The sequence below is a fragment of the Bidens hawaiensis genome, unplaced genomic scaffold (assembly GCF_021521415.1).
Source record: "Bidens hawaiensis isolate Kalapana, Puna unplaced genomic scaffold, B.hawaiensis_p1.1 tig00015877_1, whole genome shotgun sequence".
In the NCBI taxonomy this organism is placed as follows: Eukaryota; Viridiplantae; Streptophyta; class Magnoliopsida; order Asterales; family Asteraceae; genus Bidens; species Bidens hawaiensis.
In genome coordinates, this window is record NW_027492422.1 from 130,697 (window position 1) to 192,255 (window position 61,559).

Genomic DNA, 61,559 nt, shown 5'->3' on the forward strand with positions numbered 1-61,559 from the left:
CCGCGAAAGTTTTAATGAACTCTGATTTGTAAGAACTGTGTTTTTGAGTAAATCCGACGCGAAAGTAGGGCTACCAGGTTCGGGGCCTTACAAGTTGGTATCAGAGCATAAGTTCGAGAGATTTAAGCATCCTACATGCTTAGACTCGAACAGAGAATGGGATTTAAAATGAGAAACAAAGAAGATGCCAGTTCAAGATAGCCATGTGTCACTCAAGCAAGCTCAGTAAAGGTAAAGTGTATGGTAAATGGTGTATGTTAATGTTGGCTTATTTTCTAAATGAAGAATGAGTGCAGGTTAGGGATAGGATTAATTGATCTTAACTGATTAACTGTTTTAGAGTATAAACAAGCACAAGTGAAATCATGAAGGGAAGTATGTAGAACCTGAGGAGTAATGCAAATAGTTAATTACACTTGATCAACGTCATTAACTACTTACCTTACGAAACACGTGCTAAATAATTCCTAGAGTGATAACATTTGTGTTTCTTTAGAGATAAGATAGATGACTGTTACAAAAGAGGCGGACACGAGAAGAATCTGAGGCAGAGCGATATACGAAAACAACATGACTCCAACTGCAAAAAGTAATGAAGAAGTCACGCTTGGAGCTTGTAGTCAGATATGCTAAGAGAGTTGCCAAATTGTCACAAAAGCATCAAAGGAAGCCCTTGGAAAGACGAGACGAGACTTGAGACATCGAGAGCCTCATGGACAAGCTACCTTAAATAGCTAAAACACATGACCACCATTCGATGGCTGCAAAGTCGGGAGTAAGAAGGATAACCCAGAAAGCAAAGGCGATTCAATAAAGTGTGTAAATATAAGAAGTTTTCCTTTTATAGGGAATAAGTTAGGTTTCGGGGACGAAACCTCTTTAAGGAGGGAAGACTTGTAACATCCCGAAATTTCCAAAATAATATTAATTGTATTACTTAATAATAGAGGGAAAGTTTACTCGGGTTATCGGGAAATAAATAAATAGAGTAGGAGTTGGTATGGGTCGGGCTAGTGTTGGGTAATGGATATGGGTTATGGACTTGGGTTATGAAAAAAGGAAGGAGAGTCCATGGGCTTAAGCCCATGATCCCTAAATATAAATACCATTAATCACCATTTAATCCTCATTGTCACATATTCCATATACCACCAAAACACACACAACACCATCTTATAACCCAAACCAAGATCCGAAGGCGAAAACCCGAGCTTGTTGGTGCTGGAACGTCGTGACGGAACAAAACAACATCAAGGCTTAACCGGGTTCGTAGTTCGACTCGTTCAAGTCAGCCGAGCTCAGTTAAAGAAGGGATTTACAACTATCGGAGGAAGAGACAGAGTTCAGGTGAGTTTCTAGCCCCATTTATGTGTTATGTTTTCGGGGTTGTGTGCATACTCGATATGTTTGTTAATACGCTTATCTTAAGAGATAAGTGTATGCCTTATGTGAATAATGTGATATGTATGAATGATGGCTTGACGGTACGTGAACGATCTTCGGATATTGCACGTACTGTCAGGTTGTAACGCTAAGTATAAGGTAAGTATGATATGTATGCTTATGTGTATGAATGTGATAAAGTTAATAAAAGAATGAAAGGATGGTTGTATGGTTACGAAGAGGGTACCGGGCCCTAATAATACTCGAGGTATGATGTATGGTTGTATGGTAACGAAGAGGGAATCGAACCCTACTAATATTCGAGAACTAGGGAACCGAACCCTACTAATATTCGAGGAAAGAGGGACCAGACCCTTATAATATCTGTGATGTTAGGGACTAGACCCTTATAATATCTGTGATCTTAGGGACCAGACCCTTATAATATCTGTGATGTTAGGGACCAGACCCTTATAATATCTGTGATGTTAGGGACCAGACCCTTATAATATCTGTGAGGTTATAGGGTGAAAGGCTCTTTAAAACGTATGATTATGTATGTAAAGAAAGTATGAAGGTAAGAATGAAAGTATATGCAATTATGTGTGTATGAAAGAAAGTTAAGAGGTTAAGTATGAAATGTAAGAAGGTATTGTATGATTATGTGCTAGAACTCACTCAGCGTAGCTGACTTTTAGTATGCACGCAGGTGAGTAGGAGGAGGTATCTCGCTTGAGGAGACACGTTGCACTGAATAAGAGGCTGGCATCGGAAGACTCAAGATGTTTAAGTTTAATGTTTCGTTTATTTTGAAAGGCAAAATGATGTTTTAAGACAAGACGTGTTTTGATATGAAATGTTTTAAGAAAGTTTTTATATTCCGCGAAAGTTTTAATGAACTCTGATTTGTAAGAACTGTGTTTTTGAGTAAATCCGACGCGAAAGTAGGGCTACCGGGTTCGGGGCATTACAATGTGTGTCTTCTAGGAAATGATATGATTATTCAGTCAATAGCTTGATGAAGCTTAAAATTATTTTCAAATGGAAATTGATCCAACCTTTGGAAAATGATAGATAAATTGTTTTTGTGTGTCTAGCGGGTGAAGTTATTAAGCTTAAAAGGCCCTAGAATAGTCACTGATTTGTATGGTAGCTTTCCATGATGCGTAAAAGTTGAAGTGATATAAACTAAAATTGCTAAACTTACTGTGGAGAGTCATTTTGAAAAAATGTGCATGCTTTCATATACATCTCTCCAAAGGATAGGCAGAAAAGCAATTACCCAGTCATACACTAGCCCGTTAGTGTCTTGATCATCAAAAATATTGTATTGCTTTGCCTATTATCCAAAAAATAAAAAATTGTGTTATTATCTGTATATATATTTCTTAAACAAATTAGTTTTTAAAAGGCTTAAAGGGTCATACTATAACTACAAGGGTGGGGCACTCAAGTAAGTCCTAAACACTCTAAATGAAAGGCTTGTAAGTCCGGACGGCTTGTAAGTCCAACGTTCAACCTTAAAGCCTAAAATTTTTTGTTGTCCATAAACTTATGATCAAGCACTAGGGGGTTGGAGTCAAATTGGGGTGATTTGGGGAAAGCCAAATACGCTTTGAGAAGAGATAGGAGGCATCACAGGTCCATGAGTGATGTCCATCTAAGCTTTATGCCGAACTGAACCTAATTCATATCACTGATGCAATGAAAATCATGCTAAGTTCGGTATACCTGCTATTAGCCTGTCTCTTTGTGTCATAATAATGTTGAACATGAATCCTAGTGACATCACCTTAAACAATATGATTTCATGTTCGGATCTTTTCATAAAAAGGTGTTGTTTGTTTTAAAAATAGCTGAAATTTGATCCCAAAATATGTTAATTCTACTGAAGGCTAGATAGGTAAATCATTTTTGTTTTTGTTTAGTTTTTCTAATTATTTTTATTTTTTAATTTTTAAATTTTTACCTCGCGTTTACTCGTGTTGAAACAAATGTCTTAAGAAATCGTTTTCACATGGATCGGGATCTGGTTTTATTTGACAGTTGCAAAATGTCATGGGCCGTTCAGTTGGGCAAAGTGTGTCCATAATCTCTGTGTTCTCGGTCCTGTCAGCTCTGGCCCAAGTTGTTTGTGTTAATGGTGTTCTCGGTTCTTCTTTGTTCTCGGCCAGATCATTTTAGCCAGAAAACTCAATTTTGTGAGTTCCATACTTTCAGTACTTGGTTCTCGGCCATATGTTTTCGGTAATTAAGTGTTCTCGGTCAAGTTTGATGTGACCAGGTAGTTTCAAAGGCACTCATTACTACTTATTGATTATTCTTGAAACTCACAACTTCTATAATCTTCCAAAATCTTCTCTCATTATAACCATCATATCTTTCACCTACTTGCCGCCATACATCATTTCCTGTCTGCTTGTTCTTTCAGGTAGACATCTTTAAAAGGTAAGTAAATCTATTATGGTTGAAGGGTTTTCGGTGGTTGTTAGATTTGATCGATTAATTATTCGGAAGGTTTGTTTGTTCTCTGTTGAAGTTACTGATTATCGGTTTAGTCATTGATTGTAGTTACAGGTTTGGTTATAAATGGTGATTGGTGGTATGATAAAGATGATGAGTAGTGCTATGAGGTTCTCGGCATGGACTGATCAGATTCTTTTGATCAATCAGAGAGATCTTCGTGTTGGAGAGGTTTTGAAGCATCCTCGGTCAAACCTTGATCGAGGACTTGTTGGTTCTACCAAAGATACATCGTGTTTGACTTTTCTGAGTCAATCAAGCCTAACACTTGCTGCTATTTATGATGACGAAAGTCACGTTCATCTACTTCATATGGGTAGTAGCATGACGTGCGCTGGATTACTAGCCAGGTTTTAATAAAGGCCCTAAATAAGACACTCAACTTCCAAGTGTCTATTTAGGAGCCACAGTATATACGCCGAAATGTCTAAATGAAGGTATAGAAGCACGCTGATCGTCTACAGCTGAAGCAGTTGTGATCAAGCAATAAACCAAGGGGGAGAATGTTAGGATATATTTTGTGGTTTATGCTTGTACTTTGGGCTTAGTTTGGGGTGCATTATGTAAACCGAGATCCTTATGGATCTCGGTGGGCTTTGGGCTTTTGTTGGGCTAGTATGTTGGCTACCTTATATATAGATCTCTTTGTATAGGGTTCAGGAGGTCGTTCAATTAGGTTTTGGCCGTCTAGTATCGTTGTTGGTAGAACGAGTATTGTAAGCATAGTGCTTAAGCACCCGACGTTAATAATAACGTGTGTTTTGAAGCACTCCATTGTGTGTTTTACGTGTTCTTGCTTATTGTCTTGAATCATCTTGTGTTAGAATTCCGCACTAACATCAAGATACTTGATATCATATTGTAGTGATCCAGATTCGGGACTTACATGAAGATTGGTAAGGTTTGTAGTTTATATATGAAAATAATTGGTTTTTTTTTTTTAATTCTAGTCGTTATCAACGGCTATGTTTGACCAAAAGAAGAAAGCCCGACATTTTAAGGGAAGCGCCATCCCTGCATAGCACCCGGGGGGCAGTATTCCTGACGATATGGGGGCTCCATGGGGGGGGGGGGCACTACACACGATCTAATGCATAGATGCTAACAAATTTAAATAGTGAGACGTACAAACCATATAAATAATTATATTTTTTGTTATTTTAGCTATGCTATATAAGGGGGAAGCGGCACTCATGGATACTACCGATGCACTGCTCAATCGTGCACGGTCACCTCATTCCTATCCTCAAGTACTCACAAACCACAAAATCACTGACAACACATGCCTACAAGTACCCTAGCACTTTTTATTTGTTTTTTTAGTTCTCCCAATACAATAAATGTCAAAAATAAATCAATTTTTAAGTGGTTAGTGTTTGCCATGAATTGAAGCCATGCAACTAAGAAGAAGAATTATGCACCTAGGTTTTCTACTTAAATCCGATGCTTTAACGTATATAATATTAAAACTTTAATATCTGCATTTGTATCTATGCTATATAACAATCGGGGCCGGCCTTGAGAATTCACGTATTCCAGCCGAGCTGGAAAAAATATGTCCTCAAAGCCGTAACGAACTAAATAATATAAACTATAAACTATAAGTTTTAAACGACAATTAAAGTGATAGTAATAAACATAACAATGAGCAAAATCATTAGAATGAGTTTATGACATACCTAACAGACTATAAAGTGTTTGAGTATTATAAAATAGTGGACTTAAAGTTCGGTTATTCTAAATATATATATATAATATTTTTGAAAGTTTTCGTGCCCCGGCTGTGCGCCCACACTGCCCACCCTCTGGGCCTCCCTGATAACAATATAGCCTTCATACTTGTTTTTCATCGAGTTAATTAGACCTTCAAAAACCTAACCATGCAGAAAGTTAGCAATGAAAGTTAAAAAAAACTGTATATGTGACCCGATATATATATAGAGTAAAAATGTGTTAAATTTAAATTATGATAGGTGTTAACCGGTATGAAATATACGAAACAAAATTATGCTTATTTAGTTATTATCATATATAGCAAAGTTTGATGAACATAAACGTAATAAGGTTCAAAATTTAAATTTCAGTAAATGCATATATCTTGAATAACGTTTTTTCATAAAATATGAGATAATTATAAAATTGAAATATTCATAATAAAAAAATAAAAATTAAATGTTAAATTAATAATTTATAAATCATAATTTTTAAAAATGATAAATATTATTATTATATTATAGTTTATTAAAAATGATGAAGTTTGATGCAGAAACACGAATGACAAAACTTGTGTTATCATCTCACATATAATATTATATAGATTTGTAGAAGTATATAATATTATATAGATTTGTAATATTATGCTTAGAGCATTCACGATCCATTCTATATCCACGTCCATATAATTATATTAAAAATAATTATAATTATATTTTCTTTCTTATTTCAATTAAATAATACGTTCGTATATTTTTATCGTTATTTTTTCTTTCATATATTCACAGTCATTTTAAAAAAAATATTAAAAATAAATAGTATAAACATTATATTTCCAAATTTACTAATATAAATTAACATTTTCTCTCTGTTTTAGTTACCGTCATACCTTACAATTTGCAGAACTCTCTCACAAACAGTAGGAAAGAATAGACCATGAATGTGCTTATATCAACATTTCATATTATAATATTATATAGATTTGTGAAAGTATATGTCTAAAAAATTAATTATGTTTCAACTTTCAACCAGCCCCTTGGTTTGTGTGAAATATCCTTTATTGCCTTACTATTTCAGGCAAACAACACAAGTCTTCCATTCCATTACTTGTTACACACTAATCACCTCATCCTGCTTCTGCCTGCTTGCTTCTTTCCACCCAATCATTACACCATCCACCTTCTGTCTTTCTGTTGCTTCAATAATTCATCATCCAATCCAACTCTTTTATTATTATTTCCTCCTCAACCACCAATTTCATCTGCATTTTTTCCAGTTCTCAATTCTCATGGTATTCAATTTAAAAGGTATCAATTCAACTTATTATTATTATTGTTATTATTATTATTATTACTACTACTACTTGTGTTGATGGGTTCTTGAAAATTGGGGATTTTTATTATAATTTGTTTTCCTTTTTGTCAAGATGCTGTTCTTGCTTACTAATTACTCATTTGTGGATCAAAATTATGTCTTTTTGTTACTTTTAGTTCTTGCTTAAAGAATTGTGTGGACAAGATTTTTTTTTTTTTAATATTAATATTAAAGAGAATAATATAGGATTACTTTGGATCATCAATTGATGCTATTTTACATTATGTTTTGAAATAATTTATGTGAAATTCTCAATTGTTGCTGCCTTTATTTTTGTTGAACTAGAACCAGAAAGCAGAGGCTGAGATATGTCAATGCATAACACCTGTCACTTATCATGTCTTTCTTGTGATATTACTCACCCTTTATTTCATATTTGTATGCTAGTAACACCTAAAGGGTATTTTCTTATATAATAAAAATGTTGTTTTTACACTGGTCTCGTGATTAATCGGCTGCTTTTTAGTTGAACATTTATGAGGCTTGCTACTCTGTAGTAATAAATTTAGATTTTTATCTTTCAAAATTGCTCTTTTATCAACATTTTTCTATATATTTTTTTTCTGTGTAGAATTGATGTACTGGTGAAGACTGAAGATCACCATCATCCAAATTAAGATCGAGGTGGCGGGTGTATAAAAGATTTAGAAATATAAAATGGGATGCTTTGCATCGACCCCGAAGGAGTCAGGTGGGAGGAGGCGGCCTGGAAACATTGGTGAGGTGGCTGTTTTTGTTCCTGGTTTAAGGATTCCAAAACCGGTGGATTTTGTTGAGGCACTTGGTGACCATTTGGGAAAAAGTTTGGTGGACCGGCTTTCGGCTCTGAGGACGCGTATAGTTGTGATGGCGGGACAAGAAGCACCAACTATCACAAGAACAAGAAGAAGAAATGCTACTCAACATGGTTATTGTTAATAGCATTTTTATATATTTGTAATGGGGTGCATTCATCGAGGAACAAAGCTAAATTGTTTTTTTTTATAAATGGTTCATATTTTTGAAAAGCTTTTACTCCAGACATACAAATTCGTATGTTATGTGCATAAAAAACCATTGAACCAGAATTTGTTTTTTTTTTTTTTTTAGAATTTCACCAGGGATGAATTAACTTTGCGTTTCAACCAGTTTCTTATAATTTATTTATTTTTAAATATTTTATAAATTTATTTTGCTCTTCATGTTCTAGCAAGAAACTGTGTTCTGTCTGGAACCCTTCTCTGGTGTAATAATATTTTAATTGCGTTATTTTAACGTTTTATTTTTAGGTGGTTCAACGTTAGGTGATCTTCTACAAGCCCTTGAAGACTATTTACCTGTTCTTCTAGGACTGGTTAAAGATGGTAAATCATGATCTAAGCTATCTTGTTATTTTATGTAAATTTATTCATACGATATGCATTTTTTATTGGCTGTGATGCAGGAAGCCCGTTACAACATAAAGTACAATTTACATGGATAAACCAGGAGGATGAGTCAGAGGTAAGACAATAATCATAATCAAATAATTGGCAATAATGTAACCGGATGTAGGAGGTTATGCTGACTTGCGCTTATATTATTTAGAATTGTAATAATATCATGATCTGATAATAGAGGATGTGGGAATAAGTAAATCGTTGGCGGTCATATAACGGGTTGTAAGTGTAATAATAATATTTTGAAATGTGAGTAAAAGACTGCCAAATTAGGTTGAAGAAAAGGGAAACGCCTTAAAAAAACGAATTTTTCACAACTAATATGAAACTGGTTATCTGTGCTTAAACATGAAAAACTGATTATTGTTATTATAATTTTCAGGAAACAGGAATGTATAGTGCTTGGTATGAAATATTATCGGTTTTGCACTTGATGGCAGCTTTATCATTATCACAAGCAAACTTATTGCTTCTCCCGAGAATGTCCACGGACGGTTATTTGCCTAAAGTATCAGAAGGTATAAAGCAATAACTATTTCTATAAAAGTTATAAAATTGGACAGAAATGTGTCAGTCAACCAACCCGACCCGACCCGATTCAACCTGACCCGTTTTGACCCATTTTCTAATCCTGTTGACTTTAGGTGGTAACCTGGATTGAACAATCATTGGTGTTATAAATAATATGTGTTGGATAATATATTCAATGGTTCTAAATCAATAATGGAGAATGATATTTGTGTATGTTTATTAAAAGTCAACAGAACAGGGACAAATGGCATGTTTTAATTTGTACGCCATTTAGTGTTTAGTTATTATGATCGCCATGTGTACCTTATGTATTGATTGTCAATCCTGCTTATGTGTAAAATGCATTTTCTTTTATATTTCATAATATATATATATATATATATATATCTACCTATTCTAATAAAGTAAAATAAATGTGCATACTTGTCATGTTTTGGTTAATTCTCATAATTTTTTCCCCCAAAACTAATATACCCTAATATATGTAACAAATCAATAATTATTCACTTTCCTTTTACACTATATTTATATAATATCTATATATTTTTATAAATATAAATATTAACATATTATTTTACTATATATTTCAAAATACTTGGTGAATTCCAAAAATCAACAACAAATCATGTTTCTCAAATGAAAATTGTTTCGGGTTTTTGGTGGAACTTAAATTTGATTTTATGGGTCAAAAGTTGGTAAATAGATTGTTTGTACAAGTTAACTACATTAAGGTCAAAATTTGTTACAGTTCAAAAATAAAAATTTTGAGTATTTTTAAAAGTTTGATAATGCAAAATAGATTTATCGTCAAATTTGTTATGGGTTCAAAGTGTTGACTTTAAAATGTCAAAAGTATGAAAGTTAGAATTTTAAACATGATTCGGGTTTCAAATTTATTTTTAAATGCATTTTTTGAAATAATCAAAAGGTTCGGGATTCGGTAAGTTGACTATTTTTCTCTCAATTATTAAAATTTAAGAAAAGATTGTGTACACTATCGACATGCCACCCCCATGCCTATCAATGCTTCTAACTTTTATCAAATTTGAAATATTTATGTCAACGTTAATTTTTTCCTTCAATGATGATCAGAACGTTGTATGGGAAGCATGTCATGCAAAACTATGCTCAAAATAACAAAATATTCACAAAATTGAATAGGTTAACATGTTATTTTTTATGTTGTCATTATGACAAAGTTGAGAAGCCCTCTGAAACTTATCAAAATCTTTTTCATGGTGTAACTCAGAAAAACATAGTTCTTGAAGAACATCTATTGTTACAACTTAATGTTCTACTTTCCTTTGATGGATGGTAAATTGATAAATATATCAATAAATGTAACGCCTCTTTTGTATTTAGGCTGAGTGGTTAGAACTAATATCGTGGGAGAAGTGTTATTTCCGAAATTGGTTCATAACCAAAATTCTTTCAATTATAAATATATGACACCGATAATGAATTTTTCAATAGAAAGAAGCATTCACGGGTACGTTTTTGCACGGGCATTTTTCTATTAAGTTCATTTAAAAAAATCATTTTGTGATATAAATAAAATCAATTTATGTATACATTGTATGGATACAAGCATAGATGTAATATATTTTTTTTCATATACGCTATATAATTATTTGTTTTACTTATAATTTTATAATTTGAATTATCCCGTGTGTGACACGGGCTCTAAAACTAGTGTGTGTATATATATATATATATATATATATATATATATATAATTTCTCCTGATAATTACATAAGCTATATAATAATTTTCAATTTCATAAATATGTTACAGAAATTGATTAATGGGCACTTGTATAAAATCAGAAGCACGGCAAAATCTGTTTTTTAAAACATTAAAATTAGATTATTGTGACTTCATATCACAAAAAGTCCTATTTATATTAAATGAAATAAGGAATTTTATTTAATATTACAGAAAGCAGGAGATCTGCAATTGACATTTTGTTAAAAGCAGCCGGATACCTAGATTGTGCAATAAGGCATATACTTCCACAACTGCCTTCTGAACACAGGTTCATAGATTTATAAATTTTAGTCTGTTATTTAATATTTTAATGTCTTGCGTGTTTTATATAAATTTAATTATTTGTAAATTATTTATTTTTCTTTTAGGAGAGACCTGCCAGTTGACCTTGCTGAAGGAGTTTTGAGAGCACTCTGCCTTCATGCACTAGGACAGGTATCTGTTGTGAATTTAATAGAGGTGGAATGTTGGCCCATTAAGAATGGGTCAATCTGGGTTGTGTTACTTTTATCTCAAACGGGTCAAATAACCCTTTGACCCATTAGAGAAAGTGTAAAACATAAATCAACTCAGTATCCATTAATGGGTTGAAATTGCCACATTTAATCATATATAAACCTATAAACAAACCGAGCATTAGTGAACCATTTGGCAGAAAGTTCGTTTATTTTATTTAATAAACTAACACAAAATGGGTACATATTATGTTATACGAAATCACGCGTCATACATTCAAGTGAGAAAATGGGTGGGCTGGATAACAGCTCAAAATGGGTAACTGTTTAATGTTTGTCAAAATGGGCTGGGTTAAACCTCAAAAACACTTTTTGGTCATTTTCTTGAACTTTATAAATAAATGTTTCTCTAAATATAATTAGCTAAACTTGGTTGACTTTTGAACCGCTTGACGGTTTTTATACAGTTAGACACACCTTGGTTGACTTTCTACCCATTCGACCATTCTTGGAGGTTTCTTTACGATTGGATTGACGGTGGTTGACTTTTGACCCATTTGACCATTATAGGAGATTTCTAGACAATTGGATACACCTTGGTTGACTTTTGATCCATTTGACCCTGACCATTATTTCCATTTAACTAGTTTCATTTTTAATTATCCTTGACCTTAGCAGCCTAACCCAGTCAACCTGTTAGAGATAAAAATCTACCCATCAGCCCGTTTACGTATAAACGGGTCAAATTCAAGACAATTGGTTGAGTTTTTATATGTTGACTTTTAATCATCAGGGTGTTGACATACAACTTGGACTTGCAATCGATAGTACCAAAGCCACACTTGCGGTTAAACGAAGGCTCGCTTGTGAGATGGTCAAATATTGGCAACAGGTAATTCGTTGACTTTAAGTCTCTTCTTTGACTTTACATTAAAATATTAGCTTTTTCCTTATTATTTTAACTTTTATTCAGGCTCAAGATAATATTACAAACCTTCCATTAGCAAATGGTTGGGGCGAGAAACATCGGTTGTATGTCAAGTGGAAATATATCGAAGCCAAGGTACATTTTCTTTATACTTTATATATATTTTTATTTAAAATTTAACTCAGTAAAGGCTACATAGTAATATATAGGGTTTGGATCAAATACAAATGATTTTTATCGTGAGAAGTGTACAAATAACTAGAGTAATTATGTTAACACTAGAGTAATTATTATCAAACTATAACCTTTGAACTAGAGTAATTTTTATTACACTAATTGTATTTTTATAGCATAATTACTCTAATTCAAAACTGTAATTACTCTAGTTATTTGTATGTTTAGTACGTTAATTTTATTTGTACCTGATCCCACCCCGTAATATATATATATATATATGGCATAATTTCATAGATTATTCTCAAAACTTGGTAAAATATCATATTTACATAACAAAAATCATAATATCAAACCATCTTCAAATTTATGGCAATCATGCACTTTTCTTAAAACATGCGTTTAGGCCTGTAAACGAACTGAACTTTCACTGAACCGTTCGGCGAGAAGTCCGTTTATTTAATAAATGAACGACCACGAACAAAAGTTTTTGTTCATTTAGTTAAATGAACAAACATGAGCACATGTCTCGTTCGCCATTTATGTTCGTGAACGTTTGTTTGTTTGAATCCATATCTGTTCATTTGTATGCATGCATTTATGTTCGTTACTTTGCATTTGTTTAAGTTTGTTCGTTTAGGTTAATTAATATATTCATTTGAATTATTAGGCCCACTACAAATTAGTCTAGTTTCATGACTGTTTTGGGCCTTTTGGCCCAACACATTGTTGTTCGCATTTACCTTTTACTGGTTTTAGCTCAGTTATGTTTGTTCGTTTACGTTCCTGAACCGTTTGTTTTTATTGTTAACGGATTAACATAAACAAACACGAAGACGTTCATTTTCTTAACGAACTCGAACAAGATAAAATTCTTACTAATCTATTGAATTGTTTGAATTGCTATGTAAAAGATTTATAGACGAGGTTAACCATTTGGATAATATCATCGTTTGTTTAGTTGTTTGTGTTCATTCGGTTCGTTTCTAAACTTGCATTAGGATGTGCGTCTGAAGTGTAAGGAGAAGAGAGAAGGGTATAATGGTCATATTATAAGTATTTAATGAAGTTTTTTTATAAATTTGTAGGCGGCTGCATATTATTATCATGGATTGATTCTTGATGAAGGTAACACTGAAAAGTCACATGGAATGGCTGTATCTGCTTTACAAGCAGCAGATGAGTATCTGAAAGAAAGCAAAAAGGCATGTGAAGCTTTCAATACAGCAGTTCCTATTTCAAGGTATTATTTCTTATTAATGTTGACTTTTATATGCCAGTCAAAGCTCTTATTTCTTGACCAGTTCCAAAAAGTTAGAAATAATTAGCATGTCAAGTATACAAATTTTATATTTTATGAGTTAAGAGATTTAATGCATTAAAACTACATTTTGGGTGATTTTCAACCTATTTTCTTCTAGGCTAGTTTCTTTAATTGCACTAGTTTGACCCGTTACTCCGTTAGAGATCACTGTTTTGTTTTGGTAGTATGGCGATTAGGATTAGTTTTTTAATTTTTTTTCTCATATCATTAATTTGTATTAAAACTACTAAGATCGTAAAGATGGTGCATGATTAGAGTACATTTACGTAACAACATATTCCAAACATAAAAAATATATAAATAATAAAGGTTCAACGATCGGTTCGGTTTGGTTTAAACAACCGATTTCAAGTTCCAGTGTGAACCATTAAAGCCGCCAAAACTGAACCATTCGGACCCCAATTTGCCAAATCGGTTGGCAGTGTTCAGTCGGTTTCAACAGTCCATGTGCACCCCTAATAAAGTTTTAATGGACAAGGAATCAAAATTCAAATCCAATTTTTTGAAGCTAATTAGTCCATATTATTCTATTACAACAACAACCGTACCCAGTAAATCCTGCAAATAACATAGCTATTGGTAGGGTCTGTGAAGGGTGTGAAACCCTACCTCAATTTTTTATTAATATGTAACAATCATAAAGTTTGTAAATATGACATAATTCTTTTGGAATAGTAGAATTAACATGTTGTTGTGGTTTCTTCACCGTTTTGATTATGAAAATGAATGCTATTATGCTATTTTCCGGTCTTGATTTGTGCATTTTGATGCAGAAATCCACCTCTTTGGGGAACTATGAAGTATCTCTCTGAAAAAATACCAAAAGACACTTCTAGCAAGGTTCGCATCAACCGAGATTTATATACCTATGAAAAGTAAGTCTTGAGTTGGATTCACTTTAATGTCTTCTATGCTTTTCTATTACATGCATGCGTGTGTGTGTGTTTATCACAATTTGGACGAATTTACTTGTGAACGAGGCAATTTGGGCTGTGTTTTATCTCAAACGAGTCATATGGATTAGCAAAAAGAGGTAGGTGTCAATGGGTCAAATGTAGTGCAACTAAAAGTTATTTAATTTTTTAACATGTATGTACTTTAAAATTGTAAGTTTACACATTATTTTTTTAAAACAATTATGCTTAAATTATGCCATATTATTTTTAAACTTTTATATTTTGGCATTAAAAATACCCTAATAATTCAAGTTGCTATACAAAACAATTTTAAGTTACTATACAACCCATTTAGCTAAACGTATTCGCAGGTTTGACCCGATGACCTGAACCCGTTTAGACTAAACATAAACCCGTGAATTTCGACTTGAATTGAAACCGCCCATCTTGCCACCTCTTCTAACATCAACATACACTTGAACATAAGTAGTTATTTTTCTAACTAATTATTTATTACTGTGTTTTGTTTTGCTCGAATTTTTTACTAATTTAATTAAAATAAATGATTGTAGAATCATGGAAACAGCGCCGACGTTACCTGATTTTGCTCTGGCTCTGAAGCCCGATGAATATCAGCTCCCTGATGTTGACTCATCATGGAACAATGAGACTGTCAACAAGGGGCAAAATGGGAACAATAAAGATTAAGAACAAATACAAAGTCATGTGGTTATGATGCTGTGAAGCTTGACATCCAAAAGTCGGATCGCATTGTTGTATCTTGAACATTTTTTATGAATCATTTTGTTGGCGAGTTTGTTCAAAAGCGACGATCGTTCATAAGAACAATGTATGTTCAAAAGTGTTTCATATGAAATATGAAACTTGTATAATGTTTTGAGTTCTTTGTGGAAGGCAAAGACCTTTTGTGTTTTAGATGTGTAAACATACATTGTATTTTGGTGTTTTTGAATCAATTGTGGAATTAATATATGTTTGTTTTCTAAGAAGAATCTTGGTTCATGTAAAAAGCCTCAAAATGTTCCTAAAAAGTGTTAGAAGACTTTTAGGTTAGTTATCAATAGCTAATATGTCTCAATTGTTGAGCTTCTTTAGTTATTAATTTATTTTTGAAAGAAACTTTATATACATTTTTTTTATAAAATAATTCTATCATAAAAGCGAATATTTTTTTCTATAATTCGAGTATAATGTTATATTGTTTTTAAATAAAGGTTTTTTAAACATTAAACTAGGTGCATAACAAAATTATGAAATGATTATTTTAGCAGTGTGTAGGGTATTTTTAATAGTTTCAGCTCATACAACAGTGCATTAGCTTAGTATAGTTACTGTTTCTGGAAAGTTAGTTTCGTCGGATGCATCAACCTCACCCCATTATCATAACCTACCTCTCATGCATATGTATGTATACAATGTATGTGACGGATATAGAAAATTATTTCAAGGGTAACCCAAAAAATAAAAGTTGGACATAGGATCAATGACGGAACTATTTTTTTTTCATATATGGATAAAAAATTTACGCTATATACATGTCTAATAAATTGTTTGTTTCGGATTGGGTCGGATCATATAATCATTTATTCATCTAGCTTTTATTCCATTTAAAAAAAATATCTACATGTATTCAAGTTTTTTTTTTGCCAAAAAACAATGTAGTTGAAAAGCTTATTTAATTACCAAATAGATATAGTTTCAAAACTACCTACCAATTTAGGTGTTTTTGAAAAGTAACATTTTCTTATTCTTAGTCATTATTAACCAATATTAATAATTAAATATTTAAAAAGTAACATTTTTGAAAAGTAACATTTCAAAAATGTTACTTTTGAAAAGTAACATTTCAAAAGTAACATTTTTGAAAAGTATCATTGGATAGCCATTATTAACCAATATTTAAAAAAATTAAAACCAGTTTTTATAAAAAAAAATTAAAAAATACATACATGATCTCTAATACAATTATTTAAAATTAATCATGTAAAAAATCGAAACTATAAGCATTTTATACATGATCTCTAATATTCTAAAAAATAGGTTTTTTTTATTAATATACACTACATGTTACTTCTTGACATTTTTTTCATGAACATATCTTTTTTAATATCAAACTGTTTCTTAGATTAAATAATAATAAATTATAAGATCAAAGACGAGCAAAGAAAAAATATATAATGCAACACCAAAAACCGGATTTTAGTTATAAATCTCAATCTTGATTTAAATTGATTATTAATAAAGGAAAGAGAAAGTTAAATGCACAATAAAGAGAAAGTTGACTTTTTTTACGTTACTTTTACACTAGGCTATCTACAATGTCAGTAGACATACCTTTTTTACACTGTTTATCACTAATAATTGCGGTCTTCTTCTTCAACTTGCAAAATTATCTCCGGTTATCTTCTACATACTCCGTAAAATCTCAGGCGAGTCCAAGTTCACTTTAGGTCCGTCCTAGCCTAGGGGATCCTAATATTTCCTCAAGGGTAACCTATACAGTAAACAAAAAACAAAAAAAAAGAAATTTTCACGCTAATTTTACACTTCGCCGACAAAATTGAGGGGTCACCCGGGCTACCCCTAAGCCCTATATAAATCCGTCACTGTAACGTATACGTATATACATATAATTATGTATATATATACACCCATCCTCCAACTAAGGATCTCTCAAGTCACTCTAGTGCAGCTGTAAGTTTCATCATAAAACAATGTGTTCTGTTTTTTTAGCTCTTGTTAATTATAATTCAGGTTTATTATTAAGCTATTATAGGTTTTTCTATGCTTTTTGGTTTGTTACAAAGAGTTACTTAATTGGATGGTCCCTCATCCATGTAGCACAAGGATGAGCGTTTTCGGTACGGGTACCGATTGGTACCGGTACCGTACCGTCGGTACCGAATCAGTACCAAGTTTTGAGTTTTCGGTATCGGTACGGTACCGGTATTTCCCGAATTTTTCATGAAATATCGGTACCGAACCGAACATTTCGGTACCGGTACCATCCCAATCTCATCCCTAATGTAGTATGTCCATTGATGGTGGGTCCCACCAGTTCTAAATCAATATGTATTTATTTTAATACATATATAGCACTTCTCACATGAACTTAATCCTACTATATATTATTATTATTATTATTATTATTATTATTTCATCTGTAGTTTTAGTGATGAATTGTGTGAATGAAATGCAGGTTGTGGCTTCTCAAGATTGGCCTGAGATCACTAAGTACACGAGTTTGGTTTCTTCCCAGACTCGGTTTGAAGAACTAATCGCCGATCTATATAAGGAATCGTGCAATTCCAATGGAAGTAAAATCTATGGTGGCATGATCAGGTATGCTCTCCTTACTCTCTGCTCGGTCTCAAATTGAATTTTTTGAACATATAATTAATATGTTAAATGTGATTACAACTTTGTTAGTTGGAAGTTGTAATATATTAATATAGAAAATGTGTACAAACAATAGGTTTATTTAGGCTCGAAAATGACTTGATAAGTGAAGCATAAGCTTGTTTACTAAACAAACTTATTTCGTAGCTAAGCTCAGAGCTTTTTGCTAGCCAATCTCGAGCGGCTTGGCTCATTTACAACCCTAGTTCCAAGCATCAAGAAATCATTTTTGGTGACTTTTAAGTTTTAACTTCTATCTCTTATTTTAGCTAATTTTTCTTATTCGGCGATAAAAACTAGGGGTGAGAATCATGTCACGTTAGCAAGGTCAATCATTGAACCTAGACCCGACCAACCCATATATTTATTTATGTTAAACGGGCCAAAAAGGTTGATGGGTTAGTGGGTTGTAATCAAGTTGTGAGCAGGTTGACTGGTCAATGGTTTTAACTTGTTGACAGGTCAACCTCTTTAATTAAACGAGGGTTAAACATTTCAACTCAAACGCTATCTAATTAATTAAAAGGAGGTCAACCCGAACATTGATATCAATTTGCTTATGCACCAAATATAGGGAGCTTCTGTATCATTCTACAGAGCAATCGGGCGAAGAAAACCAGAGCGTATCAATCTTCTATAGGTATTTTATTATATATATATTTTTTATTTATTTCTTCATTCTAAATATATTTACTCATATTTTTATCTACATCTATCTATAATATATATAAACGAAAACTCAAAAATCCTATGTGTCACGATGTGGTCGCTCCCCCATTTTATGGAAGCCACCAGATTTCTTAATTTTTAAATGAAGGCCTCTCATTGATTTAACCCAAATTCATGGGTATGGGTCTTACCAAAACCAGATAGCTCTTAAACAGGTTATAACATCTCATTAAATTAAAAATTAATCTTACCGATTATTTGATATGAAAATCCTACAAAATAGGAATATACAAAAATTTAATATCCAATTTAAAAAGAAAAAGATATTATTTATAATTAATAAATAATTTTATAGTAAAAAACATAAGCGGGTCATGGGTCATCAAATCCAGATAACTTTTAAACGTGTTATAACATATCATTTATTTATGAAACCCTTTCATCATCAAACCCTAAGTATATTATTAACTTTCTTACAATAAGGAAAATTAAAATTCAAAAAATAAATATTAAAAAACGAAAAATGTAAAACAACTATTCTCTCAAACCATCAGATTACTTTATTTGTAAATGAAGGCTTCTTACGCATTTGACCCGAATTCACGGGTAAAGGTCTCACGAAACCCAGATAGCTCTTAAACGGGTTATAACATCTCATTATATTAAAAAATAATCTTATCAAATATTTGATATGAAAATCCTATAAAATAGGAATATACTAAAAATTAATATCCTATTTTATTTAAAAAAAATATTATTTATAATTAAGAAACAATTTTATAATAAAGAAAATAAACGGGTAATGGGTAATTGGGTATCACCAAACCCAGATAGCTTTTAAACCGGATTATAACATATCATTTATTTGTGAAACCATTTCATTATCAAACCTCAAGTATATTAATTATTAACTTTCTTACAGTAAATAAAATTAAAATCCAAATATACATATATAAATATTAAAAACGAATAATGTAAAACAACCCCCGTAACACGGAGGATAAAATCTAGTTTGTTTATAAAGGGCCGGAGTCAGTGAAGGCCAGTACTACCAAGTTCTACTTCATGAACTACACGAATCCATAAGGTAATTAACCATCAATATCAAGTTTTACTTTTATTGACTTTTGGTCAAAACGGTTACTTTTTTGGAACGGGTCAGGTTGACCCGAAACACTCTTTTATCCATTTTTCTCATAAATGAATAAATAGTTAGTCAGCCAGATATGATAACAAAAGTTATGTTATGTCAATAGTAATATATAGCGACTTACATAATAACATAATATGCTTTTCTGTTTTTTCTAATTGTATCAGGCTTGTGCATCAATGGAGCCAAATTATCAGCCTCCAGTGACGTTTATTGTGGCTCAAAAACGCCATCACACCTGATTCTTTCCAGACAACCCTCGTGATCGTAATTCTGTCGACCGGAGTGGAAATATAATGGCCGGTATGATATTAATTTTCAAAAGTTAGTATTTACATTTTCTCTTATTTAGTTGCAAAAATTTATATTTTTTTTTATATTGGAATCGCGCTATAGGCACTGTTGTTGATTCAAAGATCTGCCATCCTACCGAGTTTGATTTTTATTTGTGCATTCATACCGGAATTCAGGTAAAACATTATACACACATATATAACTGAAATATTCATCTAAGTTTTTAAGATTTAAATATTAATTAATATTGGTGAACAGGGTACAAGCCGCCCGACCCATTACCATGTATTGTGGGATGATAATAATTTTTCAGCTGATGACTTGCAATCACTCACGAATAATCTTTGTTACACGTATGGTCGTTTAAAATTTTTATTCGCAATATTTATACTTCATATTTTTTTTTATTTTTCTGATTTTAGAACTTGTATTCTTTTGTGTTCTTCACTTAACAAATATGCTAGATGAACAAGATCAATTTCCATTGATGAGTTTATTGTTATACTTTCATATACTTTTCTTCTAGTTGTGGTATAACGGGTCAAAAGTCAAAACGGTCAACACGACCCGCATGAACTCTTATAAATAAAGTTTTAATTTGGGTGGATATTACTAATAAGTTACATGCTAAATATTATAATAATATATTTTAGATTGTTAAATTTTAATAAAGTGATTTATAAGGCTTTTGATTGCATTTTTGTTGGCATGTAATTTATGTGAATATAATTTTATCTAATATAGTTATATAATAAGAAAATTAAATAAATGTATATTGTGTTCTATATAGATATAATAATTTATTAAGAAGAATCAAATAGATACATGTTTTTATATAGTTGAGCACTTAATAAAAAAAACAAAGCGAGCCCAGATTGAGCTTTAGGCATACAGCTCAAAACCAGCCGAGCTTTAGCTTATAACGATATGGGCTCGTGCAAGCTCTCTTAAGTTAAACTAGTCAAGCCCGGCCTGGGCTAGGCTGGACTTGGCCTAGCTAGAAATAAAACATAAACGGAGTTGAGCCGTTTGTATTCAGCATGTGTTCATAATGGTTAACCCATTTTTGACTGATATGCAATGTCACCAACATATTATGCTCATCGGGCTGCTATGCGGGCCCGAAATTACTTGGATCCGGGTACATATGATAATGGGTCAGAGACCGGTGGTCTGGGCATGGACGGTAGAAGTTCGCCTTAAAACATAAACGGAGCCGACCCGTTTGTATTCAGCATGTGTTCATAATGGTTAACCCATTTTTGACTGATATGTAGTGTCACCAGCATATTATGCTCATCTGGCTGCTAAGCGGGCCCGGAATTACTTGGATCCGGGTACATATGATAATGGGTCAGAGACCTGTGGTCCGGGCATGGACGGTAGAAGTTCGCCTTGGCCGCTTTGAGTGTAGTCGTTACGCCTCTTCTGGAGCTCAAAGAGAGTGTCAAGCAGGTTATGTACTATGTTTGAAATGGCATGTTGTGATGTTGTGGGCATGTTATTCAAGAACGAATTGATAACGGAAACACAAACGAGCACACAATATTTAGGGTAAACCTCACGTATTATTATACTCAAGAAACTAGCTCCAAAACTTGAATACAGTAATCCCTCTCACCATACAATAACCCTAACATGGCTATATATTTATAGAGAGAACCCTAACTTGGCCAACAAGTAAAGCCCAAATATAAAAGTCCAAATGTAAACCCATAAACTCATTACATCATTAATGAATTCCATAGGCCCAATAGGTCTAGCCCGGTTACCTACACGAGACGGGCCTAATAAGATGGAAATTACCAACAATCACCCCCTAATTTCCTACTCGAAACTAGGAGATCTTCAACACCGAGAAATCTTCTCATCTCGTCAAACTTGATTCTCGCAAGTGCTTTCGTAAGAATGTCAGCTCGTTGTTCCTTGCCACTAATATGCTTCACCACTAACTCATTCCGCTCCACACACTCCCGTATATAGCGAAATCGGGACTTTATGTGCTTGCTCCGACTATGAAAAACAGGATTTTTAACTAAGGCAATCGCCAATGTGTTATCAATCATTAACACCACTTTTTGCAATTTCCTTCCGGTCAATTCTGCCAACAATTCACCTAACCATTCGGCTTGTCCCGCAGCTGAACTCGCCACCATGTACTCTGCCTCGCATGATAAAAGCGCTACGGTGCATTGCTTTTGTGAGCACCAAGAAATCAGAGCTCCCCCATAATAAAACACATGACTGGTAGTGCTTCTTCCATCATCTTCATCAATGTTATGGCTACTATCGCTGTACCCGATCAACTCCTTTGATCCACCTCGTTTATACCTGATCCCCCATCTAACAGTTCCTTGAATAAACTGAAGAATTTGTTTAATTACTGCCAAGTGAGACTTCTTTGGAATTTGCATATATCTACTAACGATGCCAACCGAAAACGCCAAATCAGGTCGAGTGTTTAACAAGTAACAAAGACACCCAACCAACTTTCGGTAATCCATTGCATCTGCATCAACATCATCCTCGGCTTTAGACAATTTAACATTAGGATCCATTGTAACACCCACAAAATTTTTTGGTTCAAATTTGACAAGTTTATAAAGATAAAGGACCAAAAATATTTATGGGATAAGTAATGAGAAAAGTAAGATAAAGAAAAGAAAGAATTTTTATGTCAATGAAATAAGTAAGGAAACTTCATCCCACATGGAAAGTGGGAAAAAAATGGAAACACTTTATAAGGAATGAGTTTTCCATGGTAATGTTCTTGTATAGCTAACCACTTTCACTAGTCCTACCGGAGGGTGCAAAGCACCCGACGCGCACGGACACGGACTCGGGCGATGGGCGTAATGTGGCGCTTTGATGGCGCACTTGGCACTTCGCACGCTCGCATCGCCGCGAGCCGCATAAGGCCCGCTTTAGTGTTTTTGAACTGTGGAAGATAGACCAAGAAGTGACATGATACTAAAGTTCAAGGACTAAAAATAAAAATTCTGATTTCCAGACCCATCGCGCTACGCGATGGGTATACAGATTAGATCATCGCGCTAGGCGATGCAGTTTCCCATGAGTTAAGAAAAAGGGGCGTCGCGCTACGCGATGGTCCAGAAGGAAGGGGGTATCGTGCTACGCGATGACCCGGTTAAGTAACCGGATCAACCACGTGTCAACACATGGCAACCTCTGGTATTGCGGCGTCGCGCTACGCGATGGCCAGGGGGAAAACCCCATCGCGCTACGCGATGGTGGTCAAAACTTTCCCTATAAAAGGGGGCTACGGGTTTGAAGCATTCTCATCCCATTTTCACACTCATTTTCACACACACAACCTTGGGGAATGTGCCCGACAATTGTGAGGTTCCGTGGTTCCGATTTCTTTAATTCGTGCAAAAATTGAAGTTTTAACGACCCGTAGATGTGTTAAGTAAGTTCGAAACAAGGTTCTGACGATTTAAGCTTCAGTACGTGATAAGGAAGTAGAAGTGCTACCCGCGCAAAGCTTAGGCAAATAAAGTACCCGCGTAAGGTAGGGGTTCTGCTTAAGCTATTATTTTATTATTATTTTATATGGCTTATACCTTAGTCAGGAATATAGTCTATACCCTGATCAGATAAGTAATTGTAATAAGCTTTCATAAGATCAGATTATGGATAAAATATTATTCTTTATTATCGTGTAAATATATTTCTTATGAAAGAAGAAATTATATATATACATTTCTTCATGATAAAGAAACATAGTATACATATGGGTTTTCTAAAAGAAAAGAACATTAAGGTAAAGGTTATGTAAATAGACTAAAGGTCTAAAGCTAGATTTGTAAATTTAGTTATTTATGAAATATTATTCTCGTACTATAGGTTCGAGATAAAGAGCAGGCATTTGTCAGTGAGATACATTGATATATCAAAAGGTGAATACGTCCAACCTTTTTATATGTTTTATGACGTGAATACGTCTATGTAATGTTTAAAGATTTACTGTGGAAGGTTATCCATAGATAAAGAGTCAGAAAATATTTTTATGAGGATTGGTACGAATCCTCTATGTTTATGAAATGTTTACTCTTATAAACTATGGACTGTTATCCATATGCAAAGAGTTATGAAAGTATTTGCATAAGGGTTGGTTCAAATCCTCTAAAACATTTTGATACAAGGTAGTACTAAACACTCAGGCTAAAATACATGTGTCTGGATCCATACATATATAATTTGTAGTGGGCACACTACAAACATATTGACCATGAGGCAAGTGACTGTCTCTAGGGCGAGTGAAGTCCGGTTATGTGGTCTATTGGTATTTTTAGTTCCGATGAGATGGGATGAGGCCCACTGAGTCGTTGAATGCTATTGGTGTTGTGTCATAACGAAGATGAATTGTATATGATTATGTATAATGAATTATGAAAACCTTTTTGTTGAGTCAGCGTTATTCACTAGCACATAGCTGACGTACCCCACATTTCAGGGAAACAATAAAGGTTAGAACAGACAAGCAAGACAGAATAGAAGATTGGGGATATAGTCATTAGAGTTGATCTGATGGCTCGGATATTTTATTTAAAATACTGTGAAGAATCGTATTTTAAAATCACAGGTATTTGAAATATTTAAACGGGTATTGAATCCCAAGTTTTCAATATAATGATATTTTATTCAAAAAGTCTTCCGCTAAAAGAACGTAACTCTGATATATTTATAAAACAGGTACCAACTATTGGTCATACGCCTAGGCCCTAGGTCGGGGTGTGACATCCATGGATACACTTTTAGCATAACAATCCTCCATCCCGGCTTCTTTCAATAACCGTCGAGCATAAGCACTTTGATGGATTTGAATCTTGTTCTCCAACTGTGAGACTTCGATTCCGAGATAGTAAGTGAGCATTCCCAAATCAGACATTTCAAACTTCTTGGACATCGCAAGTTTGAACTGATTAATGTGATCATTGTTCAAGCCTGTAACAACCAAATCATCAACATACACACCGACAATAATAATGTTGGTTCCGATCAATCTCCGATATACCGCTTGTTCTTTCAAGCACCTCACAAATTTCAAACCCGTTAACATACCATCAAGCTTGGTATTCCATGCCCTCGGTGCTTGTCTCAAACCATTTAAAGCCTTGGTTAGCTTGTAGACCTTGTTTTCCTCCTATGTTTAACAAACCCATCTGGTTGAGAAACAAAGACCTCTTCTTGTAGCTCCCCATGTAAAAATGCTGACTTTACACCCAAATGATGTAATTGCCATCCTTCAGTAGCTGCAATGGCAATGAGCATACGTACGGTTTCAAATCTCGCCACCGAATAAAAGACCTCGTCAAAATCGACTCCGGGTTGTTGCACATAACCCTTTGCCACGAGTCTTGCTTTATATTTATTAATTGAACCATCTGCATTTCTTTTCACCTTGAAACCCCACTTCAATCTGAAAGCTTTAGCCCCTCTCGGTAACTCGGTCAACTTCCATGTGTCGTTTCTTCTAATGGATTCGAGTTCCGTTTGCATAGCCTTTATCCACTATGGTTTGGATTTTGCTTCATCAAAATTCCTTGGTTCACCTTCTTCTAACAAAAGAAGTTCAATGTCCTCCACTTCCGAACATAGGGCATAATCATTGAACTTAACCGGTGCGATCGGAACACGCGTAGATCTTCGTAAGTTAATTTCTGGTTCATCAAGTGCTGTTGTCAATAAACCAGTTGCTGCTAGTGTCGCTAAAGAGGTTGCTGAGTTGCTAGAATTAGCAACTAGAGTATCAGAATTTGTCACTAAAGGTGCTGATGGACTGTCTAAATTAGCGACAGAAACTGTCATTGATTCTGTAGCTGAATTTGGCAACAAAGCTGAATTTTCGTCGCTAATGCTATTGCTTCCCATTGGCTCGGCTACAACTTGCCCAACTCCGGTATCAATAACCCCATTCCAATCAACCCAAAATAAACCCAGTGCTAGCTCCGTTTTTTCATTGGTTTGACACGAATTAGACCAAACCCACGTCTTCTTTTCATCAAAAACCACAGCACGAGCTATCACTACCTTCTGGGTCTTCGGATCTAACAACCGATAAGCTTTGGACCCGGTCTCTACTCCGATATGCACTAAACTCCTTGAACGATCATCGAGCTTCTTCAAGTGAGTGCCCACTATCTTTGCATACGTCACACAACCAAATACTTTAAGATGAGCAATATTCGGTTTCTTTTATTTTAGCATCTCGTATGGTGTTTTCTCCTTTAGAGCACGAGTAGGAATCCGATTCTCGATGTACGTGGCATGTCGGATTGACTCACCCCATAAGTAATTCGGAACACACATTGCTATTAACATACTCCGTGTCATCTCCAATAAGGTTCGGTTTCGTCTTTCAACCACCCCGTTTTGTTGAGGTGTGTATGGTGCCGTTAAATGTCTTCGAATGCCTTCAATGTCAGAAAACTGGTTGAACTCATGTGAGGTAAACTCACCACCTCGGTCGGTACAAAATGTCTTGATCTTTTTCCCGACATCACTTTCAACCAATTCCTTAAACTTCTTGAAAACTTCAAACGCCTCATCTTTAGCCTTCAACAAATACGTCCAAACAAATCATGAGTAATCATCGATTAAAAAAACACGTACCTGTTACCCGCTATTGTTGGAGGGGTAATCGGTCCACACAAATCACCGTGCACAAGTTCTAGAGCTCGAGTTGCCCTAAACGCCGCTGAATTAGAGAAGGATTGCCTCGTTTGCTTCCCGACCAAACAAGATTCACATAACTTGTTTTCATGGGTAACGCCACGCATTCCTTCAACCATCTCCCTCCGAGCCATTAGCTTTATTAACTCAAAGTTCAAGTGGCCAAGCCTAGCATGCCACAACCAACTTGTTTCTTCAATTCGGCTAAGTAAACAAACCGGTTTACCAATCTTTAATTGTATCCGGTATAGCCGATTAAGATGTCACACCCCAACCTAAGGCGGAAATGCCGGGGCGTGATCCGATTACTCACAGCTCGAAGATACTATCATACGTAAAAGGTGACAATGTCTATTTAATTATTTTATTTCAAATGTGCACACAATATTCAATACAACAATACAATTCAAATAAATATATGCAATCATTTAAATTCAAGTGTTGTCTTCAATGTAACCCTAAGGTCTTTCTAAGTGTCCATACTGCAACTTCAAGCAACCTGCATATGCATAGAAAATGGAATTTTGTCAACAAACATGTTGAGTGAGTTTATCACCAATATTTGACACCAAAAATAATGTTAATATAATATATAAGCAAAACGTAATAAATGCGGTAATGAAATCAAACCATAAGCAAATAAGTTGTCGATTAAACTATTGCCAAGCGAAACAGGCGCCGGAAATCAACTATAAGCAAATAAATAGAGTAAGACCGTTGCCAAGCGAATCGGGCGGTGGTCAATGAGAACCCTCTCCAAGGGGATATGTCAAACGATTGCATACAAAGACAAATAAGCACATAATAAGTAGATTTGATTAATCACGCACAATTACACGTTTACTATTTTTGATATATATATGTGTGTGTGTGTGTGTGTGTGTATATATATGTATATATATAGTATGATATACGCATATGTCCCCAAAATGTTTTAGGAAACCGAGTAAAATAGGAGAATGATAAAACTCACATGATCGGATAAGCCAAACGAGAATAAATACGACAAGCAAACGATAATCACACTCCTCGACAAGAATCCTAATTAAATAATATTATGAGTGCATTATAGATGATATAATACATATAACGAATTTAGGATTTCGATGTGGATTGAGTTATAATTATGATTTGTACGTTATGGATTGAACGATTGATCTCTATGGATTAGTGTTATCTTTAACGAAACCCGATGGTAAAAATATAATTTAACACATTTTAACTTGTTAAATACGTTTATTATGATTTTGTTTTAAACCAATAATATATATATATATAGGATTGGATTCATTTCAGAAGTGTGTTTAGTGCGAGAAGAGATTCTGACCAATCATAAGTTTTCTTTTTAATTTTGGATTATTTAATTGTAGAAGTATATTAATAAAAAGTTTAGAAGTTTCTTTTGGTAATTAATACTAATTAATGTTAGGTTACAAATGATTATACATTTATTTTTATTTTCTAATTTGATTTAATCTTTAAACAATTCATAAAACAAAACCATCATACTTATACTATAAAAAATATAAATATATTAACCATCATAAAAACAAATGCCTACATAAATCATAATATTAACCTACATATACAAAACTATTTCATGTTATCACCTACACAGATCACAATATTTATATACGTGCGCATAACTAGTTCATGTTAACCTACACAAATCACAATAATAACCTACATATACAAATTTACTTCATGTATAGCCTATCCATTTGTATTTACCTACACATATCAGAATATTAACCTACACAAACAAACCTTGTTCATGATATCACATACAATTAATAGTATTAACCAAAACTTGTAAAATATTCGCAATATAAGAGCACATCATATTTTTTTTATAATTTTAATTATTTTATAATCTATCTTTTATGTGTAGGCAAGTACGAGTTATGTGTAGATGAATATTATTTATATGTAGGTGAAAACAAAATGAACTAGCTAGCTGTGTAGGTGAATACGATATATGTGTAGGTAAATACTAGTTATGTGTTGGTGAAAAATAAAAGAAACAAAATTAGTGTAGGAGAAAATAAGTTGTGTTGGTAAATACAAGTTACATTTTGATAAAAATAACTAACAATTTGTATAATTGAATATGAGCTATGTGTAGATTATTATGTTACTTGTGTAGGTGATCAATTTAATACAATTCACCTACATATACATTTTTTATATGTAGGTAATAGATAATTCAAATTTGTAACTCTCTACAAAAATTAATGTGGAGAATATTTTAGGAGTAACTAATGCATTGAACAAATCAGAGATAATCAATGGTTGAGATTGACTTCTCGTTATAATATCATTTCTCGCATGATCCATCCCCTATATATATATATAATACACAAATATGAGTAAATTTATAAAGACATTTTAACGACAAAAACATCAATATTGGTGTCGAGCTTTAATAAAATAATATTGGTTTATTATTAACAAGACATATACATACAAACATACATATATATATATACACAAAAACTCATAATGAGATTAATTGACAAGAAATGTTCAACTTTGTGGTGTTGGATAAATAAAATATTATTTATTTAGCATTCAATATTAATTATTATATATTACAAACCATTTAAAACATATTAAAACAATGAAATAAGCAAAATATAAAAAAATGGGCTGGCCGGGACTCCAACCTGCGCCATGGCCGGCTTGAAGAGTTGAACGCACACACACCAGCCACTCGTGCTAGTGTGTCAGTTGTCAATAGAATGAAAACAGAACAATAAATACAGAAACTATTTATAACCAAATTGATCATGAACCCTAAATTCTCAATTGAACAATCCGTTATTCGTTTGAATAATTAAAGTTAGGGCTATTGATTATTGTTGATAAACGACCAGTATGAATGTTCCAATTACTTGATTTGATGTTAAAACGCGGCTTAAATTGAATCACGACAGACCGGCTTAGAGGGACGACGAACAGGGTACATGCAGCCTTCAAAAATCCAATTAACCATAGGGGTTTGTTTCGCGCTGGTCTTGGAGGTGTGCAGCCGAGATTAATTGATGTATGATCAACCCTAGGTTATATATTCAATTTTAGGTTATGTCGGTTTAGTTTATAACTCAATTCAGATCATTATTTGATCTTGTTTCTTAATTCCTTGAGTCTTTTAGGGCGATAATGATACGGGAAAACATAACACGATCTAATTCTTAATTTAGAACGACAATTGTGCATTAAGTAAGATAAACGGGTCATGGATTGATATACGGGTCACGGGTTACGGTTTTGGGTAAATGGGTTATAAAGATGATATCTAAAATTTGCATCTTAGTCCCTAGAGATTTGATGTGGATACAATAAAAGATTAAAGTTAGTTTTTGGGCTAAAAATGTATACTTTCCAAAGTTTAATACATATTAATTAAATATAATAAATAAATATAAATTGTATGTAAATTCCTTGGTAAACGTGATACTTTTTATTGTTACAATTTCCCCGAACATAAAACGGGTCGGTAATAAGTATAAGTTCGTACATGGAAAACCCGAGTTGTTACATAAGGGAACGAGTCACCTTCATCAATAACCTACCTTGCCCATCATGCATCGTAAGGTAGTTATCTTTTATATGAATATCAAACTCGTGTTCTGAGGCTTGACCGAGACTAATAATATTGCTTCGAAGACTCGGTATGAAATAAGCATTCGTAAGCAAACGATGTTCACCACTTTTAGCCTCAAATAAAATCGATCCCTTACCACTTATATCAACATAAGAGTCATCACCAAACTTAACCTTTTCCGTGACACGATTACTAAGTTCAGAAAAGAAAGATATGTTACCCGTCATCTGGTTACTCGCGCCGTTGTCCAAATACCATTCATCACCATCTTTGGACTCGTAGTTTCCAGGTATAACTTTCTTTTCATTTAAGAACACCGTTTCCTGAACACTCTTAATCATAAACAGTGATGGATCCCTTGTCTCGGATGCTTCAGCTAACTTTGCTTCGCCTTGAACTTTCTGTTTTCGGTTGGGACACTTGTGGACAAAGTGTCCAAACTCATCACATCGATAAAATTGAACCTTTGAGAGGTCCCGGGTTTTGCCCTTGTGTTCACGGTTTTCCCGATTCATGGCGTTTTCTTGATGACCGCGGTTTTGACTCGACCTACGACCACCTCGTCCTCGCCCTCCTCCACGTCCACGGCCTCCACGAGTGGATTCACGATCATTGTACCGACTACTTGAGGATTCAGGCCTTTGAAACATAAGCTTACCTTGGGTTTCGGAATGCATGTCTTCTTCCCGAATCCGCTCCTCTTATGCTTTTAAATGTCCCACCACTTCTTCAAACCCAACAGTTTTGAGATCCAAGTTTGTTCAAGAGAGGTAACATTTTGAATAAACTTTCTTCGGGGTAGACTTGAAATAAACTTCTTGACCATCTTAGTTTCCTCGACCATCTCTCCTAAACTCGTCGCCTTCAATGCCGTACACGAGAGTTTCGCTACAAACTCATCAATGGTCTTTGTCTCTTTCATCCTGGTACCATCAAACTTGTTCATGAGAGTTTGCAATCTTGCCTCCTTAACCCGATCAGCCCCCAGATTACGTGTCTTAATCGCGTTCCAAATCTCCTTGGCCGACTCAAGATTACCCACTTGCATGATTGTCACTTTCGGGATCGGCTGATAAATCAACGCAATCGCGATGTTGTTTTTATCATCGTCGGTTGTCCCCTAATCAATGGTATCCCAAACCTTATGCACGTTCAAGAGTACCTTCGTTCGAATAGTCCATACTGTGTAATTGGTAGAGGTAAGCATGAGACTTTGGAATGCATTCGGGTTCCCGCTTGTCTTCATTGTTTCTTTATCACCCATCGTTTGTCGTAAAACTCTAACCCAAAAACAAGATAAACCAATAAACAAAAAAGAATTAAACCACAATGTTTTATTCCTTTTTTTCCCCTTTCGTTTCGTCAGAACCAAAACAAGAAAAAAGGAATGTGAACAACACCTTTGACTACAATCTCTTTTGTAATTAAAGTTCCAACTTATTAAATATTAAATATCATATTCTTCTTCTTTTAACTCTTATGATAAATAATAGAAAATCAAAACCTCCTTTTGACTTCTACTCCCAAACAACCAATAAAAGAATTCCTATTCTGTTTGAACGGTGGGGGCAGAATCTGATATCTTCTCGAACGACAGTAACGATATTCAATTGGACAATATAATCAATCACGACTTTGATTGATTGATAACTGATACCAAGAACGAATTGATAATGGAAACACAAACGAGCACACAATATTTAGAGTAAACCTCACGTATTATTATACTCAAGAAACTAGCTCCAAAACTTGAATACAATAATCTCTTTCACCATGCAATAACCCTAACATGGCTATGTATTTAGAGGGAGACCCTAACTTGACCAACAAGTAAAGCCCAAATATAAAAGCCCAATTGTAACCCCATAAACCCATTACATCATTAATAAATTCCATAGGTCCAATAGATCTAACCCGGTCACCTACAAGAGATGGGCCCAATAAGATGGAAATTACCAACAGTTATTATTTCTGTTGTGGTTTTTATTTATGTTGTGATGCAATGATGAACGGATTTGTGTAACTGCATTTTAGAGTTTTATAGCGGATCGGTTTTGGTTGATTTAGTTATTGGATCGGATTTGTGTAACTACGTTTTAGAGTTTTATTAGCACATTTGTTTCATTAAATTCGTAGGAATTTAGAGAAACTGAAATTTAAATCCTTTGACATGACGTGTTGGGTTGGATAGGGAAGGAATTGAAATTTAAAACTAATTTTAATCAGATCCCAATGTTCATTGGAATTCAAAAACCTCTTCACTTTCAAAAGGAAAGTTAAAAAAACGTTGAATTGTTCAATTTGGTTTAGGTCGAAATAGGTATCGGGTCGGAACGGGTTTTGGGTCGGCGCAGTTTTTGGTCGGATTGGGTTTTGGCTCGGCACGGTTTTGGGTCGGGATGGATTTAAGCTCAGCACGATTTTGGGTTGGAATGGGTTTTGGATCGAAACTTCAATTCGGAACAGAACAGTTTTCAGGTCGGAACAGGTTCGGGTTGGGGTGGGTCGGAATGAGATTTGCATCGAAACGGGCTTCGGCTCAGATCGGGTTGTGGATCGGAACGAGATTTGGCTCGGCATAGGACCATAGATTCGAGTCGAGACGGGTTTTGGGTCGGAACAAGATTTGGGTCGGGACGAGTTTTGATTAAGTGTATGCTAATTCAAACTCATTGCAGTTAATAAATTCAATTAGAATTTTAAATAGAATAGAAAACTAACAAGTTTGAAGGAGAATGTGAGGTTAGTAATATGCTAGTTATAAGAAGTTGGTTTATTCCAGTTATCCCCATACATGTTACGTATACGAATCATAAGTCATCAAAAAAACCACAACCGAAACAAAACTTCTCAATTAGTTTGGTTATTTGATTTGCTTTTTCTATCTTATATGGTTTGATCATTTGGTTTTTTTCTACTCGCCTTATCAAATAAAAAACAATTGTTTTGTGAGAAGTGTGAGAAGCCTTTTAAATAAAACAAACCATTAAAATAGAACACTATACCATACAAATAGGAAACTATACAAGTTTTTAAAAACTACCAATCTCAACCACTAGATCATATATCCAATGGCCTAAATTCATTCTTATTCTTCTCACAAAACTATAATTTTTTAAGTTAACCCTACCCTATATATATATATAGGCAAAGTATAGAATGAAAACCCATTTGAGTTGTGAAAACCCTATGTAACATCGGTTTTTTTTTGTTACATGTAATGTATGTTGTTACATTTAATACAAAATATCGAAAACATAAAAATGTTTTGCTATTTTTTTTACATTTTTTTAGTAATTTTTATATATGTTTTCAGGAGATAGAAAATGTAAATAAATTTTAACATTTTGTATTAACTTTAATTGTGGACCACAAGATTTAATCTTTAATTAAAAACATGTTGTTAAGATGAGTTTCTAGAATTTTCACAACTCAAGTGGGCTTTTATTCTAACCTAACCCTATATATATATATATATATATATATATATATATATATATATATGGGTGGGATCTAGTGAAAACTTCTCTTAAAGAGAAAACTTAAAAACTCCTAAAAAAGTATTTTTAACTTTTTAAAAAAAAAATTTTGAAGTTTCTTTTTTTTCCATTATTCTTATATGTTGTTATTGGTTCAAAAAAAAAAAAAACTTGTCGGTAACCTCGTCAGTATAGTGCGCATATGTAATAGTGTGCATTGCATATATGCAAAAGTGTTTGTGTTGTATAGAATACAACTCTATTGTACATATTTGATACACACTATTATATATGCAATATAAGACTAATACACACATCGAATACACATTAGTATGTATGTGTAATACAACATTAACGCACATGTGCACCACATCGACTTTTATTTTATTATTATTTTTTTCCATATAATACAACACTACTACACATATACAATACACAAATATTGAATATAAGCAATAAAACACTATTAAACTCGAAAATACATAGTAATACACATGTGTAATACAACGGTATCGCACAATAATACGTATGTGCATCACAACGGTTTTTTTTTCGAGTGAAATATAAGAATAATGGCTAAAACAGAATTTTGAAAATATTTTTTTATTTTTAATTAAAAATAATTTTTTAGGAGTTTTTAAATTTTCTCTCTAAATGTGAGTTTTCTCTTGATCCTCTCCCCTAAGAGAACCATTGGCAAATTGAGAACTTTGAGAACCATTTTGGACTACTAAAAAAACCTCTAAAAAATATTTAAAAAATTATAAAACAAAAAAAAAACGAAAATTTTAAAAAAGTAAAAAAACCAAAATTCTTATATTTCATTCCGGTTTCATTTTAAAAAAAAAAACCGAATTTTTTTTTCTTTTTAATTCGTATTATACCTATACACATATGTATACTTTCATTTAATCTCTAGTTACGTAATGTACACATATGTATATTATCATTTACCTTAAATTATACATATGTGTATAGGAAAAAAATATGTGTGTACATATATGTACATATTATACATATATGTATAATTTAGCTAAACCAAGAATTTTTTTTACGCTTTTTTTTTTCAAACCGGGATGATATATAAGAACTTTGGTTTTTTTAGTTTTTTTATTTTTGTGTTTTTTTTTGTTTTATGATTTTTTTTTATTTTTGGGTTTTTTTGTGGTCCAAAATGGTTCTCACACTTCTCAATTCTCAAAAAGTTCTTACATGATCATGATCCTATATATATATATATATATAATATAGGAGTGAGAGATCTCTTAAATTTTAAGAGCTGACATTCTTGTTGCATATTCTACAAGTAAGAATGCATAAAATTTTAAAAATATAGAGGTAATATAGTCTTTGCTCATTCAAAAATAATTTACAATAATTCTCCTTCAACTTTAATCAAGTCAAGTTTTGTTAATTTATTGAATGGTTACACATTTCACTCTCGTAATAAACCAACTACCCCCACGGTTTTTTAACAACCGTAACTTTTTCGCACGTTAATATTTTTTTTAAAAAAAATTACACCATTAAAACGAGCATTTTATTCTCTTTAATTTGAGTATGATATTGCTATAGTTTATTAATTTAAAAAAAGAATAAACATGTTACGTGATTACCAGTTATTACCGGCAACAGGTCGGGCAAGTTCGTCTAATGATGTCGGAGCGGGTTAGGGTTGGAACAGGTTAATACAAAAAAGGATTAATTTAGTTAATGTCGATATGGGTTTGGATCGTAAGGGGTCATGTCAAAACGGGTTTCGGGTTAAAACATTTTTTGGGTCAGAACAGGTCCGTCAAAACGTAGCTTAAAAAATAGTTTATTTGAAATTACTGTACATTTCATTTTTGTTTCATAATTTTTGCCACCAGCTACTTAAGCATCAGTTACGCAACTAACATTGTTTATACATACCGAATTGCTCGCGTATAGGTGTTATGTGGTGTGCTTACTGGCACCAGTTACGTGTCCGATGTCATGTTAAATGCATACCACCAAAGGTTACGCACATACCATTGCGAGGTTACAAATATACCGACACCAGCTGCGTTTACGCATACACCACTGCATTGCGCGAGCACCTGGCTAGTTTAATAAAACTCATCATAATAAATAATATTAAGCGTATTATTTTATAGTATGTGATTTTGTGAAAGGTTACGTAAGTGTAGTGGATTTGCTTTTTCTATGTTATATGGTTTGACCATCCTTTTGTTTTTCTTTTTTTTAACAGCCAACAAATATAGAATGCATAGGTATTTTGTATGGGGTGATCTAATGGCAAAAGGTCATCGTCAGCTGGCCTAATCCAGTCGTTTAGAACCCTTAAGCACCTCTAAGTTATTTCCAGTTCCGGGAACAACCACTCGCCCGAAGGCCCGCTGGTGGTAAAACCCGGAAGTCCGCACGATCGAACTAGAGATCACAAAGATCCCTAGTCTTTCTTCATTGAGCCACTCACCCTCCCCCCCCGGGCAGGTGTTGTAAGTGGGGTTTGAACTTGGGTGTCCATTGAAAAACCCATGCTTCCTACCACTGTACCACATTAGTTCTACTTGCCTTATTGAAAAGTTTTTTTTTTAACAACCAAAATTTTTGTTTTTACCTGTTTTACCTCTTATCTCAAGTGAGACTAGAACCTAAAACCTATAACTATTTGATTGTAGCCATACACTTTTGCCGCTATACCAAGCTAGCAAGTGTTTCACAATCTACTATTAGCATTCGTATTTGTGTATAGCTAGTATTGGCAGAGTCGTAGGAGGATACAGGTGATTATGCATTTGTAAGAGCATTCTCTTCCTATCCCCCAGGGGTGTTCACGGTTCGGTTTGAAACCGTGAAACCGCCCTAACCGGTCATCGGTTTGGTTTTATGGTTGGTTTTTTTTCATAACTTTTGGTCGGTCGGTTTCAAAATATTCAAACCGTGGCGAACGGTTTGGTTTACGGTTTACAACAAAAATCAATCGTATAAACTGTATCCGGACCGGACCGAACCGGACCGTGTATTAATTTATTTATAATTTTTATGTATATATGTATTCAAATATAATACTGTAACTTAAAATTGTTTTATAATGTATGTAAGAGGGATGTATTACTAAACAATATATACTAAACAATGTAGAAAAGATGGGCAAAGCCCAAATGCATACTATATTAAACTTAACAGTTTGTGGCTAGATTGTGTTTACTTGTGTATACTTGTTAAACTTTACAAATTCTTGATAACTTTACTATAATATATCATACGTTAGTTTGGGCATCTTGTATAAAATCGAACAAACTCAAACCGTGAAACCAAACCGGAACCAAACCGTTACTAACGGTTTGGTTCGGTTCGGTTCGGTTTAAGAGTTCTACAGTTCAGTTTTGGTTTACAAAAATAAAAACCGTTACCAACGGTTTGGTTCACGGTTTGACCCAAAAACCGCGAAAACCGGACCGTGAACACCCCTACTATCCCCCAAATTTTTGTAAGGGAAGTTTGTAAATTATAGGGTGAGGTTTTGAGCAGTTGTGAGTGCAAATTATAGGGTGAAGAGAGAAAAAGTGGTGATTTTTTGTAAATTTGAGAAAAATGTAGTGATTTTTTTTGTAAATTATAGAATGGAGAGAGAAAACTGTAATGATAAAAATATAAAAAAATATTATTTAATTAAACAGTAAAGAGAAATGCAATATTTTTTAATATAATTATAAAGATGAGAATGTAGGATAGATTGAGAATGCTCTAACCTGGTATATCAATGGATTAGTATATAATTGTAGATTATGTAGACTTTAACCTAAATGACAGTAAAATCATACAAGCCACTTGATTTAGGGGGTGTTTGTTTTTTCTTCAAACATCTTCAAGGGAGCTTATGTCTGCAGGCGCGCAGACGTCACCCTTGAAGACTGTTTGTTTTTTTTTTTTAAACAGATCTGAACACATCTTATTCCCTCTTCAAAAATAAGACACGGATCTCTTTCTTATAACATCTTCACAGAACCCTACTCCCTCTTCTCCTCCGACCAGGTACGCACACTTTATATTCAGCGGGATTATTTCATCTTCTCTCTCACTCTCGATCTTCTCCGATTCTCTCCTTCCCTCCGACGAACACCACAGCGTCTGGAGTTTCTCCCTCTTTCCCTCCACCAAACAACACCACCGTTGCTTAATTCCAACGTCAACCACCGCAGCTGCTTTATTCCGACGACAACCTCGGGAGATGTTTCGTCACCAAACTACAAGTAAGTCCCATATTTGGAGGTTTTAGCCAATACATGTTAATTTAGGCATAATAGATGTTAATATTTCGGATTTTAGGTTTATTACCTGTTAATTTTGTGGTTTTTAGGTATAATACTTGTTAATTTTTTGGTTTTTAGGTTCTGTACATGTTAATTTTGTGGTTTTTAGGTTTAATACATGTTAAGTTTTTGGGTTTTAGGTTCTGTACATGTTAATTATGTCGATTTTAGGTTTATACCTGTTAATTTTGTGGCTTTTAGGTATAATACATGTTAATTTTTTGGTTTTTAGGTTTTGTACATGTTAATTATGTGGTTATTATGTGTAATACATGTTAATTTTGTGGATTGTTGGTACAATACATGTTAATTTGTAATTTTAGTCTAAACCGAACCCGAATTCGAGCCCAGATTTTGTGTTTGTGTGTATATGATGTATGTTGTATTGTTTAATAAACGAGCCTATGTACAGTTTGTGTATATATAATAATAATAGTCTAAGTGAGCCGAACCTGAGCAACGGTTGGTTCTGCTCGAGGCCCACTCGTTTAGCTAATATCTGAATCCGAACTGGAATTCTGTTGTCATTTTAGTCCCTACATATTGCATTTTGAACGGGAAATCAGTGATGAGGTAATGAATCTAGGTGTTTTGTTGTCATAATTTACTCGAACTTACAATTATATTAATTAGATATGGGAAGTAAAAAAAGGCAGTAAGCATTCCTTAGCTGTTGCAAGATAGAAGTGGGAGATGTAGAAGTTGCAGCAGCAGGTTGTGGTTAAACGAGCCGAGCTCGAGCCTGCTCGAGCTCGGTCTCGGCTTATTCCTCTTGTTCAAAAAGGCTTATCACTGTAAGTTCTTTTATATAGTTTTTAACATTTACTTGATGATGTAAGTAATATGAAAATTTTATATTGTTTAATGTGATTCAATTACAGATACAAACAACGGTTTATTGCATAATTACCTCCTTCCCGTCGTGCTTCTGCTGACTTCACAAGACCTGTGTTTACAGCCACAGGGTTTTACTTATGTGCAAAAAAGCATAAGGTATGACAACTTTGTAATTAGAAATATAAATGACTTCTATCTTGTGAGATAAGTTTGACAGTTATGCAGACAGTATCAGCTTATAAAAACAAACAGTCTTATATTTTCAGCTTGCAGATCTTCAGACCACATCTTCAGTTGCAGACATGAAAACAGATGAAATCAGCTTGCAGACAGTTTATGTCTGCAAAAACAAACAGCACCTTAATGAACATATACAAAGTAAAAAGTTTGTTTTAGGTATAATAAGTTAAATTAAGAAAGAATTTTAAAAATAATTAAAGGGATAAAAATAGATTAAAAAAAGATTTTTTTTCTAAATTGATAGCTCTATTAAAGTTAAGTGGTAAAACATGAATCATTTAAAAATAATAATTATTAAAGTTCAAGTATAATCTATGCTAACTTTATTAAAGTTCAAAGTTTAACACATATAAATTGATTAAAAGAATATCAGAAGCCACTTGGCCAAAAAGAACCAATGACAACTAACACAACTATTCGCTAATTTGAAAAAATATAGAATTTGAAAATACATGGTATAGAATAGGGATGATCAGTTAAGCAAAATGGGTACCGGTATCGATTCGATACCGATATCAAAATCGTTACCGATTAGTACTTTTGGTATTGAATCGATACCAAGTTTTCAATTTTTGATACCGGTATGGTATCAGTATTTCTGAATTTACCTTCAATACCGGTACCTGCTCATCCCTAGTATAGAATAAGAGAATGTATAAATTACTATTTCATTTAAATAAAACTACCGAACATTAAATCTAAAAATCTTTATCGTTGTTATTTATATACTTGTTTAATTTTTAGCAAGGAATGAGTTTTGTTTTTTTTTCATTTAATTGTTTGGAATTTTTGGTTTTTAGTTAGGCCAACTAAAACATAACATTTGATATGTTTTTCTTTTTATCTATACACATAAATATAACCATTTGCTTTTTAATTTTTAACAAGTTTGAAAATAAAGAGTTATGGTATCGCCAAAATTGTCACTTTAATCAAAAGTTTATGATCGACAATTTTTATGCCATTTCAGCCTAATTGACTAACAACATCCATTTTATTCTATTAACTGAAGGGTCATTTGATCTTTTAACCATCATCACAGTATCTAACTTACTAACTTAAATCTATCAGTATAAAAACTATGTTGTTAAATCATATGTTTAAAGGACTAGGTTATATAAAACTAAAACATCTAACATTATAAATCTATTTTTAACTTTGTCACCGCTTGAGACCATGTGAGAATCGCAAAACCTCACCCCAAGATCGCCTTGTGTCTAGAACACATTCTTTTTGAACGACTAACGAATAAAGCCAAACTATACGGGATAATCTAATGGCAAAAGGCGACCTCATACGCCAGCAATCGCATACAACATGTGGCTATTTAAGAGAAAACCAGTCTCCCCAATGCCAATGTGAAAGGTAAAATCCAGTTGGGGTCGGATTCGAACCTGAAACCTTGCAGCCTCTATCTCAAATCTGCACTTCTCCTTCAATACCAGTTGAGCTAAAGCTCGTGAAACCGTTATTCTAGAACAAACTTTTTAAACCCAAGTTTATTACGACTTTCGCGGACAGGGCCGTCTCCGAGAATTTAAATACCTCGGCCAAACCAAAATAAAAAGGCCTGCAGGCCCTAATAAGTAACGAAATATATCAGCTATTTTTTTTCGAACAACGATTAACGTTAATTATTTATGGAAAATTGGAAATAGATAATCCAAACTTTTGTGTATTGGCCGATAATCTCACATTTAAAAATCACTACCAACGGTCCAACTTTTCATCTATTTTTGTCTTAATGGACCTTTGTTAAAAAACACTTAACGTCTTTAATTTTTTTCTAAGTTTCAAAGCAATGTTTTAGGGCTTTTGATCGGAAGAAGGATACGAGCCGACTGATGTAAAACTTATCTTGAAACGGTGATTCATATGATTTGATTTTTGTTAATTGGAAATTCAAACACCCGAATTGAAATATTGTTTCGTCGTTCGGATCACAGTTTCGAGATAAGTTTTACATCAGTCGACCCGTATACTTCTTCAAATTAAAAGTCCTAAAATCGGTTTGAAACTCGGAAAAAAAACTTAACGACGTTAACTGCTTTTTAATGGATGTCCATTGAGACAAAAATAGTTGAAAGGTTGGACTATTGGTAGTGACTTTAAATTTGAGATTATTATCGGCCAATACACAAAATGTGGGGTTATTAGTTTCCAATTTGCCATTATTTATTTAGTTTTTAAATTTAGCTTGAGCCAAATAGATTAGATGGATTATGGATAAAAAACGTTTGGGTTCAAAATATTTAATATGATTAAGATTTATACCTATTTTATAATTTTTTAAAAATATATACATAGTATATATGAAAAAAATTTGGCCCCCATAATTTACGTGCCTCGGCCGACCGCCCGGTTTGCCCTACCCAAGGGCCGGCCATGTTCGCGGATCTAACAAAGATTTATTTCTTGCTTTCTTTTTGTTGACTAAATAAACTGTAAACTTCCGTTCCTAAAACAAAAGTAAATAATAGTAATATTACTAATTAAATTAAAAGTAAAAGAAATAATAGAAGGAGTTGAGTGGGAAGGAAATAACGAGGGTAACCAATTTGTCGTTATCGTTACAACAGCTTTATACTTGTTATTATATGTTGTGTGTGACAGATAACTACTCTTCTCTTCTCTTCTCTTCTCTTCTCTTCTCTCTTTCATTTTCATTTCTCTTTAATTTGTAGGGTTTTCAACAGCTGATCGCTTGTTTGTTTGTTTGTTTGTGTCGACATTATTACTTATGCATCTCATCTAATTTCTTACTTGCACTTGTTAGGGCAAGCAACTCTCATTTTCTCTAATTATCAATTTCATACTATTTGCTGTCAAATACGATTATTCAACTCTGTGTGTGACTGATTATTCTGTACAAATTTTTAATGTTTTCGGTTTATTTTATTTATTTATTGTTTTTGTTTAGAAATGTGAGAGTATAAAGCATGACATTTATTATTATTATTATTATTATTAATGTAATCTTGTTCTGTATGTTATTAGATTCTTCGAATATAGTATATATTATTATAATATATATATATATATGTTAGAGATTAGATAGCATTTAATATTATTTAACCTTTTCTTTTCTTTTCTTTTCTTCATCTTCTGGTTCTGTTTTGGATTATTCATGGATGGATGCCAATCAATTGCTTATTTATGTTTTTTTTAACTAATTATGATATAGGTGTATGTATGCATGTATGTATCTCTTGTGGTTCATTAATCTTTAAAGATTACTATTACATACATTATTAGTATTAATTTCTTTTTTCTTTTCTTTCTGTTTTTTTTTTGAAAGGCACATTATTAGTATTAATGATTATGGATTTCACTGTATGATTTAGTAAGCTGTATGACTTTGTTAATCATAGCTATTATTGTTTAATGATTATCGATTATTAGTGTATGACCCGTATACCCAAAATAAGTTATTTTGTGGTTTGTTACTTTGTATATAAAGGGTTTCTACACCATTATACTTGATTCGGTTAAGCATGTGTTACTGTTACAATTTGTTATTCATGTTGAATGTTAGATTTTATGGTGGTTAAATTGGAGATTGTTGTTTGTTCTAGGAGTCATAATGATAAGGAAGAGGGCTAATAGTTCTAGTGAAGGTGAAAGCCCTGAGCGCCACGAGGCTGGTTCGGGTCATCACAGCGGTCATGGAGGGCGGCAGGGTGGCCATCATGGTGGACAAGGTGATTACCAGGATGGTTATCATGGCCGACAAGATGGTTATCATGGTAGACAGGGTGGTTCTCAAGGTGGGCTGGATGGTTATAGGGATCGTTATCGTGATAGACAAGGCAGTTATCAAGATGGTCAGGGTAGTTACCAGGGTGGTGGACTGCCACGAAGAAGAGGTCACAGGGATCAAAGGGGTGTAGACAATGGTGGTGGTAGTTCCCAGCGGTATCGTGGTGGATCTCCTGAACCGCCCCGGGAGAAAAGGAGTGAAGGTTCAAAGGGCCGGGAAAGCCGTGGGCCCCGGGAGGGTGGAAACGATGGTGGTGGTGATTCCCAGCGGTATCGTGGTGGATCTCCTGAACTGCCCCGGGAGAGAAGGAGTGAAGGTTCAAGGGGACGGGAAAGTCGTGGGTCCCGGGAGGGTGGTTATGAGCCACAAAGAAGAAGACACCGGGATGAAAGGGGTGGTGGAAGTGGGCGACATACTGATGGGGGTTCCCGTAGATCTCCTGAAAAACCTCGACAGAAACATCTAAGACAAACTGATCCACATCAGCATCGTGGTAGGCCCGAGCCTTCCAGATTGTCAAACCCTGACCTGCACCAAGCAACAAAGCCATCTCAACAGCCTGTGATTCATGAAGTGGAACAGTCTCAGCAGGTTTCTGTGAAACAACAAGAGCCCATTAAGGTTGCACTAGCTTCCAGCGAGTCGATGAGACCCCCGTTGCGTCCAGGATTGGGTCGCAGAGGGACCAGGTGCAACGTCAAGGCAAACCACTTTTTTGCTGAATTGCCTGATAAGGATTTATACCAATATGATGTGAGTTTTTTTTTATATAATTTTTTGTTGTTGCAAGTTTTATCCGTGTGTACAGCCACGGGCAGAGTAGAGCCGAGCCAGGATGGGCTCGGCTATTTATCTTAATGAGCAGTAGTGTTGAGCTCGAGCTCGACTCGTCAAAAGCTCGATCCACTAGTTTATTCATAACAAAAAAATTCTAGTAGATTTTTTTTATATTTTACACACACACACACACACACACACATAACTAAAAATAATATTTGCAACATATGCAATGCAGAATTTATAAACTAAAGAAATCATAATTAATAGTGTGTGTGTGTTTGTGTGTGTGTGTGTGTAGGATGAGTATCATTACAGAATATTAAAATTTGGGTTATAGTTTATAAAACTGAAAATAATAGTTACTCGTTTTCAGACTAAGCCAGCTCGGCTGGGCTCATTTACAGAGCCGATTTCGAGCAGGGTTTTTTTTTTCAAGACACGAGCTTTTTAAACCCCATTTGTGTAGTTCAGCTTTTATTCCGACACATGATTATTTCCCTTTTCTTTTGGTATAGGTGACAATCACTCCGGAGGTGACGAGCGTGAACCGTGCTGTAATGGCACAACTAGTGAAACTGTACAGGAGCTCTGATCTTGGGAAGAGGCTTCCCGTATATGATGGAAGCAGGAGTCTTTATACAGCGGGCCCTCTTCCCTTTATTTCCCAAGAGTTCAGAATCACTTTTCTAGAGGATGAAAACAGTTCACGCCGAACCAAGTATCTACATTTTTTTTAAATTTGTCATTTTTATTCACTTGAACATGTTTCTAAAAATCGTTTATGCAGGAAAGACAAACAATTCAAAGTCGTGATAAAACTGGCTTCACGTGCCAGTTTAAATCACTTTGAAATGTATTTAAGGGGACAGGTGTTAGACACCCCTCAAGACACGCTTCGGGTTCTGGATATTGTTTTACGGGAGTTGCCTACTAATCGGTAAAAAGATATAAATATTTGTTTGATAAGTTTAAATATCTGTAATGATATTAATTAGTTATCTATTCAATTATATGTAGGTATATACCTGTGGGTCGGTCGTTTTATTCTCCTCATTTGGGTCGTAAACAGTCACTCGGTGAGGGGTTGGAGAGTTGGCGTGGGTTCTATCAGAGCATGCGGCCTACACAGATGGGGTTGTCGTTAAACATCGGTTAGTTAATTTTTCTTAAGTGTAAAGCTAACAAAATAAGTTGTTTAAGTGATGTACGTGTTGGGCTGTAGATATGTCTTCAACTGTATTCATTGAGCCACTGCCTGTGATTGACTTTGTCAAAGAGCTTCTGAAAAAGGATGATTCAACTAGACCTTTATCTGATTATGAATGCGTGAAGGTTAGCCTTTTTTGAGCTGTTGTAGGTTTAGGGGTGCAAGCGAGCCCGTGTTCGCATAAGATCGAGAGCGGCTCGTTCTAACTTATGAGAGCTTGAGCTAGGCTCCTTTATTATTTTATTTATTATATACATATATAATGATTTTTATTAGTTTTTTATGTACATTAATTGTTATTTTAATGTATATTTATCATTATAATTATTATATATCAAATAATATGCATTTTTAGTTTATTTATATACATTTACATGCATCAAATGTGTTATTGGTTTATTTATATACCTTTAAAAACTCAAAATAGGTGGCATCAAATGTTTTATTAGTTTATTTATATACATTTATAATTATTTAATTATTATGTATGTTCATCATAATATGTACCATTTGATTATTTTTATCTCAATTTTAAATTTTAATAATAATAATTATGTAAATATGGACATAATATAATTAATAAAAAGTTATAAAAAAATAGGCTTGTGAGCTTACTCGACTACTCGAGATAACTGAAGCTCAGCTCTCTTATTAAATCATGCTTTTATAGAGCAATCATTGATTTATATTTGACATTGTTACGCTAACCAGATAAAAAAAGCACTTAAAGGAATCAAGGTTCAAGTTACTCATCGTGGAGACATGCGTCGGAAGTTCAACATATCTGGTTTAACATCTCAACCAACACAAGAGCTAAAGTGAGAACCTCAACTTAACTTGAACTTATATCATTTGTGCTGACTAAATCTTGACCTGCTTCATTTCCTTTATCGTGCATTAGGTTCCCGGTTGGTGAGAGAGGTGAGACGGTGTATTTGGTTGATTACTTTCGGGACACTTACGGGTTTTCCATCCAACATGTGCAATGGCCGTGTTTGCAAGTTGGGAATAACAAGCGGCAAAATTATTTGCCAATGGAGGTATGCAAGATTGTAGAGGGCCAGAGGTGTTCAAAGAGGCTAAATGAGAAACAAATTGCCGCCTTACTTAAGGTTACATGTCAGCGTCCTCATGATAGGGAGCACACTATTCTCAAGGTTCGCTTTTGTGTTTGATCAGTTGTTTTTGTTCTTTAAAGGGCAAATTGCATAAACTGGCTCTACTAGTTTTGGTCAAATAAAAGGACCTTAAAGTTTTCAATTTAAAGCATATGCAGCCTTGACATCAGGTTCATTTCATTTGATTTTGATATAAATTTTTGGCCAATTCTGTAAGTACAAATTTCGAAAAATTCAAATCGAACCGGCTGGTTTTACGGTTTGGTTTTGCGTTTTAGACAATAAAGAAAATGAACCTTTTTTTTGGTTAAAGTTTAAATTAATGATAAAGGTTGTTCATGAATATAATATGTAATTATGTATACATAACTGTATATTCCTAAATAAAGAAAAATAATAAATATTAAACGGCCGGTTCGGTACCCAACCAAGAACCAACCCAGCGTTTTCACGGTTTTACGGTTCGGTTTTGCTGGTTTTGTGTTTTGGATAAACTATATTTAAAAAAAATATAGTTTTGTGTTAAATATAAAAAATATGATAAAGATTGTTCATGAATATAATTTATATGCATAACTTTATATTCCTAAAACAAACAAACAACAACAACAGCAATAAATTTTAAATGGCCGGTTCAGTTTACTCAGCTGGTTTCATGTTCAAAATCGTAATCCGAACCGTAAATGTCAAACCCTTAAAACTGAACCATGAACCGGAACACACATATTCCAAACTGGTCAAACCAACCAATTTTCATTGGTTTGGGCCGCTTGGTCGGTTTCGGCGGTTCATGAGCACCCGTATGTAATGCTATCTACTTGACCAACCCATCCGGCCATGTAAAAAAGTCAACACCGTTAAATGGTTTGCGGGTTGTGCTCATTGGGATTCTTAATTTTACTTGTTTGTGCAGACTGTGAGAGAAAATGCTTATGACCAGGATCCTTATGCTAAAGAGTTTGGGATAAAAATTAGCACCGAACCAGCCTCGGTTGAAGCCCGAATATTGCCTCCTCCACTGGTAAGTGAGCGGTTTCTGACCTGCTAATTGCTCTGCACCTTTTCTAACTGTTTTCTATCTTTGATTTTGATAGCTTAAATATCATGAAACGGGTCGTGAACGGGACTGTTTGCCTCAAGTTGGCCAATGGAGCATGATGAACAAGGTAGTTAGTCCTCTATTGTTAGGGGTGTGAATGGGTCTGTTTGGGACAGTATGGGCTCAAACCGGACGAAAACCGAATTGGTTATTGAAACCGTTCTGTTTTGGTTTTACTATTTTGGCTTGAAATTTATGGCCCAAAAAATTGAATTTGGTCAACCATTCTATTTCAGTTATAGCATTGGGCTTAAATGTCTTGGGCTGAAATAATTGGCCCAATATATTGAATTTGGCCTTGAAACTTTTCAAAACACTCTATTTCCATTTTTATCAACTGGGCTTAAAAAATTTGGGCTGAAATAATTGGGCCAAAATAATAAATTTGGGCTTAAAGCTTTTAAAAATCGTTCTGGTTTAGTTTCTTCGGTTTACTACTTTACCATTTGGCTTACTGAGTTTGGTCCCAAAAAAATGGCCCAAAATAATGAATTTGGGCAAGCAACTTTTGAAACCGTTTTGGTTTGATTTTACCAATTGCGCTTACAACTTACAAGTATTGGGCTGAAAGCCTGAAATAATTTGCCCAAAACAAGGAATTTGGGCTTCAAACTTTTAAAAACTCCTTTGTTTTGGTTTTACGATCTGGGCTTAAAAATTTTGGGCTGAAAAAGTTGGCCCAAAATAATGAATTTGGGCTTGAAACTTTTGAAAATCATTTTGTTTCAGTTTTTTTTGGTTTTACCATTTAGGCTTGAAAATGTTGGACAGGAAAAATAGATCGAAAATAATGACTTTGGGCCTAAATTCTTTTGTTTTGTTATTTTTTTCCGGCTACACAATTTATTAATTTCTTATAAGTTACTTGAAATTGCTTTTTCTTTTTTTCTTTTTTTTTCATTTTTGGTTGATTGTAAAACCAAAACCGAACCAAAAGATCGGTTTAAAGAAAAACATAAAACCAAACCATTGGTTTTTCTTCTGTATGGTTATTTCGGTTTCATACGCACCCCTTACCTATTATATAGTTTGCTTCTGCAGATGTAAACGTTTTTTTTTGTTATTTTATTCTTTAAACATCCACAACTGATCTCTGTTATCAGAGATTCATAAAGATAATGCTGTTAGATTATGATATTTGTGACAGAAACTGGTGAATGGTGGAATGGTCGCTAACTGGATCTGCATAAACTTTGAGCGTAGTGTTCAAGATAATATGGCTCGTAATTTTTGTTCAGAGATTTCACGAATGTGCAATACTTGTGGCATGGTATTGTCAACAACACTCTTTTGTCTATTTAAAAAAAGCATTTGCAAGTCAAATGTCTGTTGACCATTGACCTTCTTTCATTGCTTTGCTTTTGCAGGACTTCAATCCTGAGCCTGTGCTCCCTGTACTTAGTGGTCGTCCTGATCAGTTTGAGAGAGTCTTACAGGCTCAGTTTCAAGATGCCATGGTTAAACTTCAGCCCCGCAAAAAGGAGCTTGATTTGATACTTTTCATTCTACCCAACAACAATGGCTCACTTTATGGTATTAAGTTTTGACCCGCTTGATTAGTATTTGTTTACTATTATATCGGAATTCGAGGTGGCAAAACGCCTGTCAAATCGGTAATTCTTAATACGGGTCAGGTGGGGCCGAAAGGCAAAAACATTTTTTTTGTCTAAAATATATATATTTTCGTAAAATTTAAAATTACATTATATCAGTAATAGATAGGTTTTATGCATTAAAAAAGACACTTGACCCATTTTCTTACAAGCTAATTAAGGAGCTTTTAGGTAGATTTCGACCGAATAAGTTTTTAAAATTTTTTCGGTTAGTTGTTCGCCGGTTAGGTTTGAAGATTTTTTCAGCCATAACCGAAAAATGAACCGAATTTAGGTAGTTCACCAAACCAAAAACCAAATTCGAGCATGGTTCAGTTTTCGGTTTTGACCTAATAAACCGAATTATTTTTTTTAGCTTCTTGTTCCCATTATTTATTACTCGAACTCAGATTTTTGGAATTGAAACTCAATTCGGCATTGGTTTTTAAGCGGTTTCTTTTTGGCTTAATTGGTATACTGATTTTTATTTTTGCACAGGCGACTTGAAAAAGATATGTGAGACTGATCTTGGCATCGTTTCACAATGTTGTTTAACAAAAAATGTGTTTAGGCTGACTAAGCAATACCTTTCCAATATTGTATTAAAAATAAACGTTAAGGTCGGTGGAAGGAACACCGTTCTTGTTGATGCAGTATCAGGACACATTCCTAACATCACTGATGTTCCGACCATCATATTTGGTGCTGATGTCACCCATCCTCAATCCCGAGATGATTCAAGCCCCTCCATTGCAGCTGTAAGTTTTTATAATCTGTTATTGGCCTTCTTTTCTTTTAGCTCTTCTTAGTTATCATTATGGTTTATTATCACTAGTTTATTTGTCTTTATTCCATGGGCCTGTTATAGGTATTGGTTTGTTTCCTATATATTGAGGGTTCCCTTTCATTGTATGGAGAGGTGATGACCCGGATGGTCCTGTGATAGTCCATATTGCAAGAAGATAGTGGTGTTGGGGCCCACAAGTTCTAAATAAATATGTGTAATATAGAAAGAGGTGGGTCCCACATATTTTTTAATCTTTTTAACTTTTTATCTTTTAGCAGTAAGGGAATTTTAGTCGTTTCACATGCACTTAAATAGAAAAACTAGCGCCCATCCAATACAAGAACCATCCGTGTTCGAAATAGTTGAACTATATATGTGGTTTTTCAAACTTAAGGACCAAACGTGCAGTATGGACGTACTACAATGACCATCCGTGTAATTAACGCTTATATAAATAGTCAGATATATTATTATTCCAGTCTGAAGTTATAGTGATGGATTATTTGAATGAAATGTAGGTTGTGGCTTCTAACGATTGGCCTGAGATTACCAAATACGTGGGATTGGTTTGTGCACAAAATCCCTGTCAAGAACTCATTGAAGATCTTTATAAGGAATCATGTGATCCTGATGGAAGTAAAGTGTGTGGTGGCATGATCAAGTATGCTCTAGTTACTCTGTGTTCGGTTTTAATCTTTAAATTTAAATAAATAAATAGTTAGTATTTAATGTGATTACAACTGCAATCAAGGGGCTAGAAGTAAGGGGGTGCTAACGAGTCGACCCGAGCTCGACTAGGCTCTAGCACGGTTTATTTAACTTACCAGAGCTCGAGCTCGGGTCGTTTTGGGCTCTATGTCTAAACTCTAAAGTTCCAGCGTGGCTCATGAGTAATTTTCCAAGCTTGAGCTCGGCTCATTTATTATCTATTAATTAATTATATTCATTTATAAATTTTTATATGCATATTTTTCAATTATGATTTGTAAATATAACAATATATATTATTAGTTATTTTTTATTCCAATTTTTACATAATTATAATACTGGTTATTTAAATATATATTTAATATATTAAATAAATTTATATAAATAATAGGCTTGTGAGCCAGCTCAAGCTTGATGACTGAAGCCCGGGCCCGGTCTCGTTTATTAAACAAGGTTATTTTGAGGCTTGAGATCGGGCTCAAGCCGTTTTAGTTGTAAACGAGTCAAATGGGTTGTAATCAAGTTGTAAACGGGTCGACTGGTCAACCATTTTAGTTGGTTGACAGGTGGGCCCGAACATTACCTGTTTATTAACAGGCTAGATTGACTACCCAACCTCTGATGAACACAATGTCTGATATGAGTTTGGTTATGCACAAAAAATAGGGAACTTCTGCTAGCGTTCTGGAGAGCGACAGGGCAAAAACCAGAGCGTATCATCTTCTATAGGTATTTATTGTTTTTTATTTTTCTTCATTCCAAATATATTTACTCGTCTTTCTATTGTACATTTGATTATAAAGGGACGGTGTGAGTGAAGGCCAGTTCTACCAAGTTCTGCTTTATGAGCTTGATGCAATCCGTAAGGTAATTCTCTAATTTTTTTCTTGTTTTTCATCTTCATGGGCGGGTCTTAACAAATTGGTTAATTTTTGGTATGGGTATGGTTGACACAAAACACCCTTTTGTCTATTTTAAAAAAATGGTATAAATAATTAGTATGGCAGATTTGATTACAAAAGTCATTATTTCAATGGTAATGTACTTTTCTAAATGAAGAATGTTTAACGAGAGTGGGAAAATATTTGAATGAATAACATAGGAGGGAGAACCCTCCATATATACAAGAAGAACGCTGAAGACATTTATACACGGGTGACGGACACCCATGAGCCATAAACTAATAAACAAGCAATAGACTAAATATACAACTAACTATGTGATTTTCTTTTAAGCTTATTTTATTTATTTATTTTTACTTTTTACCGAATTGTGTCAGGCTTGTGCATCGTTGGAGCCAGATTATCAGCCTCCAGTGACATTTGTTGTGGTTCAAAAACGCCATCATACCCGATTATTTCCAGACAACCCCCGTGACCGTAGTTCTGTTGACAGGAGTGGAAATATAATGCCCGGTATGCTATTAAGTATTGACCTTTCAACTCTATTTAATATCTCTCATTTTTCTCTTATCTATTTAGTTACAAATTTATTTTTTCCATGTTGGAATCACGCTACAGGCACTGTTGTTGATTCAAAGATTTGCCATCCTACCGAGTTTGATTTTTATTTGTGTAGTCATGCTGGAATTCAGGTAAATCATATATACACATATATTATTGAAATATTTCTTTAGTGTTTAGAATTTAAATATTAACATTGGTAAACAGGGTACAAGCCGCCCAGCCCTTTACCATGTATTGTGGGATGACAACAAGTTTTCAGCTGATGACTTGCAATCACTCACGAATAATCTTTGCTATACGTATGCTCGTTTATCTTTTGTTCCCCGATGTTTTTAATTTATTTAGTGTTTCTGTTTATTTTACTTATATATATTCTTTTTTGTTCTTAACTTTGACAGATATGCTAGGTGCACAAGATCGGTTTCCATTGGTGAGTTTTGTTGTTATCCTTGCATATAGTTTCTACTAATGGTGGCATAACAGGCTGGTTGGGTAATGAGTCAAAATGATCAACCCGGCCCACATGAAGTTCTGTAAATAATATTATAGTTTGGATGTGTTTTATTAATAAAACTTTAGTTTGGTCAAATGGTCAACCCGAGGTTTATTAGTCTCACGAGCTTAAACGAGCCTATTATTTCTATTAATATAGTTTAATTTATATAATCACATAATAAAAAACTAAATAATATAAATTTTGTTATACATAGTTATATATGAAAAAGAATGAAATAAAATACATAGTTTTTTATACTTAAGCACTTATTAAATAATAAATGAGCAGAAATTGAGCTTTAGACATAAAGCTCGAAAAGAGCTGGGCTCAAGCTTGTTAAATTGTTCATGAGCTCGAGTTGACGGCATAGAGCTCAAAACGATCCGGGCTTGAGCTCGAGTAGTCATCTTCATTATGGGTAACACGTTATTTACTGATATGCAGTACCACCGGCATACTATGCTCATTTGGCTGCTTTCCGAGCCCGGTTTTATTTGGAGTCAGGGACATCTGACTGTGGGTCTGTGGTCAGTAGTCGGGACATGGATGGTAGAAGCTCGCGTGGGCCCTCTTCATGCGCATCCGTTAGGCCTCTCCCGGACCTCAAGGAGAGTGTGAAACGGGTTATGTTCTATGTCTGAAATGGCATGTTGTGATGTTATGAACAAATTACTATTTCTGTTGTGGTTTTAGTTATGTTGTGATGCTACGAACAAATTACTGTTACTGTTGTTTTAGTTATGAAGTGATGTTTTGTTGAATGGATTATAACCATGTTTTATAGTCTATCGGCTTTGGTTGATTTAGTTATTGGATCTAGGCCTGTAAACGAACCGAACGTTCGGTGAACTATTCATGAACCGTTCAGCGGGAAGTTCGTTTATGTTCGTTTATTTATTACACGAACAAACATGAACACATGTTCCATCCGTTCATTATGTTCATGAACGTTCGTTTATGTTCGTTTATTTATGTTCGTTTATGTCTGTTTATTTAGGTTCGTTTATGTATTAATAGAAAATAATTAAATATTATCTAGATAGGTTATCTGCTTAAAGGTTTCATATTTGTTAATTTGTGTTCATTTAAGTGTTTTTATTTAAGTTAGTTTATGTTTGTTTGTATTCATTTACATTTGCTCATGTATGTTTGTTTATCTTTGTTCAGTTATGTTCGTTTAGATTTTAAACAAACGAACACAAATGTCCCTTTTTAAATAAACGAACATGAACATAAATATTTGTTTGATTAAGTGTTTGTGTTCTTTTAAAGTTAAATGAACGAACACGAACATGCCGTTGTTCGTGTCCATTCGATTCGTTTGTAGGCTTTCATTATTCACATTGATGAATACATCGGTATCAATCCCTAGGCTCTGCCGATTTTATTTATGTTCGTTTGTGTTTGTGAACACATGAATTTCCTTAATGAACGAACATGAACATAAAATCTCGTTCGGTAAGTGTTCGTGAACCGTTCGTGAACACATTATTTTCTTAACGAACGAACATGAACAAGGCCTTGTTCGTGTTCATTCGATTCGTTTACAGCCCTAATTGAATCGGTTTGGGTTAATTCAGTTATTCGAACAGGTGGTTTGGTTATTTGGTTTGATTTTCTCTATTATGGATCGATTATTTGGTTTCCTGGTCACCTTGCTGAAAAGTATTAAAAAAAATTATTATTATTATTAAACTTATTGTGTGTATTATTTCTAAGGGATGCCATTTGTATAAAGTTATCTTGACAAGTTTTTTATACAGTCATACAATCTGCAATGATATAGATGGTAGTAGAGTATTATTATTCATTAAACTCTAAATTATAGATATAGATGGTGATAGAGAACCTAATATAGATGCAAAATATAAGAAAAACAGTATATTTTAGAGAGAGATATGTATAGAGAAATTGATGTGAACGCTCCCAGTATTTGTATCGTGTATAACCTAATATTTGTGTATAAAGTAATTTAAAGATCCATATTTTATGCTTTTTTAGAAAATGTATTGCTTTAGCTATTTTGTTGATTAAGAAAATGTATTCTTTATCAAATAATATAATTGCAACACCATAATGGTGCGTATAACGTTCTAGGTTTGATAAGTTTGATTCAGTTTCTAATTAATGTACTCTTTATTATGACGATACATCTAACTTTTCACATAATGTAGCAATGAGTTTCGAGAACTATCATATTAACGAGTTTCGGTCGACTAGTGAGCATGCCTATTGTTGTAAATGTGGATTAAACGGATTCTATAGTCCTAATAAAATTCATTTATATTTTATGCAACCTATATATAGTTATACATATACATACAGCATGTATGTATACATGTGCTTTTTAGGCATTACTTGTTTTTCATTATTATTTTATCTATATATACATAAAACACATGTTGTTCTCTTTGTTCAATTCTTTCCCATTTCTTTTATTGTAACCTAAACCACAAGTTTCTGCATGTATAATAACATATATAAAACACAAGCACACATGGTGGCCCACACAACAAAAGTTCCAATCACGATTCATTACATCATAATCCCTTGCTACACACGTTTGTCCAAGAATCTAGTAAAGAACATTAAAGTGAACTAAAGAGAGAGAGAGATTCAAAGACATGCAACTTTGAACCTGTAAGACTGACAAACACATATAGAAAACTAATATATATCTGTGATCATATCACTCACTAGTTGTACTAATTAATATCAGAGATTTCTAAAATGGCACCGGTTGGACTACCTCCTGGTTTCCGGTTCCACCCGACCGATGAAGAGCTTGTGAATTATTATCTTAAAAGAAAGGTTCATGGCCAAGAGATTGAACTTGACATCATCCCTGAAGTTGATCTCTATAAATGTGAGCCATGGGAGTTAGCAGGTTTCTTTCTTTATCTTCACTTATGAATTTATTTATTGATATGGATAATTAATATATACATATGTATTATTTGTTAATGTTATTGATATATTGTATTATCTATATTTATAAATATTATTGTTATGGATGATGACATTCTGAATTTATTTATAAAATATTTTTTTTATATAGTTGATCAGTATATTGATACATATTAATTGATATATATGTATATATTATTTAATTTATTATTTATATTATTGCTATAATATTCTATTCATTATACATTTATAAATATTATTGTTATGGGTGATGGACCATTTTGAATTTATTTATAAACATTATTGTTGTGGGTGATTAATATATTGATTTTTTATAAACATTATTATTATGGATGATTAATATGTGTATACATTTTGATGGGCAGAGAAATCATTTTTACCGAGTCGGGATCCAGAATGGTACTTTTTCGGGCCACGGGACCGAAAATATCCAAACGGGTTTAGAACGAACCGAGCCACGAGGGCTGGATACTGGAAATCAACGGGTAAAGATCGGAAAGTGATGAGTCAAGGTTCGAACCATGGTGCCATTGGAATGAAGAAGACATTGGTGTATTATCGGGGCCGGGCTCCTCAAGGTATTAGGACTGATTGGGTCATGCATGAGTATCGACTCGATGATAAAGATTGTCAAGACACGTTTGGTATCCAGGTATGTCTCTAGTCATGTTACTACAATTAAATTAACTTGTACGTATATAAAAAAATCAGTTTTAAGCACAAGAACCAAATGGCATTCATGTGCTACATAATCATATTATTATGTGACATGTGTTATAGTTCAATGCTTTTCATAATTCTTTAACTAAAAGTGATTATGTATTGTGCGGATGGTGAGGGTTGTCTAATACATAATGAGTTTTACGGTGAGAACCATATAAATACATGTAACCAATGATTTGATTTTGAAAGATATGGTTGCTATGCAACTGAATATCAAGTGTAAATGTTTATACGGTTTTGGTCTTAAATTAGATGTTGTATAGAAGCTAAAACAGATTACTTTAGAATACTATACATTGCAAGAATAGGTCGAACAAAGCAGTGTTATTCATCTTTTAACTTAAAAATTTTTATACAAACTAATTAGTTTGATTATTCGTTACCTACACATGTAAATGTATAAAGTTAAAAGTTAATTTAATATTTCTAGCATACACAATAATAAAAAAATCAAATTGCTCACATTTGTTATAGAAAATATTAAAAATATATTGTTATTGCCGGTAAATATATACATAAGAAAAATTGAAATGTGTCACATACATATATTCGTTACTTGTGGTGACAATGAATCAAACATATCCTCGATTGCAAAGCAAAGTCTTGATTTACTTTTTGTCTTTTACTCTAATCGGACAAAAGTATCTTCTCCCATCCCAATAATATATATAACCAAAAGTATTTATTTACCCTTTTCCTTTATATATATAATAGGTTTTATCCCCCATATTACGGAGTTATATTTTACATTATTCGTTTTTAATATATATATATATATATATATATATATATATGTATATTTAGATTTTAATTTTATTTATTATAAAAAAGTTAATAATTAATATACTTGAGGTTTGATAATGAAATGGTTTCACAACTAAATGATATGTTATAATCCGGTTTAAAAGGTATCTGGGTTTGGTGATACCCATTACCCGTTTATTATCTTTATTATAAAATTTTTTCTTAATTTTAAATAATATGTTCTTTTAAATAAAATAGGATATTAATTTTTAGTATATCCCTATTTTATAGGATTTTCATATCAAATATTTGATTAGATTAATTTTTAATATAATGAGATGTTATAACTCGTTTAAGAGCTATCTGGGTTTGGTGAGACCTTTACCTGTGAATTCGGGTTAAATGCATGAGAAGACTTCATTTACAAATAAAGCAATATGATAGCTTGAGAGAATGGTTGTTTTACATTTTTCGTTTTTAATATTTATTTTTGGATTTTAATTTTCTTTATTGTAAGAAAGTTAATAATATACTTAGGGTTTGATGATGAAAAGGTTTCATAAATAAATGATATATTATAGCGCGTTTAAAAGTTATCTGGATTTGGTGACCCATGAACAGTTTATGTTTTTTAATATAAAATTGTTTATTAATTATAAATAATATCCTTTTCTTTTTAAATTGGATATTAAATTTTAGTATATCCCTATTTTATAGGATTTTCATATCAAATAATTGGTAAGATTAATTTTTAATGAGATGTTATAACCCGTTTAAGAGTTATCTGGTTTTGGTAAGACCCATACCCATGAATTTGGGTTAAATCAATGAGAGGCCTCCATTTAAAAATTAAGAAATCTGGTGGCTTCTATAAAAGGGGGGAGCAACCACATCGCGACACGTAGGATTTTAAGGTTTTCGTTTATATATATTATAGATTATAGATAGATGAGTTTATTTAGAATTATTAAGTATATATACATTAACAAGTTAGTACTTTATACGTTTATTTAAACTAATAGATCTTGTTGTAAATATAACCAGGACTCCTATGCATTGTGTCGCGTTTTCAAGAAGAACGGTGTGTGTGTAGAGTTTCAAGAAAACGTGCCTACAAGCATGTCAATATCACAGTATTCTCCGACAATAACAAACGACTATGAAACAATGTCACCCGATGTTCCTATGGCTTCATCATCGTGTGTGGAAGAAGATGACAAAGATGATTCTTGGATGCAATTCATCACGGATGATCCATGGTGTTCTCAGGATAGTCCGCAAGCAACGTTAACAAACTAAAGTCGAAAGGAAAACATTTATAACAAATAATATATAAGAAGAAAACATACTTGTTTGACTCATTATACCTTTTTTTTTTCGATTGGTAATTATACATTGTTTTGATGAACTACTTTGATAATTATAGCTCATTGAAGTATAGGTGATCAAATTGGGTTGGTCAAAGGAACCGGAACCGGTTCAGAACCGGTTCCATTAGTCAACATCACTGTTTAAACCGGTTCTATGGTCGAACCGGTTCCCCAACCCTCGGACCCGGAACCGGTGGAACCGGTTCTGACCGGTTCCTAAACCGGTTCTTACACTGTAACCGGTTCCAACCGGTTACAGTGTAAAATATTACTTTTTTTTTCGTTTTTCGTTTCCGCTGCTTGTGTAGGTGATGATTTGTGTTCTTCTGATTTCTGAAGAGGCTCATGCTACTTTTGTTGTTCACCCACAGAGCAATGGTAAACAACATATTGAACTTAATGCTATGAGTGTCAGCGTGTTTGAATTGATTAGTCTGTATCGTGTATCGTGTAATGGTGAACTTAAATCTGTATCGTGTTACATTTGTTGAGTTTGCTATGTATTATAGTCTTTTGGCTTACGCAAGTCAAATGCTGAATTATAATCAAGAGCGGTGTTATACGATTCGTATTTGTATAACATGTTAAATAAAAAAAACAATTAACATAAAATTCATTTTATTTACTTTAAGAAGTTCAAAAAAAAAAGGTTACATGTTTTAAAATATTCAAAAACAAACTAACAAAACATTAAACTTATAAATATAAAGTTGTGACATATTATTTCTAGAAAAGCCTTCTTGTTCGTCGTAATTATTGAGTGGCGACTTATTCATCAGAATTACTTGTAGAAACGCCTTCTTGTTCGTCGTGCACTCGAACATCAAGTGGTGTTTCGTCTTCCAGAGTGGTTACGTGTTGAACACGATCGATTGAGTCCAAGTGATCCTTCAAGCAAATGCACATCTCCACCGACTACGAATTCAGTCTTGTTCTTCTCACCGATATTACCCTGCCACTAAGAGAAAAAGCAGATTCCGAAGCTACCGTAGAAGCTTGGGCGGTTAGTAAATCACGGGCCATGGTGGCAAGAATCGGAAACTCGGTTTCCTTTACCTTCCACCAAGCCAAAACATCAAAAGTGCCATATTCCTCTTCGGATAAACCGGTAGAGAAATCATATGCACTATACCTTCCTAGTTCGCTTGAAGGGGTGTTACCCCTTTGTTTTTTAGCCGTTACGTTGCGAACGGTGTTCATAAGGCTAATCATGGGGTCTCGTACTCTAGTAGCACTTGAACTTGATGAAGACCCCCCCGGCGTAGGCATGTGTATGTTTGACCCATATTTATTTATATAAAAGTCATACATAAATTTAAAATTCAAGTTAAAATCATTTTGTGCCTCTGTTGAAAAGTTTGGGTCAACTTCATGCATATCTAAGGCTGAAAAAATTTCGTCTATCACATTCTACCCCCGTAACATTTAACATTGGGTTTAAAGCGGCGGCGCAAGTAAAAATCGGTGGCAATTCAAGAAAGTATTTTTTTAATTTAAACTTCATTGGTAATATGATGTTTGAAAACATTGGACTTTTATTTTCAAATTCTTTAAGATTGTTAACGATTAAAAATAACTCCGAAAGAACCAACGGACTTGTCGGATAATACGTTCCCGATAGTTTCGTAGTTGATGTTTTAAAAACTTCAAGAAAAGTCGATAAGTCATTGATAATTTCCCATTTCTCATTTGAAAAGGGGATTGCCAAATCATTCTCGGCAAGACTAGAATGAAACATTTGTAAAGTTTCTCTTTGTTTCAAAGCACTTTGAAACATTATGCAAGTGGAATTCCATCGATGAGGTACATCCCAATTAGCTCCCAAAGCTTTTCTTCCCGTATCTTTACAAAATTTTCTATAATCCATTTGTCTTTTTTTACTTTTCTTAAAAACTTCATGTAGCATTACTCTAAAATCGTTTATAACCGATGTAACCTCATCCGAAGCAAGTCCGTCTTGCACGATTAAATTAATGATATGTGCAACACACCTTGAGTGAAAAAATACACCATTGCAAATCGGCGTATATTTTAATTTTAATTTATCAACCGCCGATGTATTATTCGACGCGTTATCAAATGCAATTGAAAATATTTTATTTTCTAGTTTATAAGTTTTTATAACATAATCTAAAATTTCAAACAAATTATCTCCCGTATGTGGATACTCAAAGAGTTCGAAAGCAATGGTGCGTTTCATCATTTCCCACGATGACGGGTCTACCCAATGAGCGGTGACACAAAGATAAGATTCGGGTAGACCATGTGGAGCCGACCAAACATCACTAGTTAAGTTTATTCCCGTATTTATATTTTCAAAATATGCAATTAGTACCTCTTTGGCCTTCTTCCACAATTTTAAACAATAACGTTTAAGAGTATGACGACTTACGTGAGTGTATTGTGGTTGAAGCGTATCTCGAATCATGGCGGTTAAGCGAGGGTTGTCGAAGTGGCTAAACGGCAAAGCTTCTTGAATCACAAACTTCGCCATACGATCTTGAACTCGATCAATTTGGTATGTAAATATTCCGCCTTCACTATCCATTTGCGTTTGTTGCGACTCGACGTTCTGTTTCAACGCCCTGCAATACGGTCTTTCGATGTGTTTCTTCAAATTTGAATTCGAAAGTGGGTTTAAATAAATCCCACAAAACTTGCACCGAGCCTTCAATGAATGGTCACTCAATTCAACCAAATCCCAATTGCACCAAATCTCTTGATTACGATTATGAGGTACAATACGAACGAAACTTGGTCTGGCGGTGGAACCTTGACCAACCGATGATTGTGAGGCAGCCATAACAACAAATATGAATATAGAAGAAGAGAAAACAAGAGATTAGAGAACTCAGAACGTTGTAATAGCGTTTTTTTGTATTTTTTTGCGTTCGGGTTTGCGTTTTGAGTGTTGTGATTAACCCATTACACCAAATACCTATTTATACTAGTAGTGGGGTGTTTGGGGAGCCAAAAAACGGCCATTTTTGACCCCAACGGTCAAAAAACGGCCATAAAACCGTTTCCCAATGGCTAGAACTACTCCAACGGCTAGAACCGGTTCCGAACCGGTTCCGGTCGAACCGGTTCCAGAACCGGTTCGGTTCCGGTTCCTACCCGGTCCACCTCCAAAAATGTCAAACCGGTCCCGGATCGTCGGGTTGAAACGGAACCGAACCGGTTCCTACGAAAAACGGGTAGGAACCGGTTTTGTTGTCCACCTCTTGATTGAAGTGTTAAATTGTTGGTGTAATATTTTCTTCGTTTGTTTAATGTTATTATTGTGTTTAAACCAAACGTTACTATACAGCAAAAATATGGCAAAATTCGATTATGTGTGTTGTACGTCGTATATACATACATGTATGTCATATACTCTTGTGTTTACTCGATCATATAAACATACGAAGACAACTTAAGCGGTGATATAAAAGTGTAAGGGTATATAAGGAAAAGGTAAACGACCGTATAAAAGTGCAAGGGCATATGAACTGAAACGACGCATGTGATTCAACGAGAGAAAATTGTTGTTCGTCAAGATATTTGAAACTATTACAATGTTTATCACCTTGTGAATCACTATCTTGATGAACATAAGTAT

General features: G+C 33.8%; 3 protein-coding genes and 1 pseudogene across 3 annotated transcripts; 3 read left to right on the forward strand and 1 right to left on the reverse strand.

Annotated features, from left to right (window-relative positions):
• Window positions 1-7,568: 7,568 nt before the first annotated feature.
• LOC143549974 (uncharacterized) lies at window positions 7,569-15,480 on the forward strand. The gene is made up of 11 exons (XM_077040732.1): window positions 7,569-7,900; window positions 8,262-8,336; window positions 8,417-8,475; window positions 8,794-8,929; window positions 10,882-10,978; window positions 11,079-11,145; window positions 11,959-12,057; window positions 12,139-12,228; window positions 13,356-13,510; window positions 14,365-14,466; window positions 15,060-15,480. Exons 1-11 carry the CDS (start codon window positions 7,651-7,653, stop codon window positions 15,193-15,195), a joined length of 1,266 nt encoding a protein of 421 aa, XP_076896847.1. The 5' UTR covers window positions 7,569-7,650; the 3' UTR covers window positions 15,196-15,480.
• Window positions 15,481-21,822: 6,342 nt separating this feature from the next.
• LOC143549982 (secreted RxLR effector protein 161 pseudogene) lies at window positions 21,823-22,578 on the reverse strand (annotated as a pseudogene).
• Window positions 22,579-42,763: 20,185 nt separating this feature from the next.
• Window positions 42,764-52,853, forward strand: LOC143549970 (protein argonaute 1-like). The gene is made up of 20 exons (XM_077040728.1): window positions 42,764-43,693; window positions 44,236-44,438; window positions 44,508-44,657; window positions 44,738-44,871; window positions 44,943-45,052; window positions 45,639-45,745; window positions 45,829-46,084; window positions 46,959-47,066; window positions 47,140-47,211; window positions 48,292-48,414; window positions 48,512-48,677; window positions 49,235-49,494; window positions 50,042-50,184; window positions 50,898-50,960; window positions 51,035-51,098; window positions 51,511-51,646; window positions 51,752-51,825; window positions 51,902-51,996; window positions 52,096-52,127; window positions 52,638-52,853. The coding sequence occupies exons 1-20, from the start codon at window positions 42,764-42,766 to the stop codon at window positions 52,832-52,834; spliced, it is 3,423 nt and encodes a 1,140-aa protein (XP_076896843.1). The 3' UTR covers window positions 52,835-52,853.
• Window positions 52,854-54,561: 1,708 nt separating this feature from the next.
• Window positions 54,562-55,819, forward strand: LOC143549965 (NAC domain-containing protein 54-like). Its single transcript, XM_077040723.1, has 2 exons — window positions 54,562-55,080; window positions 55,487-55,819. The coding sequence occupies exons 1-2, from the start codon at window positions 54,924-54,926 to the stop codon at window positions 55,783-55,785; spliced, it is 456 nt and encodes a 151-aa protein (XP_076896838.1). The 5' UTR covers window positions 54,562-54,923; the 3' UTR covers window positions 55,786-55,819.
• Window positions 55,820-61,559: the final 5,740 nt, after the last annotated feature.

Bases quoted from the DNA above. Each gene is read 5' to 3' on its own strand.
- LOC143549974 (XM_077040732.1), top strand. From the start codon at position 7,651: ATGGGATGCTTTGCATCGACCCCGAAGGAGTCAGGTGGGAGGAGGCGG. The intron at 11,146-11,958 runs GTATCTGTTGTG...TTTAATCATCAG, and splicing joins GCCTTCATGCACTAGGACAG to GGTGTTGACATACAACTTGG. The intron at 13,511-14,364 runs GTATTATTTCTT...ATTTTGATGCAG, and splicing joins ACAGCAGTTCCTATTTCAAG to AAATCCACCTCTTTGGGGAA.
- LOC143549970 (XM_077040728.1), top strand. From the start codon at position 42,764: ATGATAAGGAAGAGGGCTAATAGTTCTAGTGAAGGTGAAAGCCCTGAG. The intron at 45,746-45,828 runs GTGAGAACCTCA...ATCGTGCATTAG, and splicing joins CAACCAACACAAGAGCTAAA to GTTCCCGGTTGGTGAGAGAG. The intron at 46,085-46,958 runs GTTCGCTTTTGT...TTGTTTGTGCAG, and splicing joins GGGAGCACACTATTCTCAAG to ACTGTGAGAGAAAATGCTTA.
- LOC143549965 (XM_077040723.1), top strand. From the start codon at position 54,924: ATGGCACCGGTTGGACTACCTCCTGGTTTCCGGTTCCACCCGACCGAT. The intron at 55,081-55,486 runs GTTTCTTTCTTT...TTTGATGGGCAG, and splicing joins TGAGCCATGGGAGTTAGCAG to AGAAATCATTTTTACCGAGT.